General features: G+C 43.7%; 1 long non-coding RNA gene across 1 annotated transcript; it reads left to right on the top strand.

Annotated features, from left to right (window-relative positions):
* Positions 1-23,040: 23,040 nt before the first annotated feature.
* On the top strand, positions 23,041-60,488 carry LOC141059203 (uncharacterized). Its single transcript, XR_012222400.1, has 2 exons — positions 23,041-23,291; positions 60,147-60,488. It is a non-coding gene; the product is annotated as an uncharacterized lncRNA (long non-coding RNA).
* Positions 60,489-72,089: the final 11,601 nt, after the last annotated feature.

Here is a 72,089-nt window from a genome sequence, read left to right as displayed (position 1 = left end):
ATTTACTAGCTTGAATATTAAGAGTATAAACGGAAATTTGTTTACAGATTTAGCTTTTCTGTTAATCACTGAACTAATATTTACTTGAATAACCTTTATTTCTGACTAGCTGAAGAGCCCGGCGTTGCCTGGGCATAGTAACCAACTGTAGTTAGTTATAACAAATTATAATGATTATATTGCACATAAAAACATTTCACATCATATATTCAACACTGCAGATTTGCAACACAAATAAAACGATTACCCAAGTATTGATAGTATTTTATTTTCAACTCATGCAAGAGCCTTTTGATAAACAACATGTTTGGTTTTTCCTTTTGGTGCAAAACATGAACAGATTTTTGGCAGTTCCAACTCTTGAACAGATCACTTAAAGTTGACCATGGAGATTGCAAATCGATCCCTACTACTTTCAAGGACTGTCCCTGAGCATTGTTAATGGACATTGCAAATAGCAGTTGACCTGGAAACTGGAGATGTTTAAAATCAAACAAATCAGATGGAATGAGTGGAATTCTTGGAATGAAAAATGTCCCCTCCTTTGGCACATCCTGTTTCTGAGCCTTTTGATAAACAACATGTGTATCTAACCCTATCCTGTGTGATAATGTCTGCTGAGCTGTGTACCTAATCCTGTGAGAATTTCTGCTGAGCTGTGTATCTAATCTTATCGTGTTACTGACGGCTCAGCCGTGTATCTAATCCTATCCTGTGTGATACACTCCTCAGCAGTCAGTATCTAATCCTATCCTGTGTGATACCGTCTGCTGATCCGTGTATCTAACCCTATCCTGTGTGATACTGACTGCTGAGCCGTGTACCTAATCCTATCGTGTTACTGACTGCTCAGCTGTGTATCTCATCCTATCCTGTGTGATACTGACTGCTGAGCTGTGTATCTAATCCTATCCTGTGTGATACTGTCTGCTGAGCCATGTGTCTAATCCTGTGTGATACTGACTGCTGAGCTGTGTATCTAATCCTATCCTGTGTGATACTGGGCTCCCCTTGCAGTCTGTGTTAGAGGGTGGTGTGTGTTGGCACGGTAATAAATTGTGTTATTTTCAGCTTTACAAAAGGACGATAACACCATAGAAATTATAAGAATAATATGCCTCAGTTACCACAACTGTCTACAAAGAAAAATGTTGCTGATAGCAACCAATTACAGCTCATTTTTCATCTTTTAAACAGCTCTGGAACAGCATGCGAGTTTTGAGTGGCGACTTCTGTGTTTCGACTTTTATGTGGCGAGGTTGGTGTATGTGTGGTGAAATGTGTGCTGAGGGTGGTATATGTGTTGAAGCACATGGTAGTGTGGCGCATTTTATGTGTTCATATCCCCGTGTGTGGTGAATATCCCATGTCAGGGCCCCACCTTAGCAACTGTACAGTATATACTCTTTGGCGCCATCACTCATTCTTTAAGTCCCCCTTATTCACATCTGGCAGCTGTCGATTTGCCACCAACACTTTTCCTTTCACTTTTTCCCCATTATGTAGATAGGGGCAAAATTATTTGGTGAATTGGAACGCGCAGGATTAAAATTTTGCTTCATAACATAGCTTATGACGCTCTCGGGGTCCAGATGTGTGACTGTGCAAAATTTTGTGGCTGTAGCTACGATGGTGCAGATGCCAATCCCGGACATACATACCTGCATACATTTTTTTCCCCATTATGTACCTAGGGGCAAAATTGTTTGGTGAATTGGAATGCGTGGGATTATAATTTCCCCTCACAACATAGCCTATGACGCTCTCGGGGTCCAGACGTGCGACTGTGCAAAATTTTGTGGCTGTAGCTGCAACGGTGCAGATGCCAATCCCGGACATACACACACATTCAGCTTTATATATTAGATAATATATTAAAATACATGTAAATACAAAACCAATGAGTACATATAAAGTGGAAGACAGCAGCATAACCACTCAACACCGAGAAATAACAGCAGAGCACCGTATGGGAAAGGGGCCAAAAGGCAGGGTCTAGGATAGGACATAAGGTACGAGACTATAGACAAGTTTTTGTAAATCAATCTTATTATAAACGCCTGTGAATTTTAAAGTGCCATAGTCGTGCAAAATAGTGTGTAAACGTCATGTTTATCAGACTGAGGAAACATCCCCTACCACGCACATACACCGGCTATATATAAGTAGCCACCCTGTCCAATCTCTTACACCGTTGGTGTGATCATGGCATAGCTGTAAGTGCATAAAGGATGTATATCTTACTCATGTAGGGGGTCAAGTAGCGCTGGCTCCGCCCTGACGCGTTTCACTTGAAGCCCTTAGAGTGAAATGCGTCGGGGCGGAGCCAGCAAATTCGCCACTGGCACCCTGTGCTCTTCACAGATGAAAGTAGGTTCACACTGAGCGCATGTGACAGAGTCTGGAGACACCATGGAGAGTGATCTGCCTGCAACATCCTTCAGCATGACCGGTTTAGGAGTGAGTAACTAATGCTGTGGGGTGGCATTTCTTTGGAGGGCCGCACAGCGCTCCATATGCTCACCAGAGGTAGCTTGACTGCCAATAGGTACCGAGATGAGATCCTCAGACCCCTTGTGAGACCATATGCTGGTGTGGTTGGCCCTGTGTTCCTCCTAATTCAGGACAATGCCAGACCTCATGTGGCTGGAGTGTGTCAGCAGTTCCTGCAAGATGAAGGCACTGAAGCTATGGACTGGCCTGCCCGTTCCCCAGACCTGAATCCGATTGTGCACATCTGCGACATCATGTCTCGCTCCATCCACCAACGTCACGTTGCACCACAGACTGTCCAGGAATTGGCAGATGCTTTAGTCCAGGTCTGGGAGGACATCCCTCAGGATACCATCCGCCGCCTCATCAGGAGCATGCCCAGGCATTGTAGGGAGGTTATACAGGCACGTGGAGGCCACACACACTACTGAGCATCTTTTCCTTGTCAAGAGGCATTTCCACTGAAGTTGGATCAGCCTGTAATTTGATTTTCCACTGTGATTTTGAGTATCATTCCAAATTCAGACTGCCATGGGATATTCATTTTGATTTACATTGATAATTGTTATGTTTTATTGTTTTGTACACATTCCACTAGGCAATGAATAAAAATTTGCAACTGGAATATTTCATTCAGAGATATCTAGGATGTGGTATTTTAGTGTTCCCTTTATCTTTTTGAGCAGTGTATTAGCCACGCAACATTAAAAATATAAAGTGATAAGCAGCGCTGTGACCCCATTAACTACAATCTCTGCTGCCCAATGATATAAACTATTCAGTCTGTGATTCCCCAATTACCTGTAAGGCTATATGCAAAGTTTTACAGTACAAGTGAAGTGAATAAGATCCCTGAAGTCTCATGCTGCTTATTTTTTCCTTGCAGATTTGCAGCAGATTAAAATCTGCATAATGCCAATTCTTGCAGTGTATTTCACCCGTACTAATAGGGAAAAATGCGTAACAAAAGCATGGCAGTATAGGATGTGCAGCAGAATTTTCTCCTGCAAATCCTGAATGTGTGCACATAGCCTTAATCCCTGTCCTGTGTTCCCATCATTCATTATAAGTCTTTGATAGCATCAAAATGAATTTGAAAGTGGGAGAAGGCGCTATCAGGTACTGAGCATCCTCCACCATCTCCCAATTCATCACAAGTCCCTGACGGTGTTTTCTTACACCTTTCAATTCATAATAAAGGGTCCTGTGCACCTTACCCTCTCCTCTCCCCAATAATTTTTAAGTCCTCGATAGCATCACAATGAATTGGGAGATGGGGGAGGACACTATCAGCGGAATAACACCCTCATCCACCACCCAATTCATTTTACATCCATATCTAATGTCTTCCTCCACCTCCCCCTGTTCATGAGTCCATTAAAAGTTCCCCTTACTCCAATCCTCCACATTTCTCAATGTCCTCCCAGCATCCCATCATTGTCCTCTCCCCTTCCTCCATCATTGCCCTCTCCATTATCTCCATCATTGCTCTCTCCACCACCCCAATCATTGCACTTTCCATCATCTCCATCATTTCCCTTTCCACCACCTCAATTATTACCCTCTCCACCCCACTACATCCATCTTTGTTCTCCACCTCCATCATTGTCCTCTCCTCCATTGTTGCCTTTACCCCCACCATCCCCATCATTGCCCTTCTGCCACCTCCATCATTGTCTTCTCCCCATCACACTCATCATTGCCCTTTCCACCACCTCCATCATTGCATTCTCCCACACCACCCCATCATTGCTTTCTCCATCACCTCCATCATTGCCTTCCCCACCACACACGTACGTCTCTTCGCTTCACAGTGTCTTTGTTGCCGGCAGCTTCCTCTCTCTAACAGCCCCGCGCTGAATACTGACATCATCCAACCGTGCTGCTGTCAAACAGGAAGCATGGGCAGAAAGCAGGATGGATCCCTGCAGCTCCACTCTGCTGCCATTTTATCCAGTAGGCAGCCGAGCTACAGAGATCACTCCCTGCCTGCCGTACATGAGGGCAATCTGGCCAAGGGCCCCCCCCCGGATCCTATTGGCCAGATAAACAGGCCAGATTGCCCTCATTATTATCCATCCTACAGGGGCCCCCCTCCATCTCTGAGCCCCGGTGCAGCCACATCGGACGCACATGTAGTATGTCCATCCCTGAATGATTCCATTAAAATGGAGACCAGACAAGTGAGAAAAACAAATGTGGAGATTATTTATGTGTTTCTGCAATTCGTCTGCCAAGCAGTATCTAGGGAATCAGTCCATTTCTGGCAGACTCTGTAACTAGGTTTATGCAGCTGTAGGAGGGCGAGTTCCCGCTATGTAGCTTGAATGGCCAAGTTCAAATACAAAATCATCTACAAACGGGGAGCGGAGAATGTACATGCCGATGCCCTGTCCCGGATTCAACATACAGCTCCCAGATGGAGCCGAGATGAAGAGCTAGAAGGAGAAGAAACACCGTTTTCCCTAAAATCTGCCAAAATCACAGCAGTAACACAGGAACAGGCCCAGGCGGGACCGACTAGGGGCATCCTAGAGCAGTCCCAGGATGAGTTGATTCAACAGCAAAAAGAAGATGGAGAAATTGGCCCCTTATGTCAATGGGTGGCCACGAAGCAGCTGCCCGATGACACCCAAAGGAAAACACTATAGACTCGCTGCTAATGTTACGTCAGTGGGAGAAACTGGTGATCAAAGGTGGACTACTGTATCGAAAAAACGCTACGCACAGAACCGACAGTAGTGTGGCAGGTGGTGGTACCCGGGGCCCACCTCACTGCACTTGCTCGCGAGGCCCACAAAATTGGGGCTCATTTTGGAGCCCAAAAGACTTTTCAGTGGTTACAACAGATGGCCTACCATCCCCAATTGCAGACTGAAGTAGAAAGAGTTTGCCGTGCGTGTCACCTATGTGAGCTAACTAAACCACCTGAACAACGGGCCCAGGTGCAAACGATAGTATCGTCAGCACCCCTCGAGCTACTTTTAAAAAAACGTGGTTATTCTAACTGGTTATTAAAAAGAGCGGAGAAAATCGCAGACAAAAAGGATAGATCAGATTTACTAGAGCCAAAAGTAAATCATAGAAATAAAAATGATATAAACAAAAAAAACTTTTCTCAGCTTAGAATATAGTCTCCAATTCAATGAGATTAAAAAAAATTTTTTACAGACAAATACCAATTTTGTATGAAGCTGACATATTGGCAAAAATATTAAAACCGGGTACTAATGTTATTGCTAGACGAGCTCCCACTATAGGAGATTCGATTTCTATGAGTGTTTTTTCATCAGCACCCATTATGAATAATTGGCTGAAAACTACAGGTTTTTTCAAGTGCGGTTCAGATAAGTGTAAAATGTGTAAATATGCACATAAAACAAATAAATTTAGTAATTCAGACAACACTCAAACATTTAGTATTAAGCAGTTTATTAACTGTAATACAGAAAATGTAGTTTATAAAATATATTGTGAAAAATGTAATTTATCATATATAGGCTGCACAACAAGAAAATTAAAGATTCGTATTTTAGAGCATATTAGAGATGTTGAAAACAATAACACAAATATGCGCAATATATCCATGGCCTCAAAACATTTCTTGATGCAACATAATGGCAGTTTAGAAACTATGTCTATTATTGGAATAGAATGTGTTAAAAGCTCGAAACGTGGAGGAGATAGAAAAAAAAGGCTTCTCACCAGAGAAGCGTTCTGGATCCTATACCTAGGCTCCAGATATCCCAGCGGTCTAAATAAAAGAAACAAAATCATGTATTACTATTAAGTATTATTTCTGTATTTTTAAAGTATGCAAAATTCATTTTTGTACATGTATTTTATTGTATTGGTATAACTTAAACCTGCATTATGTAGACGAATGCGCATAGGACCTGTCATTTCAATCTTGTGACAGCTGTTGTCATTTCTATTGGTCCTCGAAAAATATAAGGTTTACGTCATGTCACTAATTTTTCAGCTGTGAAAAAGATCCAGAAAGGATCGAAACGCGTAGCTGGTTATCCAGTGCCCGACATACATCCATTTGCCTGTGGGGAGATAGCTGTACTGTGGAATTTTAAAAATTTCTATTTTGGAATAAAGTTTATTATCCTAGAAGCTGGAATACTCGTTTTTTTTCCTGTCTACTAATGGTGGACTACCTTACCAACGGGCCAGCCCACCAAGGGTACGAACACCGTCTAGTTATGGTGGACCATTTCACCAAATTCGCCGTGGTGACCCCAACCCAAGATCAAACAGCGGAATCTGTAAGAACTTTATTCAAGTGTATGGCTGTCCCCAACAAATCCACTTGTCTATACGGCATCGACAAATCCCGAACGACACCATATCATCCGCAAGAGAACGGGGCCTGTGAGCGATTCAACCTTACCTTAATTCAAACGTTACGTACCCTAGAAGACGACCGAAAGACCCATTGGCTCGAATACGTCCCTGAATTGGTCTGGGTATACAACAACCGGGTACACCGGATCACCTGCAACACCCCGTACTCGCTACTCTTCGGCCGAGCAGGCAAGGGGATCACTGAAGTGGAGTTGGACCTGGAGGAGGAACACCCATGGACGGGAGTCTCCTCGTGGGTCCAAAATCACCGGTACCATCTGCAAACCCTGCACCGGTTGGTCCAAACAAAGCTCCAAGGCCTGGAACATCCAGGGAAAGCCTCGTCGCAACCCGCCGAGCTACATACAGGGGGACCGCATACTCGTCAGGGGCCAGCACCCCCGAAACAAATTGGAATACCGCTGGGAAGAGTGTCCATACCGAATACTGCGACGAATAAGTCCCGATGGGCCGGTGTATGAGATACAGTCAGAGCGAGAGGGAGATCACCCCACCCGAACAGTACATCGCAATACAGTCATGGCCAAAAGTATTGACACCCCTGCAATTCTGTCAGATAATACTCAGTTTCTTCCTGAAAATGATTGCAAACACAAATTCTTTGGTATTATTATCTTCATTTAATTTGTCTTAAATGAAAAAACACAAAAAGAATTGTCCTAAAGCCAAATTGGATATAATTCCACACCAAACATAACAAAGAGGGTGGACAAAAGTATTGGCACTGTTCGAAAAATCATGTGATGCTTCTCTAATTTGTGTAATTAACAGCACCTATAACTTACCTGTGGCACCTAACAGGTGTTGGCAATAACTAAATCACACTTGCAGCCAGTTGACATGGATTAAAGTTGACTCAACCTCTGTCCTGTGTCCTTGTGTGTACCACATTGAGCATGGAGAAAAGAAAGAAGACCAAAGAACTGTCTGAGGACTTGAGAAACCAAATTGTGAGGAAGCATGAGCAATATCAAGGCTACAAGTCCATCTCCAAAGACCTGAATGTTCCTGTGTCTACCGTGCGCAGTGTCATCAAGAAGTTTAAAGCCCATGGCACTGTGGCTAACCTCTCTAGATGTGGCCAGAAAAGAAAAATTGACAAGAGATTTCAATGCAAGATTGTGCGGATGTTGGATAAAGAACCTCCACTAACATCCAAACAAGTTCAAGCTGCCCTGCAGTCCGAGGGTACAACGGTGTCAACCCGTACTATCTGTCGGCATCTGAATGAAAAGGGACTGTATGGTAGGAGACTCAGGAAGACTCCACTTCTTACCCCGAGACATAAAAAAGCCAGGCTGGAGTTTGCCAAAACTTACCTGAAAAAGCCTAAAACATTTTGGAAGAATGTTCTCTGGTCAGATGAGACAAAAGTAGAGCTTTTAGGGCAAAAGCATCAACATAGAGTTTACAGGAGAAAAAAGAGGCATTCAAAGAAAAGTACACGATCCCTACAGTCAAACATGGCGGAGGTTCCCTGATGTTTTGGGGTTGCTTTGCTGCCTCTGGCACTGGACTGCTTGACCGTGTGCATGGCATTATGAAGTCAGAAGACTACCAACAAATTTTGCAACATAATTTAGGGCCTAGTGTGAGAAAGCTGGGTCTACCTCAGAGGTCATGGGTCTTCCAGCAGGACAATAACCCAAAACACACTTCAAAAAGCACTAGAAAATGGTTTGAGAGAAAGCACTGGAGACTTCTAAGGTGGCCAGCAATGAGTCCAGACCTGAATCCCATAGAACACCTGTGGAGAGATCTAAAAATGGCAGTTTGGAGAAGGCACCCTTCAAATATCAGGGACCTGGAGTAGTTTGCCAAAGAAGAATGGTCTAAAATTCCAGCAGAGCATTGTAAGAAACTCATTGATGGTTACCGGAAGCAGTTGGTCGCAGTTATTTTGGCTAAAGGTTGTGCAACCAAGTATTAGGCTGAGGGTGCCAATACTTTTGTCCGGCCCATTTTTGGAGTTTTGTGTGAAATGATCAATGTTTTGCTTTTTGCTTCATTCTCTTTTGTGTTTTTTCATTTAAGACAAATTAAATGAAGATAATAATACCAAAGAATTTGTGTTTGCAATCATTTTCAGGAAGAAACTGAATATTATCTGACAGAATTGCAGGGGTGTCAATACTTTTGGCCATGACTGTATGTTGCAGCCTTGTATATCCACAGACCCCGAGCAGCCTGAGGCCTCTCCGCAGGTCCCCGAATCGCCGCCCGTTGTATGGGATGATGACGACGAAGAAGACCTCCCAGTAGTACAAGCGGACACCTCAGGGGCCGACACCCCAGCGACCCCAGTCGTCCAATCACTTTCCACCACCCCAGAAGATTCAGTCGCCACAACTGAACCGCGACGCTCCGAGCGGTCTACAGCAGGAAAACCCCCGAACACTACGAGCAGGACCAGTTCATGTAGCAAAAAAGACTGCAGTGCCAAAACATAAAACCGGACCTTCCCATACCCTCGCCCGAGGACTGGCGAGCACAAAGGATGGGGGAGTGTAGGAGTGCGAGTTCCCGCTATGTAGCCAAGCCGGAAGCAAGGAGGCTGTCACCAAGGTTCCCAGGGGATCTGTTTCAAGGGGACATCCTTAGAGGACGGACCAGAGATAGTTCTAGAAAGTATGGGGGCGGAGCAACTATAAAAGGGACTGAGTACGCCAGCACTCGTCAGAGCGGGAGAGAAGGAGCAGGAAACCTAGGTGGGGCCAGAGAGCTGAGCGAAGCCAGCGTCTGCCAGAGAGATTGGACGAGGATTTACCGGTGTCAGGGAGAGGACGGCTTCAGGCGACACAGCTGACTGACGGCGACCGGATCGCTGTGGCCGCCACTGCCTGACTCCAGCCCGCGGCTGCGGCCTACCCGCTGCTACACGTGGCTGCCACTGCCCGACTCCAGCCCGCGACTGCGGCCTACCCGCTGCCACCTGCGGCCGCCATTACCAGGCTCCAGCCCGTGGCTGCGGCATACCTGCTGCCACCCGCAGCCACCACCAACTTGCCTCCCCGGGAGACCCCACGCTAAGAGATTCCCCTGGGTTCTGCTGCGCCTCATCGACACCAGGGTGTAGGAACGCCAGAAGCCTGCGTCAGCTCCTCGTCATCTGGGCCCAATGGCTGTGGCGCCAGACGGACACTTCCCGGATAAGAACTCTGCAGGACGTCAGAGGAGGATAAGTGACATTTTGCTGTTAGTTCTTCATAGTTCCAGGACTCGGTGTTGGCCAAAACGCGGCCATATAGTTACCGGCCGGGTAGAAATCTCAGGTTATCTGTGTGTGCTATTGTTTAAATCCCTGCGTGGACAACTACTGTTAGCTTGCCAGTTATTCTAATAATCCTTATATAAAGGTTGAATTGAAATTTGCTCCGACTCCGCCTCGTAACTGCATCGTGTGTACCTGCGAGTACCACACAGCCTTATCTGAGGACAGCATAAACTGTGGACTGAGACCATGATTCCTGAACTGGGTCACTTACTTTTTTTTTGTGCAGTAGTTTTTTATATAATCACTCTTTATAAGCTGCAGAGCTAGAATTATCTCATTGTAATGCATGCTCTGCTTAGTCCTCGATAATCACAAACAGCAGGCCAACCCCATTGTATACTGTGTAACGGGAGACAGCCATCAACCAGGGATAATGGGACAAGGACTTGGCAGCACATGTATTACATTTAGAGGAGGACTGCAATTATTTTGTGAAATCTATCACAACGTTGGAATCGGGATCTCTCTCCATACCTTTTTCAGCCCTTGGTGACAGTATCCTTTTGAAGTATTTTTTATTTGTTTAGTTGCTCAACAGTGGATTTCATAACTCTGTGCTTTCCTCAATGACTCAAAAAATTATTTTAGGGTTGTGGTAGACAAAACATTTCTTTAACAACTCTTGCAATATTACATTTCGCAAAGCAATATGTTTCTAACATGTTTAGCAATATGCTACAGCTCATCCTAAAAATTCTGCTCATTACATTTAGATTTTTTTTGTTTTGCATTTTAAGCAGGATAATTAATTTTATATTTTCTTAGATTTTTGAAAATAGGCATAACGTGCATTTTTTATTTCTTAACTTATCACATACATCTAGAGGAAGGGAGAGAGCAGCAGCACTCAGCGGACGTGAGTATAAGTGTTATTATTTTACTGGGGGCAAACACACAGATTGAAAAGGGGTTGTCCCAGTAGTGGACAACTCCTTTAATGTATGCCTTGTTGCCCATAACTTCATAACTAATCTGCTACAATACAGCGATCTATACCAGACACTGTACTCAAATTAACAGCTGCCAAACGAAAAATTACAAGATCTCAACATGAATTACTCAATAAGATACCAACCTAAATGCCTATCAGCTCACAACAATACAAGCTGAGTAGACCCTTCTCTGTGAAATTCCTATATTGTATGTGTAATGCAGGTGCCTGGATGCAACGTAACAGAGATCACAAGGCGGATACAGCCAGGTGTTGATATTTTAATATTTTTATACAGCAATAACTTCTAAACAATTAGGGCTAGTAAATATGGAATTTAATAATATAGAGGATTATAACAGGTTATGAACAAGCTAGAAAGTCTCTCAGTGCTTAACGTTAGTGGTGCGCCCAGACTTGGGAGACACCACGTGAGTTCTCACTTGAAGATCTGGATCTAAGGGGGGTCATTGGGTTTTCCCGCTTGGCCACAAGTGTCTTTCTGACGTAGTCTATTAAAGCCCGTTGAGTCTCCCACACACCAACCAGCCCCCTCCCAACCTGTGTTCCTAGTCCCAGCCGGCCCTGGTACCCTAGGTGATAGCTGGAAGTGATGGCCCTACTCACTTGCAATGTTCCTCCTCTCTCGCAGGCATGCCTCTCCTGTCACAGTCGCCGCATGGCTCTTCTCGGTTTGACCGTTGGTGAAGGTCTCTCAGGCTCGGGACAGAGAGGATCAGGCCTCAACTCTTGGCAGGCGAGGTCTAACATTGGAGGTTTGACCAGCGCAGAGCGCAGATTACGGCTCTGACTAGCATAAACCGTAGTCGCATAAACCGTACCTTCTGGGGACCCTGGACCTTGCCAGATGGTGACTGACACCCAGGGAGCACAAACTCCCTGCTGATGCCTGTCACATTGGTCTCAGTGGAGTCTTTTTAAGCACGTCTGCCCCGCTCTCTTTCCTGGTGCCAAATCTCCCTGTGATTTGGTGCGCTGGGATTTTATTTCAGGGAAGTTCTTACAGGGGGTCAACTGATCTGGTCAAACACACAAGGTACTTCCCTCTGCAAATCTTCCAGCACACTTTGATTCCACTTGATTTTGGCTGGCCAGCAAATGGCAGCCTGTCCTCATTAATGGCACATATTGCATAATTTTCCAGAGGGCTCATGTTTTCTTGTAACCATGGACGCGGCTTTAGCTTACGCTCCCACATCGCCAGGCCACGATGACGTGGGGTGTGCGTAACGTGATAAAAGAATGTGGACACACTGGACCATGGGGGGGACCCAGGCCTACCCGGACTAGGGAAGAGCAGCGACCGGTGTCTATGGCAGCTGAGTATGTGGGCAAGGTGGTAACATGCAGGACTAGATGACACCACACAGCTTCAGGTATGAAGAAACATTAAGCTTACTAAACAAAGTCACCATACAGAAACAAGACATTACAATGCTTGGCTCCCGCTTCTGCACACCATGCAAGTGTGAACATCACAGGACAGCAGATGTCAGACGAAGGGAAGAGGTCATCATAGGTTGACACCGTCCAGGGTCATCTGGCATGGGCATATCAGGAGAACCTCTCAGGCGTAGCACTGACACAGCAGGAGAACATCAGACACTGCCCTCGGACAGACGTCATCACAGGATGGACCCCAGGGAGCAGGCCGGACATCGGGACACAGGCAAAACACGATCAGCATAGGTCCAGAAATATTGGTATAGCAACTCTGGGCATTGGCTGGTCAGATCCATGACACACAGGCAGAGCCGTCATCACAAAACAAGGCTGTAAACTCCCCAGGAACACAGGAGGAGCCCATCCAGGAACACAATTAGGACTAACTCAAAAGCACATGCTGGACCACCAGGACCACGGACTGGATATCTAGACACAGGCCAGATATCTAGGATGAAGACAGGACATCCGAACTCCAGACAACAACCTTGGCTCCAGACAGAGAATGACAGGACATCAGGGACACCGACAGAACATCAGGGAAACCAGCAGAACGTTGAGCAGCGGTAGTCAGACTCCAGGCACCAGACAACGGTCATCAGGCTCCAGGCAGAGGTAGTCAGACTGCAGGTGCCAGGCAGAGACAGTCAGGTGCCAGGCAGAGACAGACAGACAGGCTCCAAGCAGAGACAGGCACCAGGCAGAGACAGTCAGGCTTCAGGCAGAGACAGTCAGGCACCAGGCAGCGACATTCAGGCTCCAGACACCAGCCAGCGACAGTCAGGCTCCGGAGAACAGACACGACCTAGAAATGAACTCAAGCTGTATGGTGCAAGCACCGCAGAATCGGAATGGAGCTGGAGAGAGCTAGAACCGCATAGTAGGCTGAGCCCAGCATAGTAGATGCTCAGCAGGAACACCAGACTCCATCTTCAGAAGACGAACACAGGTTTATTTTCAAGACACAGGTTACAGGAAATTCACTGTAACTGGGTACATGATTCAAGACACAGAAGGACTTCAGGAATATCACACAGCAGGAATTCCCATTCAAGGTCAAGGACTTTGGTACCAACACATAGACAGGACGGGACGGGTTAATTGACAAAGACATCAGCTTTCTCAGAACTGCTAGCAGGCAGGCCAGGAGCAGCATGCTGGCCCAAACACACATGGCTAGTAAAGGAACTTTAACTAGTTGCTGCCCCTCAGCAATAGGCTGGGGAAAGCAATACAAGCGCACACACTGCCCCTAATAAAAACGGGGAAAGTGTAGCCGCGCACACCCTAAGCACAGACAGAAGCCAGTACAGCATAGCTGGCACAGGGACTGAGGCCTAAGGCACCTGACGGCGGCTGCAAGCCCTGACACGCATGGAAAGCCATGCACCAGCTCCAGAGGACCTAGCAAACCATGGATAGCTTCCACATCGGCAGCCAGGGACCGCACACGCAGATGGTCATGCAGCGGAGCAAAGACTCTACAACACAAGTATGGCTACATAGCAGAGCAGGGAACTGAGCAAAATCCATACAGTTAACCGGCGTTACACTTGGACAAAGACCTGTTATGAATGGGTCACCGAGGAGGAAAAAACCTAAACAAGCTAAGCCCAGAAAAACCAGAGAGGTTGGTAACTATGCAGATTGCAGATCCCTGATCCTAACCACACAACTAGCAGCAGCCGTGGAGCGTACCTACGATGAACCTAGACGCCTCGTCACGGCCGGAGGACTAAATAAGCCTAAAGCAAGAAAAGGGGAAAACTAACTGCCCCAGAGCATACCCCAAAGGAATAGACAGCCCCCACACATGTATTGACGGTGAAACAAGATGAAAACACAAACACAGGCAGGAAAATTGGTTGAGCAAACGATGGGGCCCAAACGAACTAGAAAGGAGAGGAAAGGAAAGACACTGTCTGCAATCTGCCCAAAACCCTACAAAATAAAGTCCAACACTTCTGATAACAAAATTAACCCTGAAGTCCCTAGACTTCTCCCACTATATCAGCACTCTGAAATATTCTGAGACAGAGCAAAAAGAGGCCAATCTAATAAGGGACAAAAAGCAAATTGGCAAATACAGATAAAAAAGAGTGGAAATTCAGCACAGCCCCAGCCGGGGCTGGCTGACCACACAAAAAACTGAATAGAACAACAAAATCAAGTGTGAACATTAGCAGAAAAACTTAGCTTGAGCTGACTGGAACAGAGCTGAGAACCAAGACCTGACAAGCAGAAGGAATCACCAGCACCAGTGTAGGGCGTCGGCTGTCTTAAATCCAATCTGAGATTCCTGAGGTCCAATCATCATCCTCATTATCAGGTGGCAGATCTCTACTGATTAAATCAGCCTCACTACCTCTTGTTACCACCAGAGGGAGCCTGGAAGGAGAACTCACAACTGGCAGACCAGAAAATGAACTCACAACAGTACCCCCCTTGAGGAGGGGTCACCGAACCCTCATCCACGCCACCAGGCTGATCAGGATGGGCCTGGTGAAAAGCACGAACCAATCTATTGGCATGAATATCAGATGCAGAGACCCAAGAATTATCCTCCTGGCCATAACCCTTCCATTTGACCAAATACTGGAGTCTCCGTCTAACCAAACAAGAATCCAATATTTTCTCTACCTCATATTCCACATTGCCTTCAACCAACACAGGGTCAGGAGGTGCTGCCATAGGAACCACTGGCTCAACAAACCTCTTCAACAGAGATTTGTGAAATACGTTATGGATCTTGAACGTAACTGGAAGAGCCAATCGAAAAGAAACAGGATTAAGAATCTCCAAAATCTTATAAGGTCCAATAAATCTTGGCTTAAATTTTGGAGATGCAACCTTCATAGGAATATTCTTAGATGACAATCAAACCATATCACCCACTTTAAACCGCGGACCAATGGTCCTATGCCAGTTGGAAAATCGCTGGGCCTTTTCCTGAGAGAGTGACAACTTATCCACCACTTGGTCCCATATCTGCTGCATTCTCTCAACCACAGTGTCCACACCTGGGCAGGACGAAGATTCCACTTGCCCTGAAGAGAATCGAGGATGAAACCCAAAATTACAGAAAAAGGGGGACATCAAAGTGGCAGAACTAGCTCTATTGTTCAGCGCGAATTCGGCCAAGGGTGAAAATGAGACCCAATCATCCTGATAAGCAGATATAAAACATCTTAAATAAGACTCCAAGGTCTGGTTTGTTCTCTCAGTCTGTCCATTGGTCTGGAGATGAAATGCGGAGGAGAAGGATAACTGAATTCCCAGACTGGAACAAAAGGCTTTCCAGAATCTGGAAACAAACTGAACTCCTCTGTCGGACACAATGTTCTCAGGAATCCCATGTAACCCAACCACCTGTTGTAAAAACAAGGGCACTCAGCGAAAGATAGCAACTTTGGGAGTGGTACAAGATGGACCATCTTCGAAAATCTATCACAGACCACCCAGATAACAGTCATTCTCTGAGAGACAGGAAGATCAGAAATAAAATCCATTGAGATATGGGTCAATGGCCTCATGGGCACCGGCAGGGGCATCAGCAACCCACTAGAACGAGAACAGGGTTTAGACCTTAGAACAAGTCCCACAGGATTGTACAAAATTCCTGACATCATGAGATAAGGCAGGCCACCAAAAGGACCGACTCACCAAATCTATGGTACCAAAAATACCTGGATGACCAGCCAATGCGGAGCAATGAATTTCAGACATCACTCTCTTTCTCCACTCGTCAGGAACATACAATTTTCCCATAGGGCAACGCTCAGGTTTATCCTCCTGAAATTCCTCCAGGGCGCGTCTCAAATCGGGCGAAATGGCAGAAAGAGCTACCCCCTCACCTAGGATGGTAGTAGGCTCGGTCACATTAAGAGAATTGGCAAAGAAACTCCTAGAAAGGGCGTCTGCCTTAACATTCTTAGTGCCCGGAAGAAAAGAGACCACAAAATTAAAACGCGTGAAAAACAAGGCCCATCTAGCCTGTCTAGGATTCAAGCGTTTGGCCGACTCCAGATAAATCATATTCTTGTGATCGGTGAGGACCGCAACTTGATGTCTAGCTCCCTCCAACCAATGTCTCCACTCCTCAAATGCCCATTTCATGGCCAACAATTCCCGATTCCCCACGTCATAGTTGCGTTCAGATGGGGAGAACTTTCGAGAAAAGAAGGCACAGGGATTCATCTTAGAAGTCACAGGGTCTTTTTGGGACAAAACACCTGCACCAACCTCAGAAGCATCTACCTCCACCTGAAATGGAAGTGAGACATCAGGTTGCCGTAAAACCGGAGCTGAAGTATATCTCCGCTTAAGCTCCTGAAATGCTGAGACAGCCTCACGAGACCAATTCAGCACATCAGCGCCCTTCTTGGTCAGATCAGTCAGTGGTTTGACAATACCAGAAAAATTACCTATAAATTTACGATAGAAAGTAGCAAAACCCAAAAACTTCTGGAGGGCCTTCAAAGAAGTGGGCTGAACCCAATCATAAATGGCCTGTACCTTGGCCGGGTCCATTTCAATAGTCGATGGAGACAAAATAAATCCCAAAAATGAAATCCTCTGTACACCAAAGAGGCATTTCGATCCCTTAACAAACAGGGAATTCTCCCTCAAAATCCGGAACACAGTCCGGACGTGTTCCACATGAGAATCCCATTCACTAGAAAAGATCAAAATATCATCCAGATAGATGATCAAAAACTTATCCACAAAGTCCCGTAAAATATCATTCATAAAGGACTGGAAGACAGAAGGGGCATTAGTGAGCCCAAAAGGCATCACCAGGTACTCAAAATGTCCCTCCGGAGTATTAAACGCCATCTTCCATACATCCCTGTGCTTGATGCAAATAAGATTATATGCCCCCCTGAGGTCAAGCTTAGGAAACCAGCAGGCACTATTAACTCTGGAGAATAAATCAGACATCAGAGGTAACGGGTACTGATATTTAACCGTCATCTTGTTAAGGGAATGATAATCAATACACGGTCTTAATAAACCATCTTTCTTGGCCACAAAAAAAAACCAGCACCTAAAGGTGATGAGGATGGTCTAATATTAACCTTCTCCAACGACTCCTTAATATAGGATCGCATAGCATCATGTTTGGGTACTGATAAGTTGAAAAGCCGACCCTTGGGAAATTTACACCCAGGCATCAACTCAATTGCACAGTCATAACTCCTATGAGGAGGCAAAGATGCAGACTTACTCTCACTAAATACATCAGAAAAATCGGCCAGATAATCAGGAATATCATGAGACTAAGGAGAGGTGGAGAAAACAGGAGCGTCCCTAAGAACACACTGACAACCCCAACTCACTACAGACCCAGATTTCCAATCCAAAACTGGATTATGAGTTTGCAACCAGGGAAAACCCAGAACAATAGTATCATGCAAATTATGCAGCACCAAAAATTTACAATTTTCTTGGTGGTCTGGGGTAACTCGCATTATCACCTGGGTCCAAAACTGAGGATTATTCTCCGCCAAAGGAGTAGCATCAATACCCCTCAAAGGAATAGGCGTCCGCAGAGGCGTCATGGAAAAACCACAACGTTTAGCAAAGTCCAAATCCATCAGATTCAACACTGCTCCTGAATCCACAAAAGCCTTAGTGGAAAACGTGGATAAGGAGCAGATCAGAGTAATTGCCAAAAGGAACTTAGGTTGTACACTGCCCACAGCAAATGTGTGTGCAAAACGTTTCTCTCGTTTAGGGCAGACAGAAATAGTATGAGAGGCATCTCCACAGAAAAAACACAGCTTATTACGCCTTCTAAACTCCTGGCGTTGCGCCCTAGAAAAAACCCCATCACATTTCATAGGTTCAAACGTTTGTTCAAAAGGTGGCAGCGCCTCTCGTGTAGTTTTACGTTCACATAAACGCCGATCAACTTGAATGACTAACGACATAGAATCATCCAGACCAGAGGGAACAGGAAATCCCACCATAACATCTTTTACAGTCTCTGATAAACCCTTCCGAAAGAGAGCTGCCAAGGCACCATCATTCCATGTAGTAAGGACCGCCCACTTTCGGAATTTTTGACAGCATAACTCTGCAGAATCCTGACCCTGGTTTAATGCCAACAGGGTTCTCTCAGCTTGATCAACAGCATTAGGTTCACAATACAACAACCCCAAGGCTTGAAAAAATGCATCCACATTAGTCAGAATAGGATTTTCAGGTGTCAGAGAAAAAGCCCAATCCTGGGGATCGCCGCGCAGCAAGGAGACAATTTTTACCTGCTGCTCAGAGCTCCCCGATGAGTTAGGCTTCAAGTCAAGAAATAATTTACAATTATTCTTAAAATTCAGAAATTTAGACAGATCCCCAGAAAAAAACATCAGGAGTAGGGATCTTAGGTTCAGCAGCATGTGACTGAATGAGGTAGGTGGAAATTCCCTGCACTTCAGCAGCAAGTTGCTCCACATGATCAGACAATTGCATAATCTCCATTAGGGAAAAAAAATCCTCCTACGGCCCCAGAGAAAAAGAGGAAAAAATACATATTAAAAAAAAAATTCTGACACTTTTTTTTAACAACCTTTTCCTGCTTTTGAGTACCCTAGAATGTGCGGTATGGCTGGTGATTCTGTTATGAATGGGTCACCGAGGAGGAAAAAACCTAAACAAACTAAGTCCAGAAAAACCAGAGAGGATGGTAACTATGCAGATTGCAGATCCCTGATCCTAACCACACAACTAGCAGCAGCCGTGGAGCGTACCTACGATGAACCTAGACGCCTCGTCATGGCTGGAGGACTAAGTAAACCTAAAGCAAGAAAAGGGGAAAACTAACTGCCCCAGAGCAGACCCCAAAGGAATAGACAGCCCCCACACATGTATTGACGGTGAAACAAGATGAAAACACAAACACAGGCAGGAAAATAGGCTTAGCAAACGATGGGGCCCAAACTAACTAGAAAGGAGAGGAAAGGAAAGACACTGTCTGCAATTTGCCCAAAACCCTACAAAATAAAGTCCAACACTTCTGATAACAAAATTAACCCTGAAGTCACTAGACTTCTCCCACTATATCAGCACTCTGAAATATTCTGAGACAGAGTAAAAAGAGGCCAATCTAATAAGGGACAAAAAGCAAATTGGCAAATACAGATAAATAAGAGTGGAAATTCAGCACAGCCCCAGCCGGGGCTTGCTGACCACACAAAAAACTGAATAGAACAACAAAATCAAGTGTGAACATTAGCAGAAAAACTTAGCTTGAGCTGACTGAAACAGAGCTGAGAACCAAAACCTGACAAGCAGAAGGAATCACCAGTGCCAGTGTAGGGCGTCGGCTGTCTTAAATCCAATCCACACATACACCAACCTCGCCACATAAAAGTCGAAACACAAAAGTCGCCACTCAAAACTCGCCAAGCTGTCCCAGAGCTGTTTAAAAGATGAAAAATGAGCTGTGATTGGTTGCTATCAGCAACAGTTTTCTTTGTAGACAGTTACGGTAACTGAGGCCTATTATTCTTATTATTTCTATGGTGTTATCATCCTTCTGGAAATAACACAATTTATTACCGTGTCAACACAGACCACCCTCTGACACAGACTACAGGGAGAGCCCAGTATCACACAGGATAGGATTAGCTTCACGGCTCAGAAGTCAGTATCACACAGGATAGGATTAGATACACAGTTCAGCAGTCAGTATCACACAGGATAGGAATAGATACACGGCTCAGCAGACAGTATCACACAGGATAGGATTAGATACACAGCTCAGCACACAGTATCACACAGAATAGTATTAGATACACGGCTCAGCAGACAGTATCACACAGAATAGAATTAGATACACGGCTCAGCAGTCAGTATCACACAGGATAGGATTAGATACACGGCTCAGCAGTCAGTATCACACAGGATAGGATTAGATACACGGCTGAGCAGTCAGTAACACACATGATGGGATTAGGTATACGGCTCAGCAGTCAGTATCACACAGGATAGGATTAGATACACTGCTCAGCAGTCAGTATCACACAGGATAGGATTAGATACATGGCAGAGCTGTCAGTAACACACGTTAGGATTAGATACACAGCTCAGCAGAAAGTATCACACAGGAGAGGATTAGGTACACAGCTCAGCAGACAGTATCACACAGGATAGGGTTAGATACACAGCTCAGAAACAGGATGTGCCAAAGGAGAGGACATTTTCATTCCAAGAATTCCACTCATTCCATCTGATTTGTTTTTTAATTTAAACGCCTCCAGTTTCCAGTTCAACTGCTATTTGCAATGTCCATTAACAATGCTCAGGGACAGTCCTTGAAAGCAGTAGGGATCGATTTAAGTAGTAGGGATCGATTTGCAATCTCCATGCTTTTCTCATGGTCAGCTTTACATGATCTGTTCAAGATTTGGAACTGCCAAAAATCTGTTCATCTTTGCAGCGAAAGGAAAAACCAAACATGTTGTTTATCAAAAGGCTCTTGAATGAGTTGAAAATAAAATACTATCAATACTTGGGTAATCGTTTAGTTAATTTGTGTTGCAAATCTGTAGTGTTGAATATATGATGTGAAATGTTTTTATGTGCAATATAATCATTATAATTTGTTATAACTATCCACAGTTGGATATTATGCCCAGGCAATGCTGATCTCTTCAGCTAGTATACACATATTTGGTAAACAACATAACGAGAAAAAAGTCAAAACGCCAGAATTACGTTTTTTTGGTCACCACAGCATTGCATTAAAATGCAATAACGGGCGATCAAAAGATCGTATCTGCACCACCAAAATTGTATCATTAAAATCGTCAGCTCGCCATGCAAAAAATAAGCCCTCACCAAACCAGAGATCACGAAAAATGGAGATGCTACGGAATGGAGATGCTACGGGTATTGGAAAATGCAATTTTTTTTTTTTAACTTTGGAATTTTTTTTCACCTCTTAAAAAAGAACCTAGACATGTTTGGTGTCTATGAACTCGTAGTGACCTGTAGAATCATAATGGCAGGTCAGTTTTAGCATTTAGTGAACATGGTAAAAAAACAAAAAACAAATGTGAGATTGCACTTTTTTGCAATTTCACCGTACTTGGAATTTTTTCCTGTTTTCCAGTACATGATATGTTAAAACCAATGGTGTTGTTCAAAAGTACAACTCATCCTGCTAAAAACAAGCCCTCACATGGCCATTTTGATAAAAAAAAATAAAATAAGTTATGGCTTTGGGAAAAGGGGAGCAAAAAATGTAAATAAAAAAAAATACCTCAGTACCTATGGTCATTAAGGGGTTAAAAGTTTTGCACAACCTGTTCATGCAAAGGTTTTCTTTGTTCTTATTGGAATGTACACATTGGAGATTCCAACTGATGGCAGCACAAACGCAAAATAACACATATGAAAACAATGAGTAAAGAAAACAGAATATGTGTTAAAGGGAACCTGTCAGCAGAAATAACACTGATATCCTGCAGATATGCAGTTAATCTGCAGATTAACAGCATTATCATGCTGTCCGGCGCCTGCACGCAGCCGAATGCAGTAGGGAGAAAATGATCTTTATTTTTCCTGCCAGCATTCGGTATTCAGTCATAGGGAGCAGGGGTGGCGCGAACACTGTAACTGCACCTCCAGCCCTGAAAAACAGCTGAGCCCCAATGTAGAGACAGAAAGACCTGAGGCCTAGCGGGAAAACCCGATGACCCCTCCACCAGGAGCCAGAGTTCCAGAGAGAGCGAATCTACATAGTAACTCCCAAGAACGGGGGTACCACCTTTGTGAAAAGAACCTGGTTGTAGAGTGAAGAACTTTCATTGCTAATTCACTTGTATCAGTATTTGGATTATTGTTTGATTTACCTTGTTATTATCACCAACTGTTTAGAATTACTGTGAATTATTTTTGTATTTAAACAGAATTATATTGTGCATTGACTGTGTGAATAATATTGGCGATACAATTCCATGTCAATCATTTGTATCGTTTTTGGCATGGGATTATAAAATCCCTTCAGTGTGCAGTTGTAACAGAGAGTCAAATGACTGTGAGTGACAGATCTCTCACACCTTGACTAGATCAGAGCAGAACAAAAGGCTGCTGCCATGTGGTCAAAAGTGCTTTGTTAAGTCAGCTATGATTCAATAATGAGTTATGGGGATACTATGTGTCCTAGCCATACATTGTGTATATTTCTGAGATCCCCAGACTGGACCAAATGCCTTCCAGGGTCTTGATCCGTTCTAGCACCTAGGCATATGGAGATACATAGAACAGCTACTAGAAGCCAGGTAGTAAAGCTGTGTTTGGTATTAATGCATAGCAGTGGCCTGGCCGGATTTGATGCTGCCAGAACCGACTGCCTAGGACCATCCAGAAAGGAGTTATGATCTTTCCTAGATTTTGGTAGATTTAATTACAAACTATCAGGGGAGGGGATTTAGGATCAGTCCAGAGGGCACAAAGGGAGTGACTCAAAGGGGATAAAAGCTAGTGAAAGGCCATGTGGTCTCTCTCTCTCTCTCTGATGCACATGGTCCACTTTGAACAGGGGATCATGTTGAGTAATGTGCTGTGAAGGACCTTGGACCCAGCTGTAAGCCGATACCCCCTGAGGTCCAGCATACACATTAACGAACATCACCTGGTAATTGGCATGACGCATCTGCTCATATTTTTTGCCCTACCACTTCGTCCTGACGAAGAAGCGAAATGTGCATTGGGGCGGTGGGGAACCATACAAACACAACATCTAGTCATGTAAGTGCCTTTTTCATACCTTCTCTGCCTGATATGTTGTACTATTGGGAACACTGTATCCCCTGTTCTTATCCTGGCATTATTGGCCCTGCTATAAACAGGTCTTATTTGTATTCTATTTATTTTTTGGCCACATGTGATATGCTGTCCCTGCTTGGTTAGCAGCAACCCTGTTTAATATTGATTTCCTGTTAATTTTTAATGATATATTATAAATAATAAACTTTAGTCTTTTACTGGCAATTTATACTGTTGGTTCATTCTGGTGTTTATCTTATTTTCAGTTTTTGCCCTCCCATTGTTGTTATTTTTGGGTTCTCTATGTAGTTATTAGCACGAATCCACATGTCCGTTGCTTTGTTTAATTTTCCATGCTACCGGGGGTGGTTTCTGGTCCGATATAACCCTGCTAACAGTCCAGGCATATATTGAATGAGGAACTGGTGGCAGTCCTACTGAGTTGACCAGGCACTGGTGCTAGTGTGGGCGAATGTGGTGCCATGCCAGTGACTGCTTGGGCCACATCCTCTCACTCCCCATGCCTCCCTGGACACATGTGGACAGTGGCGTATCTGTGTAAAACTGTACCAATCTGACCTTAGCTTTCTTGAGGTCAGGGCCGAAGCTAGAGTCCTATAAAGAGAGGCCCCTTTCCTGACCGGAACAGGCTGGAGCCATGATGTGGCCACCCCTGAGGCAACCCACACTGAGCCCAGACCCAGAGAGATACATAAACACAGGATATCTTAGGTTAGCTATGCAGTATCAATAGGACCCTCCAGCATTCCCCTCCTGCCCTCACTGCCCAATGTGAAAGGAGACCAAAATCAGTTTCTCTCGAGCCCTGTTACGCCATGTCCCTAACCCACCAGTGGAATGTGAGCCAGATTTTTAGACTTGCTATGGAAGAGTACATATCTCAGGAGACTGATGCACCCCACTGTCGTTGAAAATACAGTGAGGTTTCAAGCCTTGAAGTGCAGAGAATGGGACTCCAAGAATATTGTCTCCAAGAAACCCTTAACCTGGGCTGAATTCAATGGGCAGCGCATTCGCTGCTTGATGGACACAGGGTCTCAAGTGACCACTACACTTGAGGCATATTTCTAGAGACACTTTCCTAAAGTTGCTTGCTCCAGAAAAGAACACACCATGTTAGGGTCACACTAAAGCTGTGTGATCATCTTAATTGTCAGTGGCCAAATTGTATATCAAAAAGATTTACGTGCACATGGAGAAAAACGTAGCACGTAGACATATAATCAGTCTCTTTGATTCATATGTGTTCATTTTGTATATAATCATTCATTTTGTATATTGTCAGTTACATATCCTTAACAACCATCTGGCTGGTGGTGGCCAACCATTTACCTATCCCGGTAGCGGAAGTAGTGTGGATGTTTGTATGGGTGTGTGGAAAAGATCTGGTCCGAAAAGGCATAGTGCTGGTAAAGGGATCCAGAAGGAGAGGATCCACTTTAACTCTGGGCATGAATGTGTTAAATGAAGTGGATTAATTCTTGGCCAATGGCCCAGATAAAAACAACTGGACCTGTGCCACCATGATCTGGCCAGTAAGAAGATGTTTCAATAACTTGTGCGAGTCAGCCAAATTCAGAAGTTACCCTCTGCAAGTGTTGATACCTCTAGAGGCCATGATGACACAGCCGGTGGGACAAACTGTACTTACTATGCCATATATCCTTAGAGGGTGTGGATGCCCAAATTGAACCGATTGATGGGGAAGAAGTGATCTCCGGAATATTGGTTGCCTTTTGGACTGAATGCATCGGGGACCTTTCGGCATTTGACAGAGAGATGCTTGGTGTCAGGGATCTAATTTCACGATCCTACCTTCAGTTCCTGGTTTGGAACTTGCAGCTCTCTGGTGCCCCCCTTACCCTCATGTTAGTCAAGGAACTGCACCTAGGACAAGTAGTCGCCAGAAGGGCTGCCTGGTCATGTACTGGCTATTGGACACTCTGCAGGGAGGGCGGTATGTATGTGTTATGATTGGGTCACCAAGGAGGAGGAGAGCAAGCCCAAGCTAAGCCACAGAAAACCAGAGAGGTTGGTAACTAAGCGGATTGCAGACCCCTGATCCTATCCACACAACTAGCAGTAGCCGTGCAGCATGCCTACAATGATCCTAGATGCCTCGGCACAGCCGGAGAGCTAACTAAGCCTAAAGCAAGAAAGGGGAAATCTAAACTGCCCCAGAGCAGACCCCAAAGGAATAGATAGCCGCCAAACATATATTGTCGGTGAGACAAGATGAAAACACAAACGCAGGTAGGAAAATAGACTGAGCAAACAATGGGGCCCACATTGACTAGACAGGACAGGAAAGGAAAGACACTGTGTGCAATCATGCAAAAAACCCTGCAAAAAGGTCCAACACGTCTGATGCAAAAATACTGAAGTCACACGAATTCACCCACTATATCAGCACTCTGGTATATTCTGAAAGCAGAGCAAAAAGAGGCCAATCTAATAAGGGACAAAAACAAACTGGCACAAGCAGTAACATATGGTCAGCCCCAGCCGGAGCTGGCTGACCCACACAAAACTGAAATAGACAAAACCAGATCAAATGTGAACAGAATAGCAAAACAACACTTAGCTGAGCATGCAGGGACTGAGCTGGATACTAAGACCTCAGGAGGCAGGAAAAATCACCAGCAGGGAAAAAGGGAGTCGGCTGTCTTAAATCCAGTCTGAAACCCCAGATCTCCAATCGTTGTCCTCATTATCAGGTGGCAAACCTCTGTTAATTAGATCAGCTCCATTACCTCCAGTAACCACCAGAGGGAGCCCAGAAAGAGAACTCGCAACCCCTCCGTCAACCTGACCAGCTCCACCACCTTCAGCAGTAACCAGAGGTAGGCCAGAAAGCGAATTCACAACAGTACCCCCCCTTGAGGAGGGGTCACCGAACCCTCATCCACGCCACCAGGCCGATCAGGATGGGCCCGATGATAAGAACAAACCAATCTATCGGCATGAATGTGTCATGCCGCGCTCACCAGGAGGCGGGGCTTCGGTCCCGACGTCACTCCCTCTGGTACAGCGGTCCCTCCGGGGCTTCCGTCGGGTGCGCACATGCAGCTCTCGTCCTAGGGGCTCCTCCATGTCACGTTTGCGCTTGCGCGCTCCTGTCAGTACTGTCTCCGGGTCAGTCTCCTCTATGGTAATGGAGGAACTGACCCGGAAGCTGTAGTGGTCATGTGCTTTCTGGCTAGGATCTGACCCGGAACCTATCTTGGTCATGTGCTATATCAGGCCATCCTCCTCTATGGGAGATGCCTGATTATTGTTGTGCTTCCTGGCTGGATCTGATTAGTCCTCATGCAGTTAGGAAGTGTCTGGATCCCGCTCCTAGTGTCAAGGTGCTATTTTTCCAGTTCTAGAGAGCGGGGGCATAAAGGAGGGGGTACTGTCATGCCGCACTCACCAGGAGGCGGGGCTTCGGTCCCGACGTCACTCCCTCTGGTACGACGGTCCCTCTGGGGCTTCCGTCGGGTGCGCACGTGCAGCTCTCGTCCTAGGGGCTCCACCATGTCACGTTTGCGTGCTCCTGTCAGTGCTGTCTCTGGGTCAGTCTCCTCTATGGTAATGGAGGACCTGACCCGGAAGCTGTAGTGGTCATGTGCTTTCTGGCTAGGATCTGACCCGGAACCTGTCTTGGTCATGTGCTATATCAGGCCATCCTCCCCTATGGGAGGTGCCTGATTATTGTTGTGCTTCCTGGCTGGGACTGCTTAGTCCCAGTCAGGCTGTGCTCTGTTCTCAGGTCCTCTGCTCTGTCTGGTATTCTATTGTGCTCCTAGCACTTGCTCTGAACTTTTACGTTGCTTCATGCTCAGTAGTGCCTCTTGGCACACTCTAGTATCCTGTCTCTGTCCCTTGCTCTGTCGTACCTCCTGGTACTCTGTCCCTGTGCTCTGTAACACCTCCTGGCACGACTGTTGCTCCATTCAGTACTCTGTCGTGCTCCTGGCACGCGTCCTGCTTTGTTTACCTCCGGACGTATTACTCGCTATACGCCATATGTGCTCACGGCTACCTGTCTCGCACTATCTGTAGTTTGCGCACTTCCGTGTACACTCCTTGTGTTCCTGGTACCCAGTTCCCATACACCCATCCGTGCCTCCTGTGAGCCGCCCCTCTTGGTACCGGCTGTCGCGGTTCTGACCTCTGTGGTCCTGCCCCTAACGATCCCTGTATAGGGGTCGGTCATCACCTGGCGTGCTCGGCCCAGGGGCTCCAGATCCGCGACCTAGAGGGTCCACTCTTAGACGTTATCTGCTCCTGAAATGTCACAGAATGTCAGAAGCAGAGACCCAAGAATTATCCTCCTGGCCATAACCCTTCCATTGACCAAGTACTGGAGTCTCCGTCTAGCCAAACGAGAATCCAATATTTTCTCTACCTCATATTCCACATTGCCTTTAACCAATACAGGGTCAGGAGACGCCGCCATAGGAACTACCGGCTCCACAAACCTATTCAACAGATTTATGAAACACGTTATGGATCTTAAACGTAGCTGGAAGACCCAATTGAAAAGAAACAGGATTAAGAATCTCCAAAATCTTATAAGGTCCAATGAATCTTGGCTTGAACTGTGGAGACGCAACCTTCATAGGAATATTCCTTGACGACAATCAAACCATATCACCCACTCCAAACCGGGGACCAATGGTCCTATGCTGGTTGGAAAACCATTGGGCTTTTTCCTGAGAGAGGGACAACTTATCCACCACTTGGTCCCAAATCTGCTGCATTCTCTCTACCACAGTGACCACACTTGAGCAGGTCGAAGATTCCACTTGCCCTGAAGAAAATCGAGGATGAAACCCAAAGTTACAGAAAAAGGACGACATCAAAGTGGCAGAACTAGCTCTATTGTTTAGCGCGAATTCGGCCAAGGGCAAAAATGAGACCCAGTCATTCTGATAAGCAGATATAAAACATCTTAAATAAGACTCCAAGGTCTGGTTTGTTCTCTCAGTCTGTCCATTGGTCTGGGGATGAAACGCGGAGGAGATGGATAACTGAATTCCCAGACTGGAAAAAAAGGCTTTCCAGAATCTGGAAACAAACTGAACTCCTCTGTCGGACACAATGTTCTCAGGAATCCCTTGTAACCCAACCACCTGTTGTAAAAACAAGGGCACTCAGCGGAAGATGGCAACTTTGGGAGTGGTACAAGATGGACCATCTTCGAAAATCTATCACAGACCACCCAGATAACAGTCATTCTCTGAGAGACAGGAAGATCAGAAATAAAATCCATTGAGATATGGGTCCATGGCCTCATGGGCACCGGCAGGGGCATCAGCAACCCACTAGAACGAGAACAGGGTTTAGACCTTAGAACAAGTCCCACAGGATTGTACAAAATTCTTGACATCATGAGATAAGGCAGGCCACCAAAAGGACGGACTCACCAAATCTATGGTACCAAAAATACCTGGATGACCAGCCAATGCGGAGCAATGAATTTCAGACATCACTCTCTTTCTCCACTGGTCAGGAACATACAATTTTCCCATAGGGCAACGCTCAGGTTTATCCTCCTGAAATTCCTCCAGTATAATAAAACTAGGAAACAGAAAAGCGCAATAGGGTCTTATCTGGTGGACAATTGAATAGATATAGTAAAGGTCTACTCACCCTTTCCAGGAAAGGTATAAGCATATAAACCCGCTGTCAGCCTGCTGCACATCTGATGTCAACCCCTGAGGAAGAAGTGGTTCACACTTTGAAACGCGTTGGGAATTAAATGGTTAAATTTCTCACATTGTGGTGATTTTATCCTGGTCAAGCAGCGCACAGTAAGCCCGAGAATAACATTTTATCCTTATGAAATTCCTCCAGGGCGCGTCTCAAATCGGGCGAAATGGCAGAAAGAACTACCCCCTCACCTAGGATGGTAGTAGGCTCGGTCACATTAAGAGAATCGGCAAAGAAACTCCCAGAAAGGGCGTCTGCCTTAACATTCTTAGTGCCCAGAAGAAAAGAGACCACAAAATTAAAACGCGTGAAAAACAAGGCCCATCTAGCCTGTCTAGGATTCAAGCGTTTGGCCGACTCCAGATAAATCATATTCTTGTGATCGGTGAGGACCGCAACTTGATGTCTAGCTCCCTCCAACCAATGTCTCCACTCCTCAAATGCCCATTTCATGGCCAACAATTCCCGATTCCCCACGTCATAGTTGCGTTCAGATGGGGAGAACTTTCGAGAAAAGAAGGCACAGGGATTCATCTTAGAAGTCACAGGGTCTTTTTGGGACAAAACACCTCCTGCACCAATCTCAGAAGCATCTACCTCCACCTGAAAGTGAGACATCAGGTTGCCGTAGAACTGGAGCAGAAGTGAATCTCCGCTTAAGCTCCTAAAATGCCGAGACTGTCTCTGGAGACCAATTCACCACATCAGCGCCCTTTTTGGTCAGATCAGTTAGTGGTCTGACAATACCATAAAAATTACTTATAAATTTACGGCAGAAATTAGCAAAACCCAAAAACTTCTGGAGAGCCTTCAAAGAAGTGGGATGAACCCAATCATAAATGGCTTGTACCTTGGCCGGCTCAATTTCAATAGCTGACGGGGACAAAAGGAATCCCAAAAATGAAATTCTCTGTACACCAAAGAGGCACTTCGATCCCTTAACATACAGAGAATTTTCCCTCAAAATCCGGAACACAGTCCAGACATGTTCCACATGAGAATCCCAATCACTGGAAAAGATCAAAATATCATCCAGATAAATGATCAAAAACTTATCCACAAAGTCCCGGAAAATATCGTTCATAAAAGATTGGAAGACAGACGGGGGCATTAGTGAGCCCAAAAGGCATCACCAGGTACTCAAAATGTCCCTCCGGAGTATTAAACGCCGTCTTCCATTCATCCCCGTGCTTGATGCGAATAAGATTATGCGCCCCCCCTTAGGTCAAGCTTTGTAAACCAACAGGCACTTTTAACTTTGGAAAATAAATCAGAAATCAGAGGTAATGGGTAATGATATTTAACAGTGATTTTGTTAAGGGATCGATAGTTATACAAGGCCTTAACGAACCATCTTTCTTGGCCACAAAAAAAAACCAGCACCTAAAGGTGAAGAGGATGGTCTAATATGACCCTTCTCCAACGACTCCTTGATATAAGATCGCATAGCTTCATGTTCGGGTACCGATAAGTTGAAAAGTCGATCCTTGGGAAATTTACACCCGGGCATTAACTTAATTGCACTGTCATAACTCCTATGAGGAGGCAACGATGCAGACTTACTCTAACTAAATACATCAGAAAAATCAGCCAAATAATCAGGAATATCATGAGACTGAGGAGAGGTGGAGAAAAAAGGAGTGTCGCTAAGAACACATTGACAACCCCAACTCACCACAGACACAGATTTCCAATCCAAAACAGGATTATGAGTTTGCAACCAGGGAAAACCCAGAACAATAGTATCATGCAAATTGTGCACCACCAAAAATTTACAATTTTCTTGGTGGTCCGGGGCGACCCGCATTATCACCTGGGTCCAAAACTGGGGTTTATTCTCCGCCAAAGTAGTAGCATCAATACCCCTCTAAGGGATAGGAGTTTGCAGGGGTATCATGGGAAAACCACACCGTTTAGCAAAGTTTAAATCCATCAGATTCAAAACTGCTCCTGAATCTACAAAAGCCTTAGTGGAAAATGTAGACAAGGAGCAGATCAGAGTAATTGCCAAACGGAACTTAGGCTGTACACTGCCCACGGGAAATGTGTGAGCAAAACGTTTTTCTCGTTTATGGCAGACAGAAATAGCATGAGAGGCGTCTCTACAGAAAAAATACAGCTTATTATGCCTTCTAAACTCCTGACATTGCGCCCTAGACAAAACCCTATCACATTGCATGGGTTCAGACATTCATTCAAAAGGCGGCAACGCCTCTCGTGTAGTTTTACGTTCACGTAAACGCCAATCAACTTGTATGGCCAATGACATAGAATCGTCAAGACCAGAGGGAACAGGAAATCCCACCATAACATCTTTTACGGTTTCTGCCAAACCCTTCCAAAAGAGAGCTGCTAGGGCATCGTCATTCCATTTAGTAAGGACCACCCACTTTCGGAATTTTTGACAATATAACTCTGCAGAATCCTTACCCTGGTTCAATGCCAAGAAGGTTTTCTCAGCTTGATCAATAGCATTAGGTTCATAATACAACAACCCCAAGGCTTGAAAAAATGTGTCGACATTAGTCAGAATAGGATCTCCAGGTGTCAGAGAAAAAGACCAATCCTGGGGATCGCCGCGCAACAAGGAGATGACAATTTTAACCTGCTGCACAGAGCTCCCCGATGAGTTAGGCTTCAAGGCAAGAAATAGTTTACAATTATTCTTAAAATTCAAAAATTTAGACCGATCTCCAGAAAACACATCAGGAGTAGGGATTTTTGGTTCAACAGCAGATGATTGAGCGAGATAGGCAGAAATTCCCCACACTTCAGCAGCGAGTTGCTCAACACGATCAGACAATTGCTTAATCTCCATTAAAGAAAAAATCCTCCTACGGCCCCAGAGAAAAAGAGGGAAAAAATATATTAAAAATTCTGACACTTTTTTTTTTTTTTTTACAATTCTTTCCTTCTTTTGAGTACCCTAGAGTCTGCGGTTTGGCTGGTGATTCTGTTATGATTGGGTCACCGAGGAGTAGAGCAAGCCCAAGCTAAGCCACAGAAAACTAGAGAGGTTGGTAACTAAGCGGATTGCAGACCCCTGATCCTATCCACACAACTAGCAGTAGCCGTGGAGCGTACGTATGATCCTAGACGCCTCGGCACAGCCGGAGAGCTAACTAAGCCTAAAGCAAGAAAGGGGAAATCTAAACTGCCCCAGAGCAGACCCCAAAGGAATAGATAGCCCCCAAACATATATTGTCAGTGAGACAAGATGAATACACAAACGCAGGTAGGAAAATAGACTGAGCAAACGATGGGGCCCACACTGACTAGACAGGACAGGAAAGGAAAGACACTGTGTGCAATCACGCAAAAAACCCTGCAAAAAGGTCCAACACGTCTGATGCAAAAATAAAATACTGAAGTCACACGAATTTGCTCACTATATCAGCACTCTGGTATATTTTGAAAGCAGAGCAAAAAGAGGCCAATCTAATAAGGGACAAAAACAAACTGGCACAAGCAGTAACATATGGATGGTGATTCAGCTCAGCCCCAGCCGGAGCTGGCTGACCCACACAAAACTGAAATAGACAAAACCAGATCAAATGTGAACAGAATAGCAAAAAAAACACTTAGCTGAGCATGCAGGGACTGAGCTGAAAACTAAGACCTCAGGAGGCAGGAAAAAATCACCAGCAGGGATAGAGAGAGTCGGCTGTCTTAAATCCAGTCTGAAACCCCAGATCTCCAATCGTCCTCATTATCAAGTGGCAAGCCTCTGTTAATCAGATCAGCTCCATTACCTCCAGTAACCACCAGAGGGAGCCCAGAAAGAGAACGCGCAACCCCTCCGTCAACCTGACCAGCTCCACCACCTTCAGCAGTAACCAGAGGTAGGCCAGAAAGCGAATTCACAACAGTATGTCCCCAGTCTCAGGCGGGTAATACATACATAATAACCTCCATCTGTCACTGCCAGAGTCTCCCCAAATACCCCAGGACACACTTTACTGCCAGCAGCTCCTTGTTCTGATATTAAAATCAATATCTGTTCAGGAGCCAACCCAACAGTAGAGTGAATTTAGCCCAGAGGACGTGGCAATACGTTTAGAGCAAGGAAAACGAAGCTAGTAAAGTTTTATAGCTTTACTCCAAAAAAGATAGGCAGTGTTTACAAAAATCTAAAAAGATACACTGGCAATTACAAAATAACATGGATTAAAAGAAGGAACTTACATATCTCAGTCAATGGCATGCCATATGGGAGATGGGAAGGGGAAACTTCCCAGAGCGACAGGTAAAAATGCACAGCTTTCCATAGCTGGTTCCATGGGCAAAAGACCCCCTTTGTCTGGGCCTCTGAGCTTTATACCTTTTGCCCAAAACTAAGGGTCTTCCCCCTGGATGACCTCAGGGGGAGGGCTGAGCTATGGAATGCACTCCCCTTTTCAGAAGTTACTAAAACCTTATGACAACCATAACTCTGGCTGCGAGGCTCGTAAGGAGACGGCAGGACTACCATTTTTCTTATAACGAAATGAGCTTTCTTTTGATACCAAACGTGAACTACCTGCAGGCTAGTGGACAGCAGGAACCCTTTTCTTGATTCCGGATAGACACCAAAAGCTTCAAAACCCACCGGTCGATAGCTCTAACCCTGCAGTTTCCAGAAATATAAGCTTCCTGCTTCTATGAATATTCTACGCCATTATATTTGATCTGAGATACACAAAGGAAACATGTGCTTTTAGACAAAGGATGGTTTCTGATCACACCACATTCCCGAGGGAGGCATGAGGGGAATCACACACACATTCTCGAGGGAGGGGGGAAAGAGCGAGATAGAATTACACAGTGCTGGCAGGGAGAAAAGGAGGGGGTTGGACGCTGCAGCTTGTGTGTGTATTGTACAAACCTATTGGGGGCGGAAGGGCAGTGTGTGTGTTCCAGTAGTTACAGCAGAAAGTACTGTATGTGTACTCGAACCCCTGGAAAATGGTTCATATTTTCATGACACTTGGGCGAGCTGAATTTCAAAGTCACTCTGATGTATCTAATTGACATAATCATTTATTTCACCATGGTTGAAGATCACCTTAACAGGCTGGAATAAGTAGTGGGGTGGTTTTAAAGACACAGGTTAAAAGTCAAGCTTCGGAAGTGTCACTTGCTTAAGCTGGAAATTGAATACCTGGGACACACTTTGTCATCTTAGAAGTCCAATGCACGGAGACCGGAACTTCTTAAAAGTCAATGTTTAATTAGTACAATTAAAAATATCAAGAAGAATTCATAAGAGACATGAAAGTGTCAACCACTAGGGAAGGGGGGTGCTACAGGCAGGCGGAGTATTTGTCGGGGTCAGAAATACACATGCAAATAGACAACAACCCCCTGGCCCACCTGGAAAATGCAAATCTAGAGCAGCAGTGGGTCACAAGAAAGTCCAAATACAAGTACAAGGTCTCCTACTGGTATAAGTCCCAGAACACGCATGCAGACGCCCTGTCTCGGGTCACCTGAGCTGGTTTGAAGAGAGACGTGGATGGAGAGCTGGAATGCGACAAGATTTCGGACTTCAATCGATTTGCTGAGGATGTAATAACCACCCTGATGTCTAGAGAAAGGTCCAGGCCCACCCAGATTTTGGGTCTTTCACAAGATGAAAGGATAAATCTGCAACAGTCTGACTCAGAGCTGGCAAAACTAAGGAAATGGGTCACTCTGGGGCAAAGGGCTGATCAGGAGGCTAGGACTGCTTTACCCGAAAGCATCATGCAGATCTTTGGCCAGTGGAAAAGGCTACTCCTGAGAGATGACCTGCTGGGCCGAAGAATTCAGCTTCCTCGAAAGTTCAGTGTTAGGTGGCGGCTACAGAGACATTGGTGATGCAGCTGGCTAAAGAAGCTCATGGGAGAGGTGCTCACTTTGGTGTGGAGAAGACCTTTTGTTGGTTGCAACGGTTGGTCTATTGGCCCCAACTACGACAGGAAAATGTTTGCGGAATATATTGCCGGTGTGAGCTGAACAAATTCCCAGAGCAGTGGGTTCCTATTTAGGCCATTGGACCCTGCCATTTGCTGGCTGGGATGCAATCAAGTGGAACCAATTTGTATCTGAAGAATTACATATGGAGCAGCTTCATATCCTAGACCTAGTCAGGTGACTCGCATGATGGAGCCCTGGGATATAAAAGCTCTGTGCACCAAACCACACACAGATTTGATACCAAGAGAAAGAGAGGAGAAACGTGGATCAGGGATGGCACTGGGGCCAGTGTGACAAACCTCATCGGAAAGTTTGCACCACCAGGGTGTCGATCAACATCTGACAAGGTTCAGACTACGCTCTGGAAGACCCAGAGATCCAGCTGCATCAGTGAAGAGCAGGACCTGCACCCTACGCCGCTCAAGACCAAGAGACCAGACGTCGCCTGGCAAGAGCCGAGCCGCAATCTTCTCCACTTCAGGTGCAGCAGATATTCGCCGACGATCAAGCAGCGAAGATCTGAAAGAAAACTAAAGAGGCACGTGTTATGATAGAGTCACCGTAGGAGGCAGACACAAAAATAGAAGCTACGTCCAGAAAACCAGAGAAGTTGGCAACTATCAGATTGCAGACCCCTGAACCTATCAACACAACTAGCAGTAGCCGTGGGGGGTTCCTACGGAGCCCTAGACCCCTCGATCACAGCCAGAGAACTAAATAGCCTAAAGACAGAAAAGGAAATCTAAACTGCCCCAGAGTAGACCCCAAAGTAAAAGGCAGCCCCCAACATATAATGACGGTGAAGCAAGATGAAAAAACACTCACAAAGATAGAAAGATAGGCTGAGCAAACGATGGGGCCCAAGCTAACTAAACAGGACAGGAAAGGAAGGTTGCTGTCTGCAATCTGCCAAAACCCTATCAAAGACATAAGCCAACAGGCTGATATGGAAAAAGACCCTGAAGCAGCTAGGCTTCAAAAACTATATCAGCACTCAGGTATTTTCTGAAGACAGAGCTAAAGGAATTCAGCTCACCCCAGCAGGGAATGGCAGAAATCCAGAAAACAAAGCAAAACAAAGTCAAAGCACAAATGCAAAAAGCTGAGCAGAAAACTTAGCTTTAGAAGAGCAGGAATTCAGACTGGTCTCCAAGAATCCCTCAGAGAAATCACCCGCAGGGCAGAAGGGCGTCGGAGGCCTTATATCCAGTCAGTAACTCCACTCAGCCAATCATCATCATTAGTCTCAGGTGCTTGATAATCAGGCTCACTACCTTTCTTTACCAGAAGAGGGAGTTCATCGGGCCTCAGTGGTGAAGGGGAAAATGAACTCACAACAGTACCTCCCCCTTGAGGAGGGGTCACCGAACCCTCAACCATGCCACCAGGGTGATCAGGGTGAGCCCGATGAAAGGCACGCACCAATCTTTTGGCATGAATATCAGAGGCAGAGACCCAGGAATTATCCTCCTGACCATAACCCTTCCACTTAACCAAATACTGGGGTCTCCGTCTAGCCAGACGGGAATCCAGTATTTTCTCTACCTCATATTCCATGTTACCTTCAACCAATACAGGGTCTGGAGGTGCCACCCCCGGAACAACAGGTTCAACAAACCTCTTCAACAAAGACTTATGGAATACATTATGGATTTTAAATGTGACAGGAAGAGCCAAACGAAAAGAGACCGGATTAATAATCTCCAAAATCTTGTAAGGTCCAATAAATCTAGGCTTAAACTTAGGAGAAGCCACCTTCATAGCAATATTTTTTGATGATAACCACACCATATCACCAACCTTAACCCCTTCACGACCAATGACGCCACATAGGCGTCATGAAACCTAGTTCAAATCTGACCAGTGACGCCTATGTGGCGTCATGACTTCAAAGCCCCCCTGCGGGTCGGGTGACCGGGGACACTGAAAGGTCACCCGACCCGCAGATACAGGGGGCTTTGTAATTCACCACAGGGGGCGTGGCTTCGCCCCCACGTGGCTACGATCGCTCTGATTGGCTGTTAAAAGTGAAACAGCCAATCAGAGCGATAGTAATATTTCATCAATGAAAATTGATGAAATATTACAATCCAGCCATGTCCGACGCTGCTGTAGCATCGGACATGGCTGGAGACACCGATTCCACCCCCCCCACCGGCGATCGCCCCCCCGCAACTGAATGACAGCGGCGATCTGCCGCCGCTGTCATCATCTGCCCCCCTCCCATTCCCTCTGCTCCCCGCCAGGCTCCAATCCCCCCTCACCCCCCCCGGTACCTCCTGAGTCCCCCCGTCCCTCCCGGTGTCCCTCGGGTCCGGATGATGGGCGCCGCCATCTTTGAAAATGGCGGGCGCATGCGCAGTGCGCCCGCCCGAATCTGCCGGCTGCAGATTCCATTCTTTCATTTTGATCACTATCACAGTGATCAAAATGAAAGAAAAAGTAAATAAACCCCCCGATTATCACCCCTATAGGTAGGCAGAACTAATAAAATAAAGAAAATATTTTTATTTTTATTTTTCCATTAGGGTTAGGGTTAGGGTTGAAAAGAGGGTTAGGGTTAGGGTTAGGGTTAAAAAGAGGGTTAGGGTTAGGGTTGAAAAGAGGGTTAGGGTTGAAAAGAGGGTTAGGGTTAGGGTTGGAAAGAGGGTTAGGGTTGGAAAGAGGGTTAGGGTTAGGATTGGAAAGAGGGTTAGGGTTGGAAAGAGGGTTAGGGTTGGAAAGAGGGTTAGGGTTGGAAAGAGGGTTAGGGTTGGAAAGGGTTAGGGTTGGAAAGAGGGTTAGGGATGGAATTAGGGTTAGGGTTGGAATTAGGGTTAGGGTTGGAATTAGGGTTAGGCTTGTGGTTAGGGTTATGGTTAGGGTTGGGATTAGGGTTCGGGGTCTGTTGGGGTTAGGGTTATGGTTAGGGTTGGAATTAGGGTTAGGGATGTGTTGGGGTTAGGGCTGTGGTTAGGGGTGTGATGGGGTTAGGGCTGGAGTTAGAATTGAGGGGTTTCCACTGTTTAGGCACATCGGGGGGTCACCAAACGCGACATGGTGCAACCATTGATTCCAGCCAATTTTGCGTTCAAAAAGTTAAACGGTGCTTCCTCCCTTCCAAGCCCCGACGTGTGCCCAAACAGTGGTTTACCCCAACATATGGGGTATCAGCGTACTCAGGAAAAATTGCACAACAACTTTGGGGGTCTAATTTCTCCTGGTACCCTTGGGAAAATAAAAAATTGGGGGCTAAAAAAATATTTTTGTGGAAAAATTTTTTTTTTTTAATTTTCACGTCTCTGCGTTATAAAGTTCTGTGAATCATTTGGGGGTCCAAAGTGCTCACCAGGCATCTAGATAAGTTACTTGGGAGGTCTAGTTTCCAAAATGGGGTCACTTGTGGGGGGTTTCTATTGTTTAGGCACATGAGGGGCTCTGCAAACGTAATGACGACCGTAGACCATTCCATCAAAGTCTGCATTTCAAAACGCCACTACTTCCATTCCGAGCCCTTACGTGTGCCCAAACAATAGTTCCCCCCCATATATGGGGCACCAGCGTACTCAGGACAAACTGGACAACAACTTTTGGGGTCCAATTTATCCTGCTACCCTTGTGAAAAAAAAAATTGCTAGCTAAAAATCATTTTTTTTGAGGAAAATAAAATATTTTTTATTTTCACGGCTCTGCGTTATAAACTTCTGTGAAGCACTTGGGGGTTCAAGGTGCTCACCACACATCTAGATAAGTTCCTTGGGGGGTCTAGTTTCCAAAATGGGGTCACTTGTGGGGGGGTTCCACAGTTTAGGTACATCAGGGGTTCTGCAAATGTAACATGATGCCCGCAGACCATTCCATCAAAGTCAGCATTTCATAATGTCACTACTTCCCTTCCGAGCCCCGACGTGTACCCAAACAGTGGTCCCCACCCACATATGAGGTATCAGCGTACTCAGGACAAACTGTACAACAACTTTTGGTGCCAATTTATCCTGCTACCCCTGTGAAAAAAAAATTGCTGGCTAAAAATCATTTTTTTTTTGTGGAAAAAAAAAAAAAATTATTTTCACGGCTCTGCGTTATAAACTTCTGTGAAGCGCTTGGGGGTTCAAGGTGCTCACCACACATCTAGATAAGTTCCTTGGGGGGTCTAGTCTCCAAAATGGGGTCACTTGTGGGGGGGTTCCACAGTTTAGGTACATCAGGGGCTCTGCAAATGTAACATGACACCCGCAGACCATTCCATCAAAGTCAGCATTTCAAAATGTCACTACTTCCCTTCCAAGCCCCGACGTGTGCCCAAACAGTGGTTCCCCCCACATGTGGGGTACCAGCATACTCAGGACAAACTGGACAACAAATTTTGTGGTCTAATTTATCCTGGTACCCTTGTGAAAATAAAAAATTGCGCACTAAAAAATAATTTTTTGAGGGAAAATTTTTTTTTTTTATTTTCACGGCTCTGCGTCATAAACTTTTGTGAAGCACTTGAGGGTTCAAGGTGCTCACTACACATCTAGATAAGTTCCTTAGGGGGTCTAGTTTCCAAAATGGGGTCATTTGTGGGGGAGCTCCAATGTTTAGGCACACAGGGGCTCTCCAAACACGACATGGTGTCCGCTAACGATTGGAAGTAATTTGCATTTCAAAAAGTCAAATGGCGCTCCTTCCCTTCTGAGCCCTGCCGTGTGCCCAAACAGTGGTTCTCCCCCACATATGGGGTACCAGCGTACTCAGGACAAACTGGACAACAAGATTTGTGGTCCAATTTCTCCTGTTAGCCTTGTGAAAATTAAAAATAGTGTGCTAAAAATCATTTTTGAGGAAAAAAAATTTTTTTTTATTTTCACTGCTCTGTGTTATAAACTTTTGTGAAGCACTTGGGGGTTCAAAGTGCTCCCTACACATCTAGATAAGTTCCTTAGGGGGTCTAGTTTCCAAAATGGGGCCACTTGTCGGGGAGCTCCAATGTTTAGGTGCACAGGGGCTTTCCAAATGCGACATGGTGTCCGATAACGAGTGGAGCTAATTTTCCATTCAAAAAGTCAAATGGTGCTCCTTGCCTTCCGGGCCATGCCGTGCACCCAAACAGTAGTTTATGACCACATATGAGGTATCTGTGCACTCAGGAGAAATTGCTCAACAAATTTTAGGATCCATTTTATCCTGTTGCCCATGTGAAAATGAAAAAACTGAGGCTAAAAGAAAATGTTTGTGAAAAAAAAGTATTTATTTTTTTTACAGATCAATTTGTGAAGTACCTGGGGGTTCAAAGTGATCACTATGCATCTAGATAAGTTCCTTGGGGGGTCTAGTTTCCAAAATGGGGTCACTTGTGGAGGAGCTCCAATGTTTATGCACACAGGGGCTCTCCAAACACGACATGGCAACCGCTAAATATTCCAGCATATTTTCCATTCAAAAAGTCAAATGGCGCTCCTTCCCTTCTGAGCCGTGCCGTGCGCCCAAACAGTGGTTTATGACCACATTTGAGGTATCATTGTACTCAGGAGAAATTGCCCAACAAATTTTAGGATCCATTTTATCCTGTTTCCCATGTGAAAATGAAAAAATTTATGCTAAAAGAAAATTTTTGTTGGAAAAATTAAAATGTCCATTTTTTCTTTCCACATTGCTTTAGTTCCTGTGAAACACCTGAAGGGTTAATAATCTTCTTGAATGTAGTTTTGAGTAGCTTGAGGGGTGCAGTTTTTAGAAAGGTGTAACTTTTGGGTATTTTCTGCCATATAGAACCCTCAAAGTGACTTCAAATGTGAGGTGGTCCCTAAAAAAAATGGTTTTGTAAATTTTATTGTAAAAATGAGAAATCGCTGGTCAACTTTTAACCCTTATAACTTCCTAACAAAAAAGTATTTTGTTTCCAAAATTGTGCTGATGTAAAGTAGACATATGGGAAATGTTATTTATTAACTATTTTGTGTCACATAACTCTCTGGTTTAACAGAATAAAAATTCAAAATTTGAAAATTGCAACATTTTCTAAATTTTCACCAAATTTCTGATTTTTTGACAAATAAACACAAAAATTATCAACCTAAATTTACCACTAACATGAAGCCCAATATGTCACGAAAAAACAATCTCAGAATCGCTAGGATCCGTTGAAGCGTTCCTGAGTTATTACCTCATAAAGGGACACTGGTCAGAATTGCAAAAAATGGCCTGGTCATTAAGGTCAAAATAGGCTTGGTCATGAAGGGGTTAAACTGGGGACCAATGGTCCTATGTCGGTTGAAAACCGCTGGGCCTTTTCCTGGGAGAGAGATAACTTATCCACCACTTGGTCCCAGATCTGGTGCATTCTCTCCACCACAGTGTCAACACTTGGGCAGGCAGAGGGCTCCACCTGCCCTGAAGAAAATCGAGGATGAAACCCAAAGTTACAAAAAAAAGGTGACATCAAAGTGGCAGAACTAGCTCTATTATTTAAAGCAAATTCGGCCAAGGGCAAAAATGAAACCCAACCATCCTGATCAGCGGAAATAAAACATTTCAAATACGACTCCAAGGTCTGGTTTGTTCTCTCTGTCTGCCCATTGGTCTGAGGGTGAAAAGCAGAGGAGGACAACTGAATTCCCAGCTTGGAACAGAAAGTTCTCCAAAATCTAGACACAAACTGAACTCCTCTGTCAGATACAATGTTCTCAGGAATCCCGTGCAAGCGAACCACCTGTTGCAAAAACAGGGGCACCAACTCAGAGGAGGACGGCAACTTAGGGAGTGGTACAAGATGAACCATCTTAGAGAACCTATCACAAATCACCCAAATAACAGTCATCCTTTGAGAGACAGGCATATCAGAGATGAAATCCATTGAAATATGGGTCCATGGCCTCTTGGGGACAGGCAAAGGCATCAACAACCCACTAGAGCGAGAACACGATTTAGACCGGGAGCAAGTCCCACAGGACTGCACAAAATTCCTGACATCACGAGACAAGGAGGGCCACCAAAAAGACCGACTCACCAGATCTCTACTACCAAAAATACCTGGATGACCAGCCAAAGCAGAGCAATGAACTTCAGACATCACTCTCTTCTTCCACTGGTCAGGAACATACAACTTTCCACTGGGACAACGCTCAGGTTTGTCCTCCTGGAACTCTTCTAGAGCACGTCTCAAATCGGGCGAGATGGCAGAAAGAACTACCCCTTCGCCTAAGATGGTAGCAGGCTTGGTCACCACAGGAGAATCCGCAAAGAAGCTCCTAGAGAGGGCGTCTGCCTTGACATTCTTCGTTCCAGGAAGAAAAGAAACCACAAAATCAAAACGTGTAAAAAACAAGGCCCACCTAGCCTGTCTAGGGTTCAAGCGCATAGCCGACTCTAGGTAAATCAAATTCTTGTGGTCAGTGAGGACCACGACTTGATGTTTAGCTCCCTCCAACCAATGTCTCCACTCCTCAAATGCCCATTTCATGGCCAACAGTTCCCAATTCCCCACATCATAGTTATGTTCAGATGGAGAGAACTTTCGGGAAAAGAAAGCACAGGGATTCATTTTGGATGTTACAGGATCCCTTTGGGACAAAACAGCTCCTGCACCCATCTCAGAAGCATCCACCTCTACCTGGAATGGAAGTGAGACATCAGGTTGCCGCAAAACCGGGGCGGAGGTGAATCTTCGCTTCAGCTCCTGAAAGGAAGAAACAGCCTCCGGAGACCAATTTAACACATCAGCACCCTTCTTAGTCAAATCAGTCAATGGCTTGGCAATACTAGAAAATTTTGCTATAAATTTCCGATAAAAATTAGCAAAACCCAAAAACTTCTGGAGGGCCTTCAAAGAAGTGGGCTGAACCCAATTGTAAATGGCCTGTATCTTGGCCGGGTCCATTTCAATAGTTGACGGAGACAAAATAAATCCCAAAAAAGAAATCCTCTGTACTCCAAAAAGGCATTTAGATCCTTTGACATACAGGGAATTCTCCCTCAAGATCCGGAACACAGTCCGAATATGTTCCACATGAGAATCCCAATCCTTGGAGAAGATCAAAATATCATCCAGATAGATAATCAAAAATTTATCGACAAAATCTCGGAAAATATCGTTCATGAAGCACTGGAAGACAGAAGGGGCATTAGTGAGCCCAAAAGGCATCACCAGGTACTCAAAATGTCTCACCGGAGTATTAAACGCCGTCTTCCATTCATCCCCATGCTTAATGCGAATAAGATTATACGCCCCCCTGAGGTCAAGCTTGGTAAACCAGCAAGCACCTTTAACTCTAGAGAATAGATCCGAAATCAGGGGTAACGGATATTGATATTTAACAGTAATTTTGTTGAGGGCACGATAATCAATACAAGGTCTTAATGATCCATCCTTTTTGGCTACAAAAAAAAAACCGGCACCTAAGGGTGACGAGGATGGTCTAATATGACCCTTCTCCAACGCCTCCTTAATATAGGATCGCATAGCCTCGTGCTCGGGTACAGATAAATTGAAGAGCCGACCCATGGGAAATTTACACCCCGGGCTCAGTTCAATTGCACAGTCATAACTCCTATGAGGAGGCAGAGACGCAGACTCATTCTCACTAAATACATCATAAAAGTCCGCCAAATAGTCAGGAACATCATGTGACTGAGGAGAGGTGGAAAACACCGGAGCCTCACTAAAGGCACACCGACAACCCCAACTCACCACAGACACAGATTTCCAATCCAAAACTGGATTATGAATTTGTAACCAGGGAAACCCCAGAACAATGGTATCATGCAGATTATGCAACGCCAAAAATCTGCAATTTTCTTGATGGTCTGGGGTGCCCCCCATTACCACCTGGGTCCAAAACTGAGGTTTATTTTTCACCAAAGGAGTAGCATCAATCCCCCTCAAAGGGATAGGCATCTGCAGGGGTGTCATCGGAAATCCACAACGTTTAGCAAAATCCAAGTCCATTAGGTTTAGGGCTGCTCCCGAATCCACAAAAGCCTTGGCGGAAAATGTGGACAGGGAGCAGATCAGAGTAATAGCCAGAAGAAACTTAGGTTGAACACCACCAACAGAATTGTGTGTGCAAAGCGTTTCTCTCGTTTAGGACAGACAGAAATAATATGCGAGGCATCTCCACAGAAAAAACACAACTTATTACGCCTTCTGAACTCCTGACGCTGCTCTCTGGACAAAACTCTATCACATTGCATAGGTTCAGACACCTGTTCAACTGGTGGCAACACCTCTCGTGCAATCCTGCGTTCACGCAAACGCCGATCAACCTGAATGGCTAATGACATAGAATCGTCCAGACCAGAGGGAACAGGAAATCCCACCATAGTATCTTTTACGGCTTCTGACAAACTCTTCCGAAAGAGAGCAGCCAAGGCATTATCATTCCAGGTAGTAAGTACCGCCCACTTTCGGAATTTTTGACGGTACAATTCTGCAGAATCTCGACCCTGGTTCAATGCCAGCAGGGTCTTTTCAGCCTGATCAATAGCATTAGGTTCGTCATACAACAACCCCAAGGATTGAAAAAATGCGTTCACATTAGTCAGAATAGGATCATCTGGTTTCAAAGAAAACGCCCAATCCTGGGGATCGCCACGCAGCAAAGAGATGACAATTTTAACCTGCTGCGCGGAGCTCCCTGACGAGTTAGGCTTCAAGGCAAAAAATAATTTACAATTAATTTTGAAATTCAAAAATTTAGACCGATCCCCAAAAAATACATCATGTGTAGGAATCTTTGGTTCAGCAGCATGTGAATGAACAAGGTAGGCGAGCTGCTCCACACGATCAGACAATTGCTTTATCTCCATTGAGAGAAAAAAAAATTCCCCCTACGGCCTCAAAGATATAGAGGAAAAAATATACACACTTTTTTTTTTTTTTTTTTTTTTTACAATTCTTTCCTGCTATTGAGTACCCTAGGATCTGCGGTATGGCGGGTGATTCTGTTATGATAGAGTCACCGTAGGAGGCAGACACAAAAATAGAAGCTACGTCCAGAAAACCAGAGAAGTTGGCAACTATCAGATTGCAGACCCCTGAACCTATCAACACAACTAGCAGTAGCCGTGGGGGTTCCTACGGAGCCCTAGACCCCTCGATCACAGCCGGAGAACTAAATAGCCTAAAGACAGAAAAGGAAATCTAAACTGCCCCAGAGCAGACCCCAAAGTAAAAGGCAGCCCCCAACATATAATGACGGTGAAGCAAGATGAAAAAACACTCACAAAGATAGAAAGATAGGCTGAGCAAACGATGGGGCCCAAGCTAACTAAACAGGACAGGAAAGGAAGGTTGCTGTCTGCAATCTGCCAAAACCCTATCAAAGACATAAGCCAACAGGCTGATATGGAAAAAGACCCTGAAGCAGCTAGGCTTCAAAAACTATATCAGCACTCAGGTATTTTCTGAAGACAGAGCTAAAGGAATTCAGCTCACCCCAGCAGGGAATGGCAGAAATCCAGAAAACAAAGCAAAACAAAGTCAAAGCACAAATGCAAAAAGCTGAGCAGAAAACTTAGCTTTAGAAGAGCAGGAATTCAGACTGGTCTCCAAGGATCCCTCAGAGAAATCACCCGCAGGGCAGAAGGGCGTCGGCGGCCTTATATCCAGTCAGTAACTCCACTCAGCCAATCATCATCATTAGTCTCAGGTGCTTGATAATCAGGCTCACTACCTTTCTTTACCAGAAGAGGGAGTTCATCGGGCCTCAGTGGTGAAGGGGAAAATGAACTCACAACAGGCACGCCTGCGCCTGCAGAGGGACAGAGCGAGTGAGTAGGGTCATCACTTCCAGTTTTGACATACGGTACCAGGGTTGGCCGGGGTCAGGACAACAGGTTGGGAGAGACCCGGTTGGTGTATGGGAGGGTCAACGTGCTTTAATAGACATTGTCAGAAAGACTTGCATCCTAGTGGGAAAACTCAGAGTTCCAGAGAGAAGGAATCTATGTATTATCTCCCGTGAATGGGCGTACCACCTTAGTGAAGAGAACTTTAGTATTATATAGTGAAGAACTTTTGTTGTTAATTCACTCATATCACCAACTGTTTAAGTACAATAATAATTTACAGTAATTGTCAACAGAATTATATTGTTTAATGACTGCTCTTGCCTTGTATTATTTGTGTGTTGCATCCGGTCATCTGCATTACATTTGCTGCAGAGGATAAGTTCTTTACAGTTACCAGTCTCAGAAATCGCAAACTGCAGCACCTCAGATAACAGCTTTCATTAATGACATACACACATAAAAAACAGACATATCTCAATAGCAAACTGTCCAGAGGGGACTGCGAAAAGCCTTGGAACATTAGTTCAGTGAAAATCTGCATTGTGGTCTGATATTATTGTTATTAACTGCCACTTTTTAAGACACAGAGTGAGCAAAGGGTTTCTACAGGTGCATGGCCCACTTTTCCAGCATGGCTGCCACATCATTCTGTGCGACATGCTATCCCATCTTGTTAGTATTAAATGGGACCATAATTTGTGATGCAACAGGACACTGACATAAAAGACACCTCCAAGCTATGTAAAGGCTATAGGTCCAAGAGGGACAGGGATAAAATGACATGGCAAATGACATGGCGTTCATAATCACTCCACCTCAAAACAATTGAGATAGTTTGGGATGCGTTGGACCCCAGAGAGAAGGGGAAGCAGCCAAGAAGCGCTCAGCACCTCTGAGAACTCATCATGACTGTTGGAAAGCCATTTCACATGACTACCTGATAAAGCTACTTGAGAAAATGCCAAGGGCGTATAGAGCTGTCATCAGAGTAAAAAAGGGTAGTTTGAGGTATCTAAGATTTAACTTGGCCGTCCAATCTGGTGTAGGGGTGTGCTGAAGCTGTCAGTACTTTGATTAACAGCTTGGCCAGACAATCTGGTACAGGTGCGTGCTGAGCTGTCAGTGTGTGATTGACAGCTCGACTATCCAAACTGAGACTGCGAGGCATCGGCTGTCTCCAAGTGTTCATTACTCCAGGTAATTGCCATACTACTTAACTGAGCTGTGTCTCCTAGAACTCTGCCAGACCTATATTCAGTTTGTGAGGTTTGTTCTCCTATGCGTTGAGTTCTGTATGCTTGATCTGTTACCTGACCTTGGACTTTGTTCTGACCATCCACCTGTTTAACCTCTTCAGTTCTGATCTGATATCCTCCTGGTACTCTGACCTCAGAACTTTACCTGACTACGCTTTTGTCTCTGCCTTCTGTTCATGATGTACCCTCCTGGCTTCTGACCTTGACTCCTTGACCATTCTGACTCAAGGCTTGGCCATGAGAAGTGACTAGCGTCACAAAACATTTTAGTTTGTTTTGCACTTGTTTCTCTTTGTGTTCCTTTGTGGTTTTGTAGCCTTCACTGTAAATCTACATTGTGCACATTCAAATAAGAACAAATAAAACCTTTGCACGAACAGGTTGTGTCCAAACTTTTGACTAGCACTGTACATTATATCTGAAGATCCATCTAAACATCACATGGATATAAGACCAGAGAAAAATCCACAAAATGTAACTTACCAATAGAAAGTATTTTAACCAAACATGCCAGCCTTCTATTGTTCATATCTCCCTGATGTCACTATAATATCTCCCTTAAGGAAACTACTCAACAAGACCTTTGAAGGCATCCTGTGATATTCATCATTAAGAAGTTTACAAATGCTTGGTAGGATTGAGATCTGCAGAACATTACATAGATAATCACACTGCCGATCTTAAAACATCATCACACTGCCATTGTGGGTCTTTTCAGAAGTGTACAAGGGTGGACCCTGTGACCAGTGTTCGGCTGCACAGCATTATGAACAGCAAACTACAGTAGTTCTGTGGGATTGGGCCAGATAGCCAAGCCGTCACTCCCCATGCACATCAATGAATGTTGGGAGCTAATGACTCAGTTGTGTGTTTAATGGTTGTCCTTCCTCTGAGACACTATGGATGTATAGCACCTGTTTTTTTGCAAATTGTCTGTGAAATTATGGATGGTTGGCAACCTAAGACATGGATCTCTAATATTAAGTCACTTCTGTTTCTTCAAATCTCATATTTTCCCTTGCCTGGAAGAGTACACCAAATTTTAAAATGGAAAATGAAGGCTTTCCTAGCAATACAATTCACCGCCATCTGTATCTGCATTTCTCCTAAGGGCAGGTTCAGAACTAGGAAGTGGTAACAGCATACTTCAGAAGATGTCTCCACTCTTAAATTTCTTTTGAATTTTATAAAGGATTCCCGTTTGCTACATTACAAATGCGATACATAATTGTGACATACTAAAAAATCCATAGACCGTTTACAATCCACATAGCAATTGCATGGCCATATATTGGCACAATAGGGAATCACTCGCTCTCGAAAGCATTAGGCCTTAGGTAGCATTTACACAGACAATACAGCTTTAGTCCAAATGTGCAGTTTTTATTGCTTCCCACAGGTTGCACAGCATCAATACAACAAAATCATAAATATAAATTCCTAGACTTGTCTAGACGCTAACGAACCCTAACTACTTCAGACATGGCTGAGCTAGCCCCAGTTCAGTCATGCAAAACTGCTATCGTCCATAGTAAGCACTGATACTTGCAGTTTGGTACACACAGCATATGTAGACTCTTCTCAGAGAGATTCTAGCTTGTTTCTCTCTTCAATTTCCAGACACATCCAGTCTGCTCAGCCTCCCCAGCAAACTGACTTAGATGCACATGCAGAGCTACGACTGAACCCTAGCCTACCTGGCATTGCTACAACACATATAGTATAAACATCTCCTGAAATGTACTTCAAAAAGTATTTCCCTATCCCAGCCCCGATGTTCTTAGAGATATATCAAGCACAGCAAAATAATGCAGTAAGCCTTCAGCTTGAATAATAGATATTATTTTTATATACTCACGGTCAACATTAAAATGCTCGTTTCATAAAAATACACATATTCCTTATACACTCTAGACTTCATTCCAACCCTGGGTTTCGCCTTCGCAATTTATTCCAGGGCATGTCTAGTGTTTCTTGTGACATATTATCAAATAAACGTCCACAAAATCACATGTCCTAATATCACATTTTAAAGCACCACTCCAATGTTTTTTTTTTATTTTACAGCTGAAGTGGTGCCAATAATCTAAGTTCCTTGACCCTAGTGTCATACTTCTCAGCAGTTGTCGTCATCTGTTATCAGCGCCGCTTTTCTGCAGGTTGTGACCTACCTGATCGTTCCAGGGTTTGCTGGGTTAGCAGAAAGTTTCCACTGATACAAATAAAAAAATCTCACTGGTGTCTCCATTCAGAGGTTTAAATATGCTCTCTGCTTAATGGCTATTTATTGTGTAATTAGTTTATTTCTAAATTAAAAAATACCAATTTTATATTATCAAAAATAAGTTAGAGACTTTAGTTGATATATCAAATATGGGTTGGCTACCATTTTGGTTACCTCTCCCTCTCAATTATGCATTTGACTTTTCGTGGGCAGAATCTCATCACTCTGCACTTGTGCTCCAAGGGCAGCAAATAAAAATTTAAATGATTTAGAAATTCTGACCTTTATTTTTAAAACTAATCTAAATTACACTTTTATTACCTACAGCAAGTATTAAGAAGGGCAGAATGGACCAGATGTCACTGAGCTGTCTGTAGTGTGCAAGCAAACACTGGCTCCCTGGCAGGAAATGATAGCTTTATACACTGCACACAGTCATCCAATATGAATGCACTTGTAATTTTCAATGTAGCCACAAATAAATCTTTAATTTTCACCCATGGAATCTGAGTGATTCATTTAGCTGGTCCAGTAGAAGAATTTTCCCATTTTATTTCAGGTCTAATAAATTTATAAAGAAAACTGACATTAGAATCTGTTCAAGCTTGTTACAAAGTAAATTCACAAAATGATTTTTAGTATCCCTATCAATATAATTTGGTTGTGGTTTGTTAAAATTGGACATTTTTAAGATGCCTTTCTATATGATAGAATCATTCCTTTGTTATCTAGGATATCATAGATATGCATGCAACCCTACAGTATAACAGCTTTTAAAAAAAGATTATTTCCTCACTACAAATAATGTGGTTTACATTCAGTGACAAAAAATGTCTAATTGGTGGAGAAAGGTTGAACCTGATGAACCGGAGTCTTTTGTCGACCTATATAACTATGGTATGCAATTTTGGCTGTCACCGCTACATCAGGTTGCACACACGTGCTTTCCATCTCAGCTCTGCTAACCTGGATTTTGGCTGTTACAACCACATCAGGCAGCATCATGCATTTCATCCCTTTCCTTAGCACTTTTCTCCTCTCAAGGACACACTCAAAATCATGGCAATTCCCTTCCCTATCTACTTTACAGGCAGTCTCCTATGTCTGAGAAGCTCAAAGGGGTGATCGCCCTCCTCACCCTGGAGCAGAACACAATTCAAATAGTTTTCACAGTTTATTTGCTAGTCAATAGTCAGTAACATGAGGTGTTCACTACTGATGCAGGTCCTATACAGCTGTCACGGAATGAAGGCAAGTAAGCCTATAGCCATCCACTAAACAACCTTTTTCTGTCACTCACACACTGCCCAATCTCCCACAGTCTCATGGAAAATAGACATTACCTCATAATCCTCTGAAACATTTGCATAACTCAACATTCCCCACAGTACACACAGAGAATGTTTAGCTGGAAATGACTTGACAAAACATAGACAAGTACACTAAACATACACCCATGTGAGATCATCAATGGCATATAGGAGACAAGTGCAAAGTCATAGTAACCAACAAACCGTAATACTATTAAGAGCCTAAATGGCAATGGGGTGAATAGAATCTACTTTCCCCCTCTAAAATGATCTTTTCAGCAGACCTCTTTGTATAAGAGGACACAGAAAAACAGAGAGAGGGAGGGGGTTAAGGACAAATTTGATAGATGCTTTTGTTATGCTGTAGTCCAGAGGAAGTTAGCCCTAGAGGGGAGACTATCCTATCTACAATGGAAAGCAAGATCTGGACTAGTAGTCAGACTGGGATCACATGTTCCACCTGCCCATAATGAACGAATTCAAAAATTATGGATTCAAGAAACCTAAGATGAGACACATCACAATTCAGTAGTAGTAAGATAGGTTAAAAAATTTTTTTGTAAACATTAATTAATATTGAGTCTTCTTTTAAAACGTCAATGCATTATTAAACTGACACACGACTTTTTTAAAGAATGTTTTTATTAACATTTTTCTGATTCCAAAAACACATAACATACAGTATATAATCAAAGGAAAGGGAGTAATAAATGGTTGATTTTACTAAAGAAAAACTGTTCTATATACTGTATAACCTTTATGATATAAGTCAAAGTAATATAAATTACTGTGCAATAGGTTAATGAACCATAAAGTACACTTTAACAGTGACATCAAGTGAGTCCCAACAACAATTGGCCATGTTTCCGCTTCTCTCTCATCAAGGAGAATTATAGAGGAAGTAGTAGTAGAGAATATAGTAATTGAGGAACTCATTCTCGTGGTGTGTGGCTTTGTATCTCCATGTCCCACACATAACCTGTAATGTAAAACGAAGATAACATTATCAGAGGATGTCCCATCAACAGCCTTTGTTGAAACCATGTGTTTTTCCAAAACTATGTTGCAAGCAGTGTTGGACTGGGGGGCCAAGGTCCCACCACAAACCAACTCTATGGACCCTCAACTACATGCAAATGTCACATTAGCCTCAATCCCCATTTTTATATAACAATGAACTTGTTACATTGTTTAACGAATAAGATGCTACCTTTGTCTGTACATAGTGATTCAAGTATATTGTGCCAAATACTGTTCATAAAAGAGGGTGATGGCCTAATCTTGCACAGGGGCCCACTGGAGGATTCTCCTTGTAACATCACTGCCTGAACCTGTACCTATCCATAAAAGCTGCAGTATCTGAACGAGTGCCTATCTCTAATCTGTTGTCTCTGTGATACATTAAAGTTTAGTGAGTACACTTGCTATTTCATTGTAAGTAGGAGAGAGGAGTATGCAAGCTTCCACAGGATCCAGAGTGAAACCACATAGGTTGAGCCAAGTCATAGGAGCTTGCGGGTGCACATGAAAGCTGTAAAGCACAGCATTTCAACGAAATAAAAAAGGCGTGCAGCACACCACAAAATAAAAATGAAAAAAACATTTTATTCGGCAATCAAGCCATGGTTAAAAAATACTCTTGACTATAAGAACAACAAGGTGTACAGTATTACTGGAACAAGGCACCATTATATAAATCCATTTTGAAGGAAAAATCCTTTTACCGTGAAAATATACACGGGCATAATAAATCTGTCATTTTCCTCTTCTGAGTTTCATAGCTCAGGAATGGATTCTGATAATTCCATGGGTGGACAAGCTGTATACTATGAGTTATTTTTATATGGTTTCAATCAGTTTAATATAATATACACTGAGATGAGGTAAGCAAAAGGTCACTGAAACTTACTTAAGATAAAGGAATGTAAATTACTGGTCATTTGTTTATCCATCAACAAAGGACCATTGATATTCAAGGCAACTACCCTAATTAGATTGGGTGTGTTAACTTTCCCAAGGATGTTATCTTGTGCTCTGAAGCCCCTCCTCCAGCTGTATTTCTGCCATGTGGCACACATGAGGCCCCCTCTAGCTTCCTGTATTATATACTGGTTAAAACAGGTATTGAGGGGATGTGTTTATAGCCAATGCACAATAGACTTGTGACATCATTCCCCACATGGTGGGGCTGGACACACCTTTTAGCTGGACATTTAAAAGAACCAGGACACATGTGCTGAGTCTCTTTTGGCTCCTGGAGGATGACTGGTTGACGTCTATCTGAATAATGTAACGTATGAATAATGCTTGTTTCTGATTAATGCATATGTATTTATAGTTTTATACTGTTTATTATTTGATCTTATCACTTATTAATTAAATCAATTTAGTAAATTCAATTCTTGTGTGAGCATTTTCTTATTCATCACAATCCATTGGAACCCTTACAATACTCAAGCTAATCGTCCAATTAAATCCAGACAATTGTCCTCAACACGGGCAAAAAACACAGGAGATGCAGGAGAGGAGGTAGAAGGAAGAAACCATTTCAGATGGAAATGTTATACAGTCAGAAACATACGTATGAGGAATTCGATTTTTCTTCAAATGTGATAGTATTGCCTCCGGTCAACTTGTCTCAGGATCAGTTGAATGTGTTACAGAAAGGTCTCAATTTTGTGCCAACCAGAAGATTTGATTTATTTCAAACTATAAAAGATGTAAATAAATTTACTAGGATATTGACTGTTAAAAGACATTTTTTTTCTGAAGACACCACTTTACCGTTTGGGAAATCATTGCATCCAGATGCTATGGACGATTTAACAACATTTTTTCCTTTAGCGTAGAAAAGGCTATATCCGAATTATCATCTTTACAGGATCATAGATATGATCCACTTGCCATTTCTGACAAAGATATAATTGTAACACCTAAGAATTCATCATATTATCCCCTCCAATCCAGAGCTGCTTCTTTGGATATATTTCAATCATTAGAATCATAGAATCGTAGAGTTGGAAGGGACATCCTGGGCCATCTGGTCCAACCCCCTGCTCAAAGCAGGATTCGCTAAATCATCCCAGTCAGATGTCTGACCAGCCTCTGTTTGAAGACTTCCATTGAAGGAGAACTCACCACTTCTCGTGGCAGCTTGTTCCACTCATTGATCACTCTAACTGTCAAAAAGTTTTTTCTAATATCTAATCTGTGTCTCCTCCCATTCAGTTTCATCCCATTGCTTCTAGTCCTTCCTTGTGCAAATGAGAATAATGATGATCCTTCTACAATGTGACAGCCCTTTAGATATTTGTAGACAGCTATTAAGTCTCCTCTCAGTCTTCTCTTTTGCAAACTAAACAATCCCAAATCCTGCAACCTTTCCTCATAAGACAGGGTTTGCAGGCCTGTCACCATTCTGGTTACTCTTTTATGAACTTGCTCCAGTTTGTTGATGTCTTTTTTAAAATGTGGTGCCCAAAACTGGACACAATATTCCAGATGAGGTCTGACCAAAGAGGAGTAGAGGGAAATAATGACTTCACGTGATCTAGACTGTATGCTTCTGTTAATACATCCTAGAATTGCATTTGCCTTTTTTGCTGCTGCATCACACTGTTGACTCATATTCAGTCTGTGATCTATTAGTATACCCAAGTCTTTTTCACATGTGCTGTTGCTTAGCCCTATTCCTTCCATTCTATATATGCTTTTTCATTTTTATTGCCCAGATGTAGTACTTTGCATTTTTCCCTGTTAAAAACCATTCTGTTAGTTGCTGCCCACTTCTCCAGTTTTTTTATATCTTTTTGAATCCTCTCTCTCTTCTCAAGTATTAGCTATCCCTCCTAGCTTTGTGTCAGCAAATTTAATCAGTTTACCCTCAATTCCTTCATCTAAATCGTTGATAAAGATGTTGAACAATACAGGGCCCAGGACAGAGCCCTGTGGTACCCCACTTGAGACATTCTTCCGACTGGAAGTGCAGCCATTTACGACCACTCTTTGAGTCCGATCACTAAGCCAGTTATGAATCCACCTAGCAGTTGCATTGTCCATTCCATACTTAGTCATTTTTTCAATAAGGATTGTATGAGATACTTTGTCAAATGCTTTGCTGAAGTCAAGATATACTATATCTACAGCATTTCCTTGATCCACCCAATCAGTGATTACGTCATAGAAGGAAATTAAGTTAGTCTGACATGACTTATTAGTTACAAACCCATGCTGACTCTGCTTAATCACTTCATTCTTATCCAGGTACTGACATACATGTTGTTTAATAATTTGTTCAAAGATCTTTCCTGGTATAGAAGTCAGACTCACCGGCCTATAGTTGCCTGGGTCCACCTTCTTCCCCTTTTTGAAGATAGGAACAACATTTGCTCTTCTCCAGTCTTCTGGGACTTCTCCTGTTCTCCAAGAATTTTCAAAGATTATGGAGAGGGGTTCAAAAATTTCTTCTGCTATCTCCTTCAGTACTCTGGGGTGTAATTCATCTGGACCTGGAGACTTGAATTCATTTAGGTTAGCTAAGTGTTTCCTCACTATCTTTCTGTTTATAGTTATCCAGGATTCTTCTATTCCCTTAATAGGACAGTGAAGAACAGTTGATGTTACATTTCCTTTCTGAGAGAAAACAGATGCAAAATAGGAATTTAAAAGTTTGGCCTTCTCAACATCCTGTCTTACCATTTCATCATTTTCATCCTGTAAAAATCCTATAGCATCTTTGACTTTTCTTTTACTTTTGACATATCCCCAAAATCCTTTATTATTGCTTTTGACATCTCTTGCAAGCCTCAATTCATTGTCAGCTTTAGATAATCTGAATTGTGCCCTGCAGGTTCTGCAGACAGCATTATATTCTTCTTCAGATATGCCTCCCTCTTTCCATTTTATAAACATTTTTTTCTTCCTTTTTAGCATGTGCTTAAGTTCTGTGTTCATCCATCCTGGCTTCCTTAAATGCTTCCTATTCTTCCCTCTTTTCGGAATTGTTAACCATTGTGCTATGAGAATTTCATTTTTCAAGATTTCCCATCCTTCCTGGACATTTTTGTCTTTAAGGATCCAGCCATTGGATCCCTCCAATTCTCTTTCTGAATCCCTTAAAATCTGCCTTTCTGAAATCTAACCTTGACGTCTGAGTCTTCACAGGTCTTCCTCCTCTAGTTATCCAAAATTCTAAAATAGCATGGTCGCTACCGCCTAGGGTCCCAGCCACTTTTACCTCCTCAATGATTTCCTCCCTGTTTATAAGGATTAGATCCAAGGTAGCAGTTCCCCTTGTTTTCTCCCCTACCTTTTGGAAGATAAAGTTGTCAGCAAGAAAGGATAAGAATTTCCTTGACCTGTTAGTTTTGCCTGAGAGAGATTCCCAACAAATGTCTGGATAGTTGAAATCTCCCATGACAACTATGTCATATTTTTTGGAGAACGTGGCCATTTGATGCATAAAGAGTTCATCCATATCTTCAGCTTGCACAGGCGGCCTGTAGTAAATGCCTACAATGGTGTCCTTTCCATTGTTCTGTCCTTGTATTCTTACCCAAACAGTTTCCACAGAACTCCCAGTCACTGAAGCTTCAATCTCTGTGCAGATATACGTGTTTCTAACATACAATGCGACACCTCCTCCTCGTTTATCAAGTCTGTTTCTTGCAAATAAGTTGTATCCTTCTAGTCTTGTATTCCAATCATGTGTATTGTCCCACCAAGTTTCAGTGATTCCAGTGACATCATATTTCTTTTCCTGTGTTAGTAGTTCCAGTTCTCCTTGTTTGATGCCCATGCTTTGTGCATTAGTATAGAAACATTTTAGTTTGTGATTGGTTTCTCTTTCTCCAATATTTTTATTAATTAGATTCTTTTGTCTTTGTTCTTCCTTTCCACTTCTAATAGCAGAGTTCTCAATAGCATTTGACAGGTGTATGGCTTTTTCTGGTCTTTTGCTTCCCTTCCCATGTTGTTCTAGTTTAAAGCTCTCCTTACAAGTGTAGCAAGGCGACTTCCAAATACATGTTTTCCAGTCTTCGTAAGGTGCACCCCATCTCTAGCAAGTAGTCCATCGTAAAGGTAATTCACTCCGTTATACATACTGTAAATCCAAATCGTTGCTGACGGCACCATCGACGTAGCCAGTTGTTCACCTGCAGAATCTTATTCCACCTCCTTGTTCCATGGCCTTCCACTGGGAGGATGGAAGAGAAGACCACCTGCGCTCCCAGTTCTTTCACTTTCTTGCCTAAGTCTTCAAAGTCTCTGCAGATGGTTTCCAGGTCGTTTCTTGTGGTGTCATTTGTCCCCACATGTAGTAGCAGGAATGGGTAGTCATCTGTAGGTCTGAAGAGTCCTGATATCTTGTCAGACACATCTTTAATTTTTGCACCTGGAAGACAGCACATTTCTCTTGAAGTTATATCCGGTCTGCAGATAGCGGCCTCTGTTCCTCTCAACAGGGAATACCCCATGACACCACTCTCCGTTTCTTCTTCACAACATTTTTCTTTCTCCATCCAGGAGGACTCTGAAGGCGTACAAGGTTGTTGTTTGTGGACAAAGTCTTATCCTGATGTATTTCTTCATCATTTTCCTGCGTGAGAGCCTGGTACTGGTTCCTGAGAAGTATGGGTGCTGACTGCCTCCTGATCCTCCTGCTTCTCTGGGTCACATGTCTCCATTCCTCTGTTTCTTCAGGTGCACTTCGAATTTCTTCTCTTTCTGTAACATGAAGAGATAATTCTGCTCTGTCTAAGAACTCTTCACCTTCCTTAATGATCTTCAACGTAGCTAACCTCTCTTCGAGATTTTGCAACTTTTCCTCCAACAGTTGAGAAAGAATTGAAGATATTGACCAGGAAACAAAACGGGCTGATCGTTCCTGCAATTTGTCTGCCAGTCAATCTTTGGCTGTCCGTCAATTGCAGAAGAATTCCAATATTGTAATTAGACAGTCAGATAAAGGGGGATGTACGGTTGTAATGGATACTCATTTATATGTTAGTCTGGCTCATACCATTTTACATGATTCAACCATCTATTTGCCACTGAAATCTGACCCCACTTTGTCATATAAATTGGAACTTTTTTCTATGATTCAGGAGGGAATATCGTTGGGTGTTTTGGATTCTAAAATTGGCAAGTGGTTAATTCCGGACCATCCCATAGAATCCAGTTTTCATGGCCTCCCCAAGACCCACAAGAATGTTTTTCCCCCTCCATTGCGGTCCATTATTTCCAGTATAGGATCGCTAAATGAGAATTTTAGCTCGTGGGTCAATGATCATTTATATCCTTTAATCTCCAGAATTCATGGATATTTAAAGGATTCTTCCACTGTTGTTAAGTCTTTGGAAGATGTATACTGGGATAATAATTTGAATTTTTTTACATGTGATGTTGTTAACTTGTACTCTTCTATTCCTCATTCTTTGGGAATCAAAGCCATTAATCACCATTTAAATTGCTATAGCAATTATTCTGATGAACTGAAACAGTTCATTATCAGGTCACTCACGTATTTACTCAAACACAAAAATTTTTTATGTTTGACAGTTCTTATTTTTTGCAGGTGCTTGGCGCACCGATGGGTTCTAATTTTTCTCCATCTCTCGCAATCCTTTACATGGCTTGGTGGGAGGAACTATTTCTTTTTTCTGATATTAACCCTTTTTCACAAGCTATTTTTTGGTTTGGTAGATACATGGACGACCTGATCTTCATCTGGCAAGGTTCTCCTTCAAGATTGCAGGATTTTCATTATTTCTTGAATCGTAATGATTTAAATTTATCTTTTACCTCCAGCGGATTCGGTACTCAAATTTCTTTTCTTGACATTCTGTTGACTGGTGATGCCATTACACATAAAATTCACACTTCAGTTTACAGAAAAGATGTTGCTGGCAATTTTCTATTATTGTCATCTCATGCTAAGCACACCATTAAATCGATCCCATATGGTGAATTTAAAAAGAATAAGTTATGTTCTGATCGTGATTCTTTTATGAAGTCGAGAGTACAATTGTTTTCCAACGTCTTTTGAATAGAGGTTATAATCAACATGACATCAATATTGCTTTTAATAAGGTTTCAAAAGAGCCCCGATTTAGATCTTTCTGGAAATAAATCTTCCTTGTCTAATAGGTATTCTCCTTTAGTGTTTTAAACTTCTTTTAGCCCTCAGTTTAAGGCTATGTGCACACATAGCGGAACTCTCGCGAAGTTACCGTGAGAATTCCGGAATTCCATTCCTCGGGAAAATCGCATTTTAAATTCCCACGATTTTCCTGTGGAAAAACTAGCGATTTGCAAGCGTAATTAGCTTGCAGAATGCTAGCGTTTTCCAAGCGATCTGTAGCATCGCTTGGAGAACTGATTGACAGGCTGGTCACACTTGTCAAACATAGTGTTTGACGAGTGTGACCAACTTTTTACTATTGTGGCCGCATGCGGCATCCATAGTAAAAGATATAATGTTAAAAATAATAAAAAAAATTAAAAATGGTGTTATATTCATCTTCCGGCGTCCCACGCAGCCTTCCCAGGCCTCAGCGATGCTCCTGTTCCCAGTAATGCCTTGCGAGACCTTGGATGACGTCACGGTCTCACGATAATGTAGCGGTCTCGCGAGGAATAGGGACCGCTACATTATCGCGAGACCGCAACGTCATCCAAGGTCTCGCAAGGCATTACTGGGAATGGAAGCATCGCTGAGGCCCGGGAAGGCTGCACGGGATGCCGGAAGGTGAATATAACACCATTTTTTATTTTTCATTCTATTTTTTTCAGGGATATGGTACCCACAGCCTGGAGGACAGTCTCCTCTCCTCCGGACCGTGGGTACGATCCGCAAATGTTCTGCTTACTTTTCGCATGGTGGGCACAGCCACATGCGGGAAGTAAGCAGAACAATGCAATCCTATGGGTGCGGGATCGCCGCGATTCCGCAAAATAATGAGCATGCTGCGTATTTTTCCGCGATGCGATTTCGCTGCGGGAAAATCCGCAGCATTAGCACAGCATTGCGGAATCCCATAGGATTGCATGGAATGCTGTTTTTTTTACGTCTTTGCGGCAAAATTGCGCGTTAAAAAACGCCGCAAAAATGCAAAAAAAGGGACGTGTGAACGCAGCCTAACTGTATTAAAAATATAGTAAAAAAATATCTTCCTATTGTCAATCAGGATGAGAAGTTGCACAAAATTGTTGCTGATGGCTGTAATTTTGTTGCTAGAAGAGGAAATAGTTTGGGTAATGCGTTATCACCAAGTCAGACTCTGGAACGTGGTTGTCTGCGAAAAGTTTTTTTTAGATGCTGTAATAATCGATACAATGTTTGCACTTCTGCCATTGATAAAACTAAATTTGTTAGTTCTTTTTCAGGGTTCTCTGCAGCTATTACCTTTTTCTTGAATTGTGATACACAATACGTAATATATTGTATTTGCTGTGTGCCATGCCAAATGCAGTATAATGGTTGTGCTACAAGAAAAATTAAAAAACGCATCGCTGAACACATTACTAACATACATAATAAGAATGCTCCTTATTCTGGCACGTCAAAGCATTTTGTTAATGTTCACCTTGGAGATGTTGCTAATTTTTCTTTTTATGCTTTTGAAAAAATTCACAGTCCCATACGGGGTGGAAATAAACAGAAAATGTTAACTACAAGAGAGGCTTACTGGATTCTGAAATTGGACACAAGATTCCCAAAAGGAATGAATTCAAGAAACGATTTGTTTTATATTTATTGAAGGTGTTTCTCAAATTGTTGTGTTTTCACGTGGTCATGCATAATTTAGTAATTGCTAGCTAATTTTGATTGGTTGTTTGTTACTATTTATTGTGACCATTGTTTTTTCAGTGTATCCTATGAGTAAGGGTGCGTTTTTTTTGCACCTGAAACACGTCAGGTTTCTTCATGTCTTTTATCCATGGCTTGATTGCCAAATAAAGTGTTTTTTCATTTTTATTTTGTGGCGTGCCGCACTCCTTTTTTATTTCATAACAAGTACCCTGTGTGAATTTGTTCCAGTTTGTTTTGTCCGTTACCTATCCTTGTATGCACCTTGTGTGAACCTGACCCTGTCTACTCCTGGTGAACAGTGTCCTGTCTTGCCTGTTCGCGGTTCCCTGTCTGTCCGCATCTGCAGTTCTCTGTCTGTCCGCGTCTGTGGTTCCCTGTCTGCCCACATCTGCGGCTCCCTGTCAGTCCGCACTTGCGATTCAGTACACCCTTGCCATAGACCCAGTTCTCCCTGAAGCCGCTCCTGTCTGTCCTGTCTGTACTGGGCCCTACACCTGCCTTTCTGTATAGCAGTCGTGACTGCCAGCACCTTCATATTTCATTGAGAGCTTAGCTGCCGTATGACAGAAGTTTGTCCTGGTGTAGCACCTGATCACGCCTCCCTGAGCTCTCCTTGAATAAAGACACCATCAGTTACCGTGCATCCGGGGTCAGTCTTGGGGAGGCACATAGTCACGCCCCTCCAAGCTCTACTCAGTCCACAAGCACAGTGGGACAACGATCCACGCTCGTGCCTCACAGTCCGGGCACCAGTGTAGCACTTCTGTCTCCTGTTCTCCTGTGGGCCAGTCCAAGCCACCTTGAAAGGATTTACAAATGTAGGAAGGTAAAAGTTCTATAAAACTCTCCCAAATGTCAAAAAGAAAGTTTGAACTCTTTGTTCCATTTGAAGAAACGCTTCCACCCAATCCATCCTCATCAAAAAGGCTATGGAGGGGGTTGCAGACTAAGCTATGTGTGAAGAATTGTTTCGGATCCTACAGATGCTACCTTGTGTAAAAGTTTCCTAACACTTGGATTGCATCGATATATTTCAGCATTGAGATATCCAAAAATTGCCCATGTAGGACCAAAGGTGGGCAAAACTGGTAAGGTGATTAGATACAAAAGCATGGATTTTTGTCCCAAAAAATTGTATATCTGAGCAAGACCACATGCAATGGTACAGGTCAGCCTGGGGGGGCATTACATTTGAAACAATTTGATGTAGGAAAAATACCCATCTTGTGTCCTCTAATGGGGTTAATATACAGCTCTGACAAAATTTAAGAGACCACTGCAAAATTTTCAGTTTGTCTGATTTTTCTCTTTAATAATAATACATTTTATAATAATAAATTTTATTTCTATAGCGCCGACATATTCCGCAGCACTTTACATTTCGGAGGGGATTTGTACAGACAATAGACATTACAGCATAACAATAATCACATAGATTATAACAAATGCCAAGAGGAATGAGGGCCCTGCTCGCAAGCTTACAATCTATGAGGAAAAAAAAGGGGAGACACGAAAGGTGGGTGGTAACAGTTGCCCTGATTGTATGGACCAGCCATAATGTTAAGTGTGTATCAGTGCAGACACAGAGGGCTAATGGATGCATAAAGCATGTGGGAACATGATGCGGGGAACCTGGTTATGGTAAAACTTTTGGCTGTGCTACTCAGGGATAGATTAGGTTAATATGTTGAGGCGATAGGCCAGTCTGAATAAATGCGTTTTCAGGTCACGCTTAAAATTGTGGGGATTGGGGACTAATCGTATTGACCTGGGAAGTGCATTCCAAAGAATTGGCGCAGCACGTGTAAAGTCTTGGAGACAGGAGTGGGAGGTTCTGATTATTGAGGATGCTAACCTCAGGTCATCAGCAGAACGGAGGGCGCGGGTAGGGTGGTATACTGAAACAAGGGAGGAGATGTAGGGTGGTGCTGAGCCATGGAGGGCTTTGTGGGTGACGGTAATAAGTTTATACTGAATTTTGGAGTGGATGGGTAGCCAGTGTAATGAATGGCACAAGGTAGAGGCATCAGTGTAACAACTGATGAGGAATATGATCTTGGCTGCAGCATTCAAGACAGATTGGATAGGGGAGAGTTTGGTAAGAGGGAGACCGATTAGAAGAGAGTTACAATAGTCGAGACGAGAATGAATAAGAGAAACAGTAAGAGTTTTTGCAGACTCAAAAGTAAGAAAAGGTCGAATTCTAGAAATGTTTTTTTTTTTTTGTAATTCTTTATTTTATTAATAAAGAGAGATTACAGCAATACAGAAGCAAAACATGTTCAAATTTTGAGGTACAAGTCTGTATGTAGAATTACAGAGCATTAATTATACAGTTTTACTCTTTTCAAAACAATATAACACTTAACGAGGTAAATAACCTAGCTAAAACTAACCCATTACATAGGCAGGTATCCTTGATGCTCTAGGGCATACTTTACAAAGAAAAACAAGCTCTTGAGGTTCTCCGATAAAAATATTAGTGAAGAGGCCCGATGAACCGCCCCCACCAGAATGTCGCCTCAGCCGATACGACGCTCTCTCATGCACATCTGTTGCAATTATGACCTTAGATAGTTTGAAGAAATTGGCTCAGTGGCCCCCAGGGCTCAATCACTCCTCGCTACTTACTCGGCCGCCGTGGCACCCCCCAGCCTCCCCGCAGTGACCTGGAAATGTATCCAAGGTGCCCAGGTTTTCTTAAATTTCTCATGAGATGACGAGTCCCAACTCGTGAGCTCCTCGAGTCTAAACAAATCTCTTATTTTACGTTTCCACTCTGTCAGAGTCGGGGAGGTTTGCTGTTTCCACCTAAGGGCGATCAATTGTTTTGCCGCTCCCAGCATCAATGGCGCTAGCTCATGCTTCTTAGGTTGGAATTTTCTGAAGGTAAGGATAAGAGTGCCTCCGCCGCAGTCAGGTCTGCCTTAAGTATGCTAAGGTTCTTCATAAACCCCATGACATCTGACCAGAATTGAGCGAGAGTAGGACAGAACCAAAAAATGTGAGACAGGTTACCCCGCGACTCCCCACACCTCCAACACAGAGGGGAGCTAATCAGTCCCAAATGATGCAGTTTTTCTGGTGTGTAGTACCATCGCGATAGTAACTTATAAGCCGACTCTTGAAATAGAACACAACGGGAGAAGCCATGAGAAGCAGCACAGATCTTTTGTTTGTCCAGTGGGGATAAAGAAATATTTAGTTCCACTTCCCACGAATGTAGGAAAGGTGGCTGGGAGGAGTTTTCCTCATCTATGAGATTGGAATAAAATTTTGATACCACTTTCGGGACATAATGGTTAACCTTCGTCAATATTTCCAACCAGAGCCATTTAGTGGGCAGCTGAGGAAGTGTTTTGATTTGACTCATAAAGTAAGTTACGTGTGAGAGTTGTAAATGGTTTATGGGACGTCTCCCCGCAGTCACTGGCCAGCCATTTGCGCATAGAATTTTCCCCTGTAATAGGTGAGAAATAGGTTTGTTTTGTAATGAGGACCAGAGTCCATACGGGTCTGTGAAATCTGGTATAAATATGTAAGGTATGAGCCCAATTGGAATTTTATCTAGGAAGTTGCAGTGGGGTGCTCTTATCGGTATCAATGTGCGTCTGGTGCGTAGGATGGCCAGAAGGATATCTCCCAGACCAGTTTTAGGTAGTGGGCAATCTGTCCACAAGAATTTTAGCGCATTCCTACCCATGAGCTGCATCTCTATATGTGCATGCTGTCCTTTTTCTGCCCATTTTATTAATTTCAACCAGTTTGCCAATAAGATAGCCTGATGATAAGCCGTGAAATTAGGTAGGCCAACTCCCCCTCTTCGCTTTGGGCGCGATAGGAGTCGCAAGGGCAACCTGGCCCTTTTGTTTCTCCAAACAAATTTCGCCATCAGGCGATCTAAAGCGTGTAAGAATGACTCAGGGAGTTCGATTGGGATCATACTCATCACATAGAATATTTTAGGGAACACGTATGACTTCATCACGTTTACCCTACCCAACCAGGACAAGAGAGGAACGTCGTATGTCTTTAAAAGAGTTTCAACATGTTTTAACAGGGGGGGGAGTTATACTGGAACAACGTACAGGGGTCGTTCGAGATATATATCCCAAGGTACTTAAGTGTATTGCGTTGCCATGTAAAAGGGCCAGGCTTTTCAGAATCTGAACATCCCTCTCCGTTGCCGTGATATTCAAAGCCTCAGATTTATCTAAGTTTATTTTAAAATTTGAGAGTTCTCCGAATAGGGAGAAGAGTTCCAGGACCCTAGGAACTGGAGTTCTCGGGTTAGATAAAAGTAATAAAAGGTCATCTGCGAAGGCAACCGCTTTCAATTCCAGCTGATTAATTTTAAACCCTTCAATGAATTCTAGAAATGTTTTTGAGGTGCAGATGACAAGAGTGAGCCAGTGATCGAATGTGGGGGGCAAAGGAAAGCTCGGAATCAAGTATGACCCCAAGAAAGAGGGCAAGTTGCTGGGGAGTAATAGTGGAGCCACACACAGAAATGGCAATGTCGGGTATAGGTACATTAGTAGAGGGAGGAAACACAAGGAGTTCAGTCTTTGACAGGTTCAGTTTCAGATATAGTGAGGACATGATGTTAGACACAGCATTTAGACAATCGCCGGTGTTTTCTAGAAAGGTTGGCGTGATGTCAGGAGAAGAAGCGTATAATTGGGTGTCATCAGCATAGAGATGGTACTGGAAACCAAATCTACTGATTGTTTGACCAATAGGGGCAGTGTACAAGGAGAAGAGGAGGGGGCCTAGGACTGATCCTTGAGGAACCCCAACAGTAAGTGGAAGGTGAGAGGAGGAGGAACCGGCAAAAGATACAGTAAAGGGGCGGTCAGAGAGATAGGAGGAGAACCAGGAGAGAACGGTGTCCTTGAGGCCAATGGAACGGAGCATAGTGAGGAGGAGCTGATGATCCACAGTGTCGAATGCTGCACAGAGATCCAAGAGAATTAGCATGGAGTAATGACCATTATATTTAGCTGTTAGTAGATCATTAGAGACTTTAGTGAGGGCAGTTTCAGTAGAGTGTAAGGAGCGGAAGCCGGATTGGAGAGGGTCGAGAAGAGAGTTATCAGAGAGATAGCGGATAAGACGGGAGTGGACCAGGCGTTCCAGGAGTTTTAGAGATGAAGGGAAGATTAGAGACAGGTCTATAGTTAGCGGCACAGTTTTGGTCGAGGGATGGTTTTTTAAGGTAAAGGTATATAGGTATATTTATAGGTATATTTTTGAGTAAAATGTAAGTTGCTCTTTTATTCTATAAACTACTGACAATATGTCTTCGAATTTCCAAGCAGGAAATTTTGTATTTATTTTCAGAAAATACGAAATGGTCAAAATAACAAAAAAATGCAGTGTTTGCAGACCTCAAATAATGGTAAGAAAACACGTTCATAATTAATAGAATCAATAATACTAATGTATTAACTCAGGAAGAGTTCAGAAATCAATATTTTGTGGAATAACCATGATTTCTAATCACAGCTTTCATGCGTCTTGGCATGCTTTCCACCAGTCTTTCACACTGCTTTTGGGTGACCTTATGCCACTCCTGGTACAAAAATTTAAGCAGTTCGTTTGATGGCTTGTGACTATCTATCTTCCTCTTGATTACATTCCAGTGGTTTTCAATGGGGTTCAGGTCTGGAGATTGGGCTGGCCATGACAGGGATTTGATGTGGTGGTCCTTCATCCACACATTAATTGCCCTAGCTGTGTGGCATGGTGCAATGTCCTGCTGGAAAAAACAGTCCTCAGATTTGGGGAACATTGCCTGAGCCGAAGGAATCAACTGTTTTTCAAGGAAAACCTTGTATGTGGCTTGATTCATACGTCTTTCACAAAGATTAACCTGCCCAATTCCAGTCATGCTGAAGCATCCTGAGATCATCACTGATCCTCCACCAAATTTCACAGTGGGTGCCAGACAATATGGCTTGTATGCCTCTCCAGGTCTCCATCTAACCATTAGACAACCAGGTGTTGGGCAAAGCTGAAAATTAAACTCATCAGAGAAGATTACCTTACTCCAGTCCTCTATGGTCTAATCCTTATGGTCTTTGGCAAATGGTCTTTATTCTAGCTTTACATGACTTGAGCCCTGCCTCTAGGAGCCTGTTACGAACTGTTCTTGCCATGCACTTCACCCCAGCTGCCATTTGCCATTCCTTTTGTAGGTCACTTGATGTCATCCTGCGGTTGCTGAGTGACATTCGAATAAGATGACTGCCATCCAGGTCAGTGAAGTCATTTTTGCCATTCTGTCCCCAATGTCTGCTGCTTGACCTTGTTGTAATGGACCGCCGTCTTGGAAATTTTAAGGATGGAGGCAACATGACGCTCACTGTATCCCTCTGCTAGAAAAGCCAGAACTGAACCCTTCTTTTCCTCACTCAAAACTTTTCTTTTCAACTCCTTTGGCAAGGTTAAAAGTTGTTTTTTCATTCCTATTACTTTTGAGATATTGCTAGCACTTGTTTTGCCATCCAGCTTGTCCTATTGCAAGAGGATTGTGAACACCACAGCAGGATTTTTTATACTTTCCTTTGCTAAATAATATTTGGTTCAGGTGATCACCTTGTAATGCTGCCGCAGTCCAGTATAGAGCAACCTCCACCAGGGGGTGCTGGTGAGGGAAGAGAGGTTACACACACACACAGCATAGCAACACTGAGCAGCAACACAGGCGTCACAGGTAATGAAAGAGTGGTCAGACAAGCCGATTCATAAACTGTCAGAAGCAGGAGTACCAATGGTCACAGCAATGAACGTAGTCAGAGGCAAGCCAGGAGTCAGTCTAATGGGAACGTGGTATCTGAAACATGAGACTAAGATGTAGTCGGGGTACAAGCCAGTGAGTCAAAGCCAGTCGCAGAAAGCGGTATCAGGGATGGAAAACAAGAGGCAGAGTTCAGAGATGAGGCTGAGTCATGCACTGTAAGGAAACCACAGACACACACTAAGTCAGGGATAGGGGACGGGTCACACACAAATACGGGAAGTCAGAGGCAGAAGGATCACTAGGGCATATGGGTCAGCGGCTCTAGCCTGGAAGCATGAACTATAGCTGACACTGGCCAGCAGGCTGCAGAGGACTGAAATAGCTCAGCCAGCTTCAAAGTGAGGCAGAGGGGATTAACCCAAGCATGACCAGTCCAGAGAGAAGATAGCAGAAAACAAACCCCGGACTGTATCATGACACATCTAATCAGAAGCACCTTAAGTAGAATGAGGTGTACTCTGGTTGGAATTCAACTGGCACTGGAATGGAATGGCTGTCAGACATGTAGAGAAGCTGATTTTTATAAAACTGTGCAGTGGTCTCTTAATTTTTGCCAGAGCTGATGTTATATTTTTAAATATACCATAGTTATTTATAGTTTAAATAGTTTAATAGTTATTTATAGTTTAAATTTAAATATAGTTAAATGCAGTGATAGGGGTTAACTATAAATTACAGATTGAGAAGCGTTTCTATATATCGCGCTGAAGAAAGAAACTTACGGCTATAATCAATTACTGTATGGTTGGTGTAGTGAGTTCTGGTATATCCCTCTATCATTTGGTTAATGATGTTGACTGGGCAACATGATCTGTTGGTTTATTAAGGAGCTTATAATTCCTTGATATTTGGCTTTTTGAGGACCAAGATTGGGAAAAGAATATCCTTAATTGTGGGTTCCACTCTGTTTCGTTAAGGTGGGGCAGAAAAGTTAATATATAGGTCTTAGCTTGTACTAAAAGAAACGCAGGAGCAGCACCAGGGAAAGGTGGGTGTAGAGCCTTCCTGGCACAGAACAAACCATCCAAATAAGAAATAACGATTGAGGGCAGCACACCAAGCAATATGGCAAAAAAACAATGGTATATTATCCTATAGTGTCAGTGGCAATGTTTCGGTTCTGAGGTATGAATTTAGAATTTAGCTCTGAAATTGTTAGTATTCATCAATGTGAATGATCTAATAAATTATCAATAGATCTAAGTCCCATTTTATCAATAGATCTAAGGGTACCGTTACACTTAGCGATGCCCCAGCGATCCCGACAACGATATGCCAGACAGGCTAACCAGCACTATTGTATGGACATTATGCTTTATGTTGTACTTTGAGTCGGACAAGGGCTGTATTTGAGTTTGCTGTGATGTGCTTTACAAGGACTGCAATAAACCTGCCGGACTTTAAATAGAAATTTTTCTTTGTGAAGAGAAAGAAAAAATAGGATGGCACTCACCGTTCATGTGAATCAAATCACTTTATTTCACATACACAAGGCATCGGCATAGGCACGGGAGCAATGTGCTGGAAGACGGACAACAGCCGTTTCGCGCTCAATACGCTTCAACAGGTCATGGGATTGAGCACCCATTCCAAGTGGGATTAAGGTGTTTTTTAATTAATGTGAAAAATATATGTGCAGACATTCAGGGTATTTTTCCACACAACGGTGCCAGATATCTATTTTCTCAAATTGTGGACTTTAAATAGAAATGGTTCCTATGATACCTCAGATCACTCCCAGGTGACTAGTATTGTTACTATATATATAGTGAGGCAGTGACCCTGTTACAGCTAGGGGACGCTGTATGTGCACCTCAGGATACGCATGGAGGCGTAACTGATGGTGAGACAGTGACCGGCTTTATTGTAAATGGCTGGTATGTTCGCAGAGGAGATCCTCTGCGCTGTAAGCCTGAAATTTTGTTCTGGGACTCGTAGTTCTGCAAGTGTTTGTTTACTTATAAGGGGGGGCTTACAGAGTTAGTTGGAAAGCTGGGCGGGACTGACTAACCAAACATACACCACCCACCTATGGGGGTGGTTACAGCTACATAATGTGACCAGGGTTTGGGTCACATAGTCATTCTAATGTCCTGAAAGGTCTATGTGTTGGAAGGTCCCAGGAGGGAACTGACTTCCTGAAGAGCACAGGGTGAGACCATGGACTGGCAGAGTCTGTGACGGCACTGCATTGAGGAAGCTACCGTCCATCTGAGGGCCTGCAACTGTCAGGTGGCCTAGTGAGCAAGGCATTGTCTGGGACGGTGATCCCAGTTCGGCAGCTTCCCTGGGAACCAGGACTGACAGGAGGTCAGTGTGTGGAGCAGGAGCTCCAGGAAGGTAACTCCAGCAAGGGGGTTATAATATCAGCAGTAAAGTATCTGCCATTGGAACAGACTGTCAGTGTTTATTATATTCCGTTGATATATGTAATGAACTATTCGGCGTGTGGTCACCCACAGTAATTGGACAAAGTGCAAAGTCCAGCATGTTTAGTGACTGTGAGTTAAAGTCATATACTATAAAGTTCTATAGTTTATGTGTAGGTCTGTGGTGTGCAACATGGTCTATGGTGCGGTTTATTATGTCTGAATAAACCAAATAGACTGTTTTGTGAGAAAAACATGCCTGTGTGCCTTCATCCTGTGGCAAAGCAAGTGTCCCCCAACACACACAGTAAGTGCTGTCTTACTGTTTTACTATATATATATATATATATACATATATATACTACCATTCAAAAGTTTAGGGTCACTTAGAAATTTTCTTATTTTTGAAAGAAAAGCACATTTTTTTTTCCAATGAAGCTACTGTAACATTAAATTATTCAGAAATACACTCTATACATTGTTAATGTGGTAAATGACTATTCTAGCTGCAAATGGTTTGTAATGCAATATCTTTATAGGTGTATAGAGGCCTATTTCCAACTACCATCACTCTAGTGTTCTTATGGTACTTTGTGCTTGCTAACTGTGTAAGAAGGCTAATGGATGGTTAGAATACCCTTGAAAACCCATCTGCAAGTATGTTAGCACAGCTGAAAACAGTTTGGCTGATTAGAGAAGCTATAAACCTGACCTTCCTTTGAGCTAGTTGAGAATCTGAAGCATTACATATGTTGGTTCCATTAAACTCTCAAAATGGCCAGAAAAAAAGAATTTTCATGTGAAACTTAACAATCTATTCTTGTTCTTAGAAATGAAGGCTATTCCATGCGAGAAATTGCCAAGAAACTGAAGATTTCCTTCAACTGTGTGTGCTACACCCTTCAGAGGAGAGCACAAACAGGCTCTAACCATAGTAGAAATAGAAGTGGGAGGCTCCGCTGCATAACTGAGCAACAAGACAAGTACATTAGAGTCTGTAGTTTGAGAAATCGACGCCTCACAGGTCCTCAACTGGCAGCTCCATTAAATAGTACATGCAAAATGCCAGTGTCAACGTCTGCAGTGAAGAGGCGACTCCGGGATGCTGGCCATCAGGGCAGAGTGGCAAAGAAAAAGCCATATCTGAGACTGGCTAATAAAAGGAAAACATTACTATGGGCGAAAGAACACAGACATTGGACAGTGGAAGATTGGAAAAAAGTGTTATGGACAGACGAATCCAAGTTTGAGGTGTTTGGATCCCACAGAAGAACATTTTTGAGATGCAGAACAACTGAAAAGATGCTGGAAGAGTGCCTGATGCCATCTGTCAAGCATGGTGGAGGTAATGTGATGGTCTGGGGTTGCTTTGGTGCTGGTAAAGTGGGAGATTTGTACAAGGTAAAAGGGATTTTGAATAAGGAAGGCTATCACTCCATGCAACGCCATGCCATACCCTGTGGACAGCGCTTGATTGGAGCCAATTTCATCCTACAACAGAACAATGACCCAAAGCATACCTCCAAATTATGCGAGAACTATTTAGGGAAGAAGCAGGCAGCTGGTCTATCTGAAATGGAGTGGCCAGCGCAGTCACCAGATCTTAACCCCATTGAGCTGTTCTGGGAGCAGCTTGACCGTATGGTACGCAAAAAGAGCCCATCAAGCCAAACCAACTTGTGGGAGGGGCTTCTGGAAGCATGGGGTGCAATTTCTCCAGATTACCTCACCAAATTAACTGCTAGAATGCCAAAAGTCAGCAATGCTGGTACCCCCTGGGGTAAAGCACAAAGGGTCCGGTATGTGCGGGTCGGGTGACCTTTCAGTGACCCCGGTCACCCGACCCGCAGGGTGGCTATCATTTCATGACGCCACATAGATTGATAGATGTTGAGATTCCCTAACAAATAGGCATTCCTCACATGTATTCAGGTTGTCCAGCAGCCGCAAATCATGCAACTGTGTCGACAGAAACTAAATCTACGAGCACGCCAAAATACTCAGAGGACACCCGAGCATGCCCGGGAAAACCAGAGCAACAAGTATACTCGCTCATCACTACTGGTATCAAATAGGTTAAATGCTCTTACTGTAAGGCTAGGTTCACATTGCGTTAGGGGCATCCGTTTAACGCATCCGTTAAACAGATGCACTAACGCTAATGTCATTTTTGACATCTTTTGTGCCCTAGCGCTAACGGTATGTGCTAACGCATGGTAGCATTTCGCTACCATGCGTTATCCATACAGGTCTATGCATAGCTAACGCGTCCGTTCACTGTGCGCTAGACCCGACGGACTCGAAACGCGGTAGACTGCATAAAGTAATGCATCATCGCTAATGCATGCTGATTTTGGCATGCAATAAGATGCGTTACTATTATTGCGGCCAATGGGTGCGTTAACGCATCCGTTACATAACGTTAGTGCCGCTATGTAACGGATGTGCTCAACGCATGGCTCCTAACGCAATGTGAACCACCCATAACAGCTAAATTTGGAGAAAACTCTAATCCCAGATTTTTAATGCATCAGATAATTATTTATTTACAAAGTAGCGCTATGGCCTACATCAGTTTCACATATCAGCTTT

This window comes from Dendrobates tinctorius, unplaced genomic scaffold, assembly GCF_039654945.1.
Source record: "Dendrobates tinctorius isolate UK_male_01 unplaced genomic scaffold, ASM3965494v1 ptg000224l, whole genome shotgun sequence".
Classification (NCBI taxonomy): domain Eukaryota; kingdom Metazoa; phylum Chordata; class Amphibia; order Anura; family Dendrobatidae; genus Dendrobates; species Dendrobates tinctorius.
This window is presented reverse-complemented; position numbering and strand designations above follow the sequence as displayed.